This window comes from Hakea prostrata, chromosome 1 (assembly GCF_041222555.1).
Source record: "Hakea prostrata isolate BN-2017 chromosome 1, UWA_Hpros_2, whole genome shotgun sequence".
In the NCBI taxonomy this organism is placed as follows: Eukaryota; Viridiplantae; Streptophyta; class Magnoliopsida; order Proteales; family Proteaceae; genus Hakea; species Hakea prostrata.
In genome coordinates, this window is record NC_142600.1 from 76,703,955 (window position 1) to 76,775,172 (window position 71,218).

The 71,218-nt window shown below is 37.3% G+C and overlaps 6 protein-coding genes and 1 pseudogene across 10 annotated transcripts in view; 2 read left to right on the forward strand and 5 right to left on the reverse strand.

Annotated features, from left to right (window-relative positions):
- LOC149030188 (zinc finger CCCH domain-containing protein 48-like) overlaps window positions 1-1,020 on the reverse strand; it is a 4,515-nt pseudogene extending 3,495 nt beyond the window's left edge. Inside the window, exon 1 of the transcript XR_016171249.1 lies at window positions 93-1,020. The product of XR_016171249.1 is annotated as a zinc finger CCCH domain-containing protein 48-like (transcript). The remainder of the gene's footprint in view (window positions 1-92) is intronic.
- A 16,222-nt stretch (window positions 1,021-17,242) lies between these two features.
- LOC149030189 (zinc finger CCCH domain-containing protein 48-like) lies at window positions 17,243-21,568 on the reverse strand. Of its 2 annotated transcripts, XM_089142510.1 has the most exons (10): window positions 21,448-21,568; window positions 20,647-21,275; window positions 20,451-20,546; window positions 20,192-20,281; window positions 19,965-20,066; window positions 19,627-19,773; window positions 19,008-19,127; window positions 18,635-18,694; window positions 17,891-17,988; window positions 17,243-17,734 (listed from the first exon to the last, which is right to left on the reverse strand). In XM_089142510.1, the coding sequence occupies exons 2-10, from the start codon at window positions 21,271-21,273 to the stop codon at window positions 17,593-17,595; spliced, it is 1,482 nt and encodes a 493-aa protein (XP_088998636.1). In that variant the 5' UTR covers window positions 21,274-21,275; window positions 21,448-21,568; the 3' UTR covers window positions 17,243-17,592. The 2 variants fall into 2 exon arrangements, with proteins under 2 accessions (XP_088998636.1, XP_088998635.1); XM_089142509.1 differs by having other exon boundaries at window positions 20,647-21,568.
- A 6,671-nt stretch (window positions 21,569-28,239) lies between these two features.
- Window positions 28,240-32,723, reverse strand: LOC149030190 (zinc finger CCCH domain-containing protein 48-like). 3 transcript variants are annotated; one of them, XM_089142512.1, is made up of 10 exons: window positions 32,567-32,723; window positions 31,756-32,384; window positions 31,560-31,655; window positions 31,300-31,389; window positions 31,073-31,174; window positions 30,717-30,863; window positions 30,095-30,214; window positions 29,719-29,778; window positions 28,975-29,072; window positions 28,240-28,816 (listed from the first exon to the last, which is right to left on the reverse strand). In XM_089142512.1, the coding sequence occupies exons 2-10, from the start codon at window positions 32,380-32,382 to the stop codon at window positions 28,675-28,677; spliced, it is 1,482 nt and encodes a 493-aa protein (XP_088998638.1). In that variant the 5' UTR covers window positions 32,383-32,384; window positions 32,567-32,723; the 3' UTR covers window positions 28,240-28,674. The 3 variants fall into 3 exon arrangements, 2 of the variants coding, with proteins under 2 accessions (XP_088998638.1, XP_088998637.1); XR_016171250.1 differs by having other exon boundaries at window positions 28,241-28,425; window positions 28,544-28,816; window positions 31,756-32,723; XM_089142511.1 differs by having other exon boundaries at window positions 31,756-32,723.
- Window positions 32,724-41,751: 9,028 nt separating this feature from the next.
- Window positions 41,752-42,915, forward strand: LOC149030191 (putative F-box protein At5g55150). The gene has a single exon (XM_089144706.1). It carries the CDS (start codon window positions 41,752-41,754, stop codon window positions 42,913-42,915), a length of 1,164 nt encoding a protein of 387 aa, XP_089000832.1.
- A 19,324-nt stretch (window positions 42,916-62,239) lies between these two features.
- LOC149030192 (uncharacterized) lies at window positions 62,240-64,741 on the forward strand. The gene has a single exon (XM_089142513.1). The coding sequence runs from the start codon at window positions 62,707-62,709 to the stop codon at window positions 64,672-64,674; it is 1,968 nt and encodes a 655-aa protein (XP_088998639.1). The 5' UTR covers window positions 62,240-62,706; the 3' UTR covers window positions 64,675-64,741.
- A 404-nt stretch (window positions 64,742-65,145) lies between these two features.
- LOC149030193 (ubiquitin-related modifier 1 homolog 2) lies at window positions 65,146-68,021 on the reverse strand. Its single transcript, XM_089142514.1, has 5 exons — window positions 67,916-68,021; window positions 67,641-67,808; window positions 65,931-66,006; window positions 65,679-65,761; window positions 65,146-65,498 (listed from the first exon to the last, which is right to left on the reverse strand). The coding sequence occupies exons 2-5, from the start codon at window positions 67,661-67,663 to the stop codon at window positions 65,381-65,383; spliced, it is 300 nt and encodes a 99-aa protein (XP_088998640.1). The 5' UTR covers window positions 67,664-67,808; window positions 67,916-68,021; the 3' UTR covers window positions 65,146-65,380.
- Window positions 68,022-69,514: 1,493 nt separating this feature from the next.
- LOC149030194 (mediator of RNA polymerase II transcription subunit) overlaps window positions 69,515-71,218 on the reverse strand; it is an 11,434-nt gene continuing 9,730 nt past the window's right edge. The window contains exons 5-7 of the mRNA XM_089142516.1: window positions 71,024-71,084; window positions 70,589-70,945; window positions 69,515-69,981 (exon numbers count right to left, since the gene is read on the reverse strand). Of these exons, the coding sequence (XP_088998642.1) occupies window positions 69,879-69,981; window positions 70,589-70,945; window positions 71,024-71,084 (521 nt within the window). The 3' untranslated portion in view covers window positions 69,515-69,878. The remainder of the gene's footprint in view (window positions 69,982-70,588; window positions 70,946-71,023; window positions 71,085-71,218) is intronic.

Below are 71,218 nucleotides of genomic sequence, written 5' to 3' on the forward strand. Positions count from 1 at the left end.
CGAGTAATGATTAGTGAAACTGAGACGACCTAAAACAAAAGCTCTGCCCTAAAAGTCGACGCAAAAACAAATTATGAACAAGATGAGAGTACCTTCTGGTGCCCATGAAGCTGCTTCAATAGTGTAAAAGTATCGCCCAGAAACCAAGAGTGTGCATTCTTGCACTTGTCTCCATTAATACAATTTCCAGCAAGCCAATCACGGCAGACTTCGTCTTGCGTTTCGGTAGGCACAGTAGCCGACGGGGCACCATGATTTTCCACTTGAATGTCGGGATGAAGACCACTAACACTAAGACTTTCGTCTTCCTTTTTGGGGGAAAGAACAACCCCATCATGACCTTCGTTTTCTGTTTGGGGAGGGACTGAACCACAATTTTTGTCTTGCTTCTTGGGAGGCGAAATACCACAATGACTTTTCTGTTGCAATTTTGAAAGGACTGGACCGTGACTTCTTATTTGCCTTTTGGGGTTCCTTTTTTCTTGCGTTTCGAGCGGAACAATAGTATGATCTCGGACCCAGGAGGAGTTTCGCTTCTTCAAGGAAATTCTATTGATACTCCCAGATTTCTCCGGCAATTCCTGGTGAAGGTAAGGGCAGGGATTCCTGTTACAACATCCCTTGAGCCAGTAGCGACACACTTTCTGGGGTTTGCGATACGGAGCACCCAATCGACTGAAGACATCGCTTGCGCCAGAAGAGTTGATCGCAATAGCCATCACTACTCAAATACAAATAAACGAAAATTCTTAAACTCCGAAGAAATTCCATCCGTTTCTCCCCCAGATCGGTGGTGTACGACGACATCTCCAGATAGAAAGTCGAAAACCCTAATCTGAAATCGAAATCGAAACCGAAACTGAAGCCTAAACCTAAACCTAAAATAGAAACGTAGCAGATCAAACCTGTTTAATTAACCACGATCAATCGAACGAGCAATAGAGAAAAATTCTCCGCTTAGAGACGAAGAATCAGCGATTTCACTTCTCGAAGTCGAAAAATTTTGCAGTGCCGTCTTCTGCTTTCAAACTGCTTTCTACGAAATGTACAAATGTACAATACGTTCTATTTATAGATTATACTAACCTACGAAAATACAAATTCCATTAATCATTGACGCGCGGCTGTCGTCGGATTGGGATCACGTGATAATGCTGGATTATTTTGTTTGCATCAAGTTTACACGTGGCATTGATAATTTAACGGTCTGGATTAAAATTGATTAAAAAAAGTTGGGGATTTAATGGAAATAAAATTTATTATTTTTTTTTTTTTGGTAAATTGAAATAAAATTTATTCTTCGTGACCATTAAATGGATTCGGTGACTTTTCAATTTTGCACTTCTCATGACTATTTTTTACAACACATTCTTTGTTGTTGCCTAGTTGGATGAGATGCCAAAACTGTAAACTTTTTCATGAACTCTCAAAATATAAAATTCAAATAGATTTCACTCGTTTATTTTTTTCATCTTTTTTTTCTACTCCACTTCTATAAAGAAATGGTGCTGTTGAAATCGGTAGAGGAATTTGCACAATCACTTGAACACTTGTTCTCACAATATACTTCTTGAGAGCTGAAACGTTCCAAATGTACTTTCTTTAAGGTATTTACACACCCCGATTTGTGCAATACAGGTTCTACAGTGTATCACCCCAAGATCTATTAGCTCAAACCTTTAAGAATATACCCCAGAAAGGTTACTTAAGGTGTAATCAGGCTATACTCACTGCTAAACGGAATAACAACAGGAAGAGAGAGAGGGGAGTAGTTAATTAGTGTAAAGAATGAACACGAAAATTGGTTTATATAGAGCCCCAAAGGTTGTGGGTGAAAGGGTAAGGTCACTTCTCTTTGTGAGGGTACCTTTCAGTTCAACTCCCTTCAGGAATGTACCTATCTAGCTGACCTCCCTACAGGAGAGTGCCTCTCTAATGGCATTTCCACGTTTTCACCCAGCAGAATAGTTAATCAGTATAAAGAATGAACACGAAAAATGGGTTTATATAGAGCCCCAAAGGTTGTGGGTGAAAGGATAAGGTCACTTCTCTACAGGAGAGTGCCTCTCTAATGGCATCTCCACGTTTTCACTCAACAGTGGGCTTTCCACAATAGGGCCCATGACAAAATGGATCTATCTATCTAACATGCAGGGTCATAACAGGATTCAGGCTCGGTTCGTGTCGCACAAATTAATATTACATGGGCCCTTACTATATATAAACCATATAATCAGATCATTTCAACCCGATGTGGGACTAAATAAAACCATAGGATAAAAGACACAATTGAAACATATATTTATATAAAATAATATTAAGTTTTAAACATATTTACAACAGTGCCCAATGGTTTTTTGTTATCTTTACCACACGTAAAATTGAAACATTGACAATTTTGTTTGTGAAGAATAATCCTTTGGAACCTCAAGAAATGACCCATCAATCCCCATCCCAAAGATCATCGTCGTCAAGAAATATTTCTTTGTTGGTGGCGGAATCTAAACAAGTAGGCATTAGAATCATCATCCACTGAGAAAAATCCCAAGAGTTCAAAGTTGGATGTCTTCAAAATTAAAGAAGAACTTGGACTTGCTTCAAGTCATGCAGGATTTGCGACTAGGCACTATGGAGTTGTTGTGAATTTTTATTTGTTGTAATGGTTATAGCTAGTAGTAAGCATGGTAGCACATGTCGGCGATTTATAGCCGACATGAGGCTAATTCGAGGTGTCGGCGGAGGGCGACACGATACCCCCAGCGACATCGACTTAACATTAAGTCGGCAATATGTCGCCGATTATCGGCGATATATCGCCGACATCGACTTTTTCGACGACACCTGACCACCCCACCGCCGGAACCCAATCGAGAACCACCTCCACGCTCCACCCCCACCTCCGGCACCCAAACCAGAGCCATCAACAAAACAATCAGGAAGATAATCAGCGTGTGCCCTGTGGATCGGTCGATCTCTAAACGAAACACTTCGACCATTCAATTTCGATCATTCTCCAACCAGTTTGAAGGCGCAGCAAGAGCTGATTCTTCAAGAATTTGCTAAAGAAAATCACAAGAAAGAGAATAACAGTCCAACCGTAAAGGATAGCACATTAGCACCATGAGACGAGGGATCGATAACCGGAATTATTACGTGTTAGGTCACCAAACTGCGAAACCACACAATCACCCTTCCATCTCGCTAGAACGCGACCCCGATCGTTGAAGCTCTTTCATGATTCCATCTGCAGATTCCGGTGTCAATGACTCCAATCACAAGATCTGAGCCAAAATCGCACTCCTTTAGCAACTCAGAGCTATCTTCAGTTCTCAAGCCAAGGAACTGAGGAGATCAAGTGGTTTGGGGATGGCGAACATGTTTGACGGCGAGTAACGCTGGGAAGGAGCGAGAGTTGCAGAGAAACGAGAAACGGAGAAAGCTGAGAGAAATCCGACCGACTTTAGGTTGGGGGAATTGGTTTTGTGATATTTAGGTTTGCAAATATCGACCGACTTCTGGCGACATGTCGCCCGAGTCGCCGTGTCGCCAGGGTCTGACACGGCGACACGGGCCGACATGTCGAACCTTGGTAGTAAGTAGTTATGATCTCGCCACCTGCATAATAATGGATCCTACCATTGTAAATCAAAATGTGTGGACTTAATTGTAAATTAAATATTTTTATTTTACTTCTTAAAATTATACACTTCAAATTTACAATAATAAGTCCCTATATTGGATTCCATCCTCCTCTAGAAGAAAAAGAAGCTAGTATAACGCTGTCAAATTTTGCTAATCGATTAGAAATTAATAGGTTTACAAGTCAATCCAGGGATTTATTCTCTTAGAAAACACCTAAAAGATCAAATCTGTATTAATGAATTGAACGAATGCTAAAGAAATTTCTTCACTTAGAGGCCATGAATCAGCGATTTACTTCTCAAACTTGAAGAAAGAAAGTCAATTGCCGACCATAGTCAAAAAAATTGCATTGCCACCTTCTGCTTTCAAGTTTCTTTCTACTTCTCTTTCACCAACCTATTTACATATTATACTAACCAATTAAAATGGACGTTCTCGATACATTTCTACGAGAATGGATGGCACCGATCCTATCTAATTTCCTACTATTAGGTATTCAACTTATTGTCTTCCAAGTGGTATCTAAAAAGAATAATTATAATAAGGATATCTCATTATTTTTATGACAAAAACACTCAAATATTAAATTATCGGTACGTTTTATTTTTGTCATGGACAGAGCTACCATTTCCAGTGAAGGACTAGGTGATTTTGGCTATTGGCCTTCTTTGTGCATGTGCAATATCAACCCTTGACACCCCCTCCCCAAGGGCGATTGTGTTTTTAAGATTTCGAGTGACAAGAAGTTAATCTATTACACAGCCTAATTTTCCGAACTACCATTTCCAGCAAACAAACGCAGCCTAAGTTCCTAACTTCGCCAAACATCATCAGAAAAAAAAAAAAAAAAAAAAAAAAAGAAAAAAAGAAAGAAAGAAAGAAGAAGAAAAGAAAAATAAAAAGAGAGAAAAGAAAAGGAAAAAAAAAAGAAGAAAGAAAGGATACAAGAAGTTTAAAACATTTTTGTATCAAAATGACAATGAAGTCAAGATCCAAGAAAATTTTTGTATCAGAATGACAATTTTGTCCCTTAAATTTGACTTTATTATAATTTAATTTGATTGCATTATTGTAAGATCAGACAGTTTAAATAAATATAAATTTCTAATAAATAGAGTTTACTCTGTTGTTGGATTTGGGGAAGAAATTTGTTTCCACATTTTATTAAGAAAGATTATTAACAAAGAAAAAGAAACTAAAAGTTAATCTACTACACAAAATATCTTGGAAATCTCTGCATCATGCTGCAAGCTTAGGTAATCATCATTAATTCTCTCTCTTCATCTCAAAGTTCTTTCGTTTTCTTGTTTTCTTGTTTTCAGATGCAGTGAATTGAGATGATTAACTTCTGCTTTCAATTCACTCCATTTTTTTTGGTTTTTTTTGAGAAGAAGAAAAAATAAGAAAGAGGGGGTAGCCCCCCCCCATCCTTGTTTGTTGAAAAAAAAAAAAAAGAGGGGGGGGGGGGGGGTGGTGGCCGCTTGTTGTGGTGGTGGTGGTGAGGAAAAGTAAGGGGGGGGGGGGGGGTGGCTTCTTTTGTGGGGGGGGGGGGGGGGGGTGATAGGATGGACACCCTTTTTGGTGTGGGGGTGGTTGTTTTTTTGTTTGAGGAGGGGGGGGGAGGGGGAGGGAGGGTAGGTTGTTTTTTTTTTTTTTTATATTTTATATTATAATATTTTAATGAGAGGAGAGGGGGGGTTTGATTTTATTTAATTTATATTTTAATTATGTGTGGGTGGGGTTGGTGGGGTGTTTAGTGATGAAAATCACTTTATCTTTTGTTTGAATTCAAATTTGAATTTGGTGGGTCCCACTTAGTGTTAAACATGGGTAGGTGTTTGGTATCATTAAGAGGGCCTTGGGAGAGGTAAATGGAGAGAGAAAAAGTGAGTTTCTAGTGACTTCTAAAGGGGTTTTTGTCCAAAAACTGGATTAGTTTTTGGGGGTCTTCTTCTTCTTGTGGTTTTGCAAGAAAAGGGTTTCTTCTCTCTTGTGTTCTTCTCCATTGCAACTCCATTGAAGCTTGAGCTTGGATTGAAGGGTTTTCTTCAAGAGCTTAAGGTGGAAGGGTATTCTAAGGAGCTTTGAGAGGTTATGTGACCGGTTGAGGTAACATTGTATCACACTCAAATCTTGTACTATTTTGAAGATTAAAATAGTGAAATCCCTCCCCGTGGATGTAGCTAATCTCGAATATTTCGGATTAGTGAACCACGTAAAATTCTTGTGTGTTGTTTGCATTTCATTTTCATTCTTGTGGTGGTTTGTTGTTTATTTGCTTTGTGATTGTCTTTCAACTTATTTGCACAAGATCCTTGGTTTATTTGTTCATTTGGGTGATTTGTTTAATCATCCGGTTCCGTGGATAAGGTCTTGTCTTCTACAATTGGCATCAGAGCATAGGTTTTGTGCATTTATTTTGAAGACAATGAGTGCTCATACATTTAGGGTGGAGCCATTTGATGGAAAGACAAATTTTGAATTATGGAAAATGAAGATGAAAGATTTGTTGATTCAAAATGGTTGTCACAAAGCATTGTTGGGAAATGATAAGAAACCAGAGGGAATGAAAGATGATGATTGGGAAGAGATGGATCTCAAAGCCATGTCCACTATTCGGTTGAGCTTGTCCAATGAAGTTTTATTTAATATTGCACATGAAAAATCGGCGGCGGATTTGTGGTCAAAGTTGGAAAGCATCTACCAAACAAAGTCTCTCACAAATAGAATTTTCTTGAAGAGAAAATTATTTTCTTTAAGAATGAAGGATGGTTCAAATATTTCTAATCATTTGAATGAGTTCAACAATATACTTTGTCAATTGGAAAGTGTTGAAGAAAAGATGAAGGATGAAGACAAGGCGGTGATTTTACTTTGCACTCTATCGGAATCTTATGATCATTTAGTAACGACCCTATGTTGTAGTAAGGGGGATTCTCTTGATTTTGATTCGGTTTGTAGTACATTACTTGCCGATGAACTCCGAAAAAAGGCTTCGTTGGGAAGTTCTATGGAGGTGGGTTCGGAAGCTAATATGACAAGGGGTAGAAGCAAAGAACGTCATGATTCTTCAAAGGGTTCTTCAAGAAGCAAGTCAAGACATCGATCTAAATCCAAGGGGCATGATGGCAAGTACAATTGTTGGTTTTGTGGAGAGAGTGGACATCTTAAAAAGAATTGTTTCAAAAGAAAGAAAAATGGTTTTAATTCGGGAAATGAAAAAGGTACAGAGATTGTTAGTGAACATTCTAAGGAGGCAAATCAAGTTGTGGCTACCACATCTAGTGTTATCGAAGATGAAGTGTTGATAGTGGGTTGCAATTCGGAATTTCACCAAAATTGGGTTCTTGACACCGGTGCTACACATCATATGTGCCCACACAAATCTTGGTTTAGCACATATGAGCCATGTGAAGGAGGATTGGTGAAAATGGGGAATAACTCATCTAGTAGAACACTTGGCATTGGATCGGTACACTTGAAGATGTTTGATGGTATTGTTCGCACACTTGAAAATGTTAGACATGTTCCAGATATGACAAAAGGTTTGATTTCTTTATCTACTTTGGAGAAGGAAGGTTGTAAATTTTTCGGAGGAGATGGAGTACTCAAAGTTTCAAGAGGTGCTCTTGTTATCATGAAGGGAATCCGGGTTGGTCTCTTGTACAAGTTATTGGGTAGTTCCATTGTTGATGATGTTGCAAATGTGGCGGTTGACAAAGGAGATGTTTCTCTTAGGTTGTGGCATCGAAGACTTGGGCACATGAGTGAAAAAGGTATGAAAGTTTTGATGGAAAAGAAACTTATCCCAAATCTGAATTTTTTAGAGAAGGAATTTTGTGAGCATTGTGTCTATGGGAAGCATCATAGAAGGGCTTTTAAAGCGGGTATGCACACAAGTAAAGGGATTGTTGATTATATTCACTCGGATGTTTGGGGTCCATCACCGGATATGTCTTATGGTGGTGCTCAATACTTTGTTACTTTCATTGATGATTTTTCAAGGAAAGTATGGGTGACAATTCTCAAGTCAAAGAGTGATGTGTTAATGGCATTCAAGAACTTCAAGGTTGAGGTGGAGAAAACAACCGGTAGGAGCATCGAAGTTTTGAGGACGGATAATGGAATGGAATATGCAAAGAATGAATTTGGTAATTTTTGCAAGGAAGTAGGAATTGTATGGCATCATACGGTTGTGCATACTCCACATCAAAATGGAGTGGCGGAACGCATGAATAGAACATTGATGGAGAGGGTTCGGGCTATGCTTAGCAATGCAAACTTGGAGAAAGAATTGTGGGGCCAAGCGGTGTTGACGGCATGCTATCTTGTGAATAGGTCTCCTTCAATGACTTTGGGTGGAAAGACTCCAAATGAGGTATGGCATGGAACTCCTTGTGATTATTCGGATTTGAAAATTTTTGGATGTGATGCATATGCTTTGATTCCAAGTTGTCAAAGGAGCAAACTTAATCCAAAATCCAAGAAGTGCATTTTTGTAGGATATGCTAAGAATGTGAAGGGGTATCGGTTATGGGATCCAAATACCCATAAGATCATCATAAGTCGTGATGTACATTTTGATGAATCCTCTATGTTGATTAAGGGGGTGGAAAAGAAATGTGATGAAGAAAAATCAATTGTTGAGGATACCCATGAATTTCACATGCAACCTACAAGTTCTTCAAATGAGGATGCTCATGATGAAGATGTTATGGATCTTGATAATCAAGATGTACAAGGAGAAATTCAAGAAGAGACACCGGTTGGTGTTGAAGAAGAAATTGTGGTACCTTTGGGAGGAAGGCCAACAAGACAAACTCGTTTGCCGGAAAGGTACAAGGATTGTGTTGATCCAAATACTCTTAGAGCTTTGGTGGTTTTAAATGAAGAACCAAGTACATTTCTTGACGCCATCAATGCGGATGATGCAAAGCATTGGAAGGATGCAATGAATGAAGAGTTTCAAGCACTTCAAAAGAACAAGACATGGGATTTGGTGGATTGCCAAAGGGAAGAAAAGCCATTGGTTGTAAATGGGTGTACAAACTCAAAAGAGGGGTGGATGGCAAGGTGGAAAGGTATAGGGCAAGGCTTGTTGCCCAAGGCTTTGCACAAAAGGAAGGTATAGATTTCTTTGAAGTCTTTTCCCCGGTTGTGAAGTTGGTGACTATTAGATTGGTGCTTGGACTTGTTGCTATACATGACTTGGAGCTTGAACAAATGGATGTAAAAACAGCGTTTTTACATGGTGATCTTCTTGAAGAGGTGTACATGAGGCAACCGGAAGGATTTGTTGAGAAAGGCAAAGGGAAGCTCGTGTGCAAGTTGAGGAAGTCCTTATATGGACTTAAACAAGCTTCAAGACAATGGTACAAAACTTTTGACTCCTTTATTTTAAGTCTTGGTTACAAAAGAAGTGAATATGATCATTGTTTATACATTAAATTCTTTGATGATGGATCATATGTGATTTTAGTTTTATATGTGGATGACATGCTCTTGGTGTCCAAGAATAAAGCTAAAACTGAAGAGCTCAAAGGATGTTTTGAGCAAGAGGTTTGAAATGAAGGATCTTGGTCAAGCCAAACAAATTCTTGGAGTTGAGATTCAAAGAGATAGAATGAATGGGACTTTATCACTTTCACAAAAGTCTTTTGTGAAGAAAATTCTTGAGAAGTTTGGCAAGTGTAAAGAAAAGGCGGTTTCAACTCCATTGGGATCACATTTCAAATTATCTTCCAATGATAGCCCAAGTACGGAAGATGAAAAGACCAAGATGTCAAGATACCCTTATGCAAGTTTAGTTGGGAGCTTGATGTTTCTAATGGTGTGCACTAGGCCGGATATTGCTCATGCGGTTGGTGTGTTGAGTAGGTTTATGGCAAATCCCGTAAAGAAGCATTGGGAGGCGGCAAAATGGGTGCTTAGATATTTGAGAGGCACAAGTGACTACTCTATCATATTTAGCAAAGGTGGAGAGCAAGTTCAAGGCTATGTGGATGCTAGTTATTGTGATGATCGTGATAAGGGGCGATCTACAATGGGGTATGTTTTCAAGTATAGAAATGGTCCAATAAGTTGGATGTCTAAGCTTCAAGCAACGGTGGCATTATCAACTACCGAAGCGGAATATATGGCGGCAACTGAAGCTTGTAAAGAAGCGGTGTGGCTTCAAGGTTTGATGGGTGAGATTGGCATTGAATCAAAAGGTATGCATTTGTTTTGTGATAATATGAGTGCAATTTACTTAGCCAAGAACCCGGTACATCACAAGAGGACAAAGCATATATTGGTACAATATCATTACATTCGAGAAGTCATTGAAGACGGAAGGATCCAATTGTTAAAAGTTGGAACCAATGAGAATGTGGCGGATATGCTTACCAAGGTTGTCCAAGGAGAGAAGTTGAATTGGTCTCTATCTTCTATTGGTTTCAAGAAACATGATTCAACAAGTAAGTGATTTCCATCAAGGTGGAGATTGTTGGGTTTAGTGATGAAAATCACTTTATCTTTTGTTTGAATTCAAATTTGAATTTGGTGGGTCCCACTTAGTGTTAAACATGGGTAGGTGTTTGGTATCATTAAGAGGGCCTTGGGAGAGGTAAATGGAGAGAGAAAAAGTGAGTTTCTAGTGACTTCTAAAGGGGTTTTTGTCCAAAAACTGGATTAGTTTTTGGGGGTCTTCTTCTTCTTGTGGTTTTGCAAGAAAAGGGTTTCTTCTCTCTTGTGTTCTTCTCCATTGCAACTCCATTGAAGCTTGAGCTTGGATTGAAGGGTTTTCTTCAAGAGCTTAAGGTGGAAGGGTATTCTAAGGAGCTTTGAGAGGTTATGTGACCGGTTGAGGTAACATTGTATCACACTCAAATCTTGTACTATTTTGAAGATTAAAATAGTGAAATCCCTCCCCGTGGATGTAGCTAATCTCGAATATTTCGGATTAGTGAACCACGTAAAATTCTTGTGTGTTGTTTGCATTTCATTTTCATTCTTGTGGTGGTTTGTTGTTTATTTGCTTTGTGATTGTCTTTCAACTTATTTGCACAAGATCCTTGGTTTATTTGTTCATTTGGGTGATTTGTTTAATCATCTGGTTCCGGGGGTGGGGGTTTGTCTTCTAGGGGGGGAGGGGCGGGGGGGGGGTTAAAAAAAAAAAATCCCCCCCCCCCCCCCCCCCCCCCGGGGGGGGGGGGGGGGTGTTTTTTTGTTTAGGGGGGGGGGGGGGGGGGGGGGGGGTGGGGGGGGGGGGGGGGGGGGGGGGTTGTTTGTGTGGAGGGGAGGAAGGAAAAAAAAAGAATTTTTTTTTTTTGTTTATTTTTTAAATAAGGGGGGGGTGGTGGGTTAAAAAAAAATTCCTCAGAGTAAATGAAATTCAAACTTGCATGAATTCATTATAACTTACTGAAAATGTGAAACCAATGTTCATGAGTAAACAACGGGAATGATTCTTACCTGAAACTAAATATCACAACGCTAATACCCAGATGCCAGTTTCGGAATAAAGTCAATAAACCATGAACCGGAAATAATTCAAATTGGTTTAAAGCTGCATTGAATTACAAGAATGCTTCTTTATTGGAACATCATCTTTGGCGTTGGTACCACGTCTTTGTAGTTATGAACCCTGAATTGCACCATTCCCAATTTTACGAAGCTTAGGGGCTCTCATGGGGAATTTTTATTTGAGCATGTTTTACAGATAAATCCTTTTTCCCCTAGCTGATATATCTTATTACATTACAAATCAACCAAAATGTTGAAGCTTTTGGTTTCAGCTCACTTATTTCCAATGAGGTCCACTCCAGTGATTCACATAATGTCAGATGGTGCCAGTCACTTAGTAACACATTGCCCAACAGGAAGTTGATTATTCAAATTGTTATTTGTTCAGCAGAACATAGACCATTCCTGAATGTGTGAAGAACATCTTGAAGCTATTCGACAACTGAGAATAGTTTGATGTAGAAAGGATACAAGAAGTCGAGAACAATTTTGTATCAAGATGACAAGAAGTCAAGAACATTTTTGTATCTGAATGACAGTTTTGTCCCTTAAGTTTTTGACTTTATTATAATTTAATTTGATTGCATTACCGTGAGATCGAACAGTTTAAGTAAATATAAATTTCTAATAAATAGAGTTGGAGATGTAGAACTAGATCTATTACTCTGTTGTTGGATTTGACGAAGAAATTTGTTTCCACCTTTTTGTTAAGAAAGATTATTAAGAAATAAAAGGAAACGAAAAGTTAATATAATCCACTCAATCTCTTGGAAATCTCCGCATTGGTGCAAGTTTAGCTAATCATCATTAATCATCTCTTCATCTCAAAGTTCTTTGGTTTTCTTGTTTTCTTGTTTTCATGTTTTCAGATGAAGTGAATTGCTGGTTTTCTAGTATCTGTTAAATTTTATGATTTATTCTATTTTTGACATTACGAATTTCTGGAAATTTGAATGAAGAAGTTGGTCTGCTTACCTGCTTGTGTAATTCTTTGCTCTCTCCGTATTACCGTGCAAGCTTAGATAATTATCATTAATCCTCTCTTCATCTCAAAGTTCTTTATTTTTCTTGTTTACGGATGCAGTGAATTGCTGTTAAATTTTATGATTTATTCTACTTTTGACATTATGAATTTCTGGAAATTTGAATGAAGAAGTTGGTCTGCTTACCTGCTTGTGTAATTCGTTGCTCTCTCCGCATCACAGTGTAAGCTTAGATAATCATCATTAATTCTCTCTTCATCTCAAAGTTCTTTTATTTTCTTGTTTTCGGATGCAGTGAATTGTTGGTTTAATAGGATTATCTGTTCAAATTTTGAGCTCTTCTAACTATACCATACTAAAGACAGTTTCTGTTTCTGTTTCTGTCTTGACTATGGATCAGATTTGGTGGCTTCAAGCTCTTGTGTTTTCCTCATCGAAGAAAGGGGTAAGTCATACTTTTTTGTGTTTTCCAACTCATTGAGCATTTTCAGCAAGAACAGGGAGTGAAATCTTGATGAAAGCAATGGTAGATGATAACTGTAATTTTACAATATGGATATGTGTTCATCCACCATTCAATCCTTCTCCATCTCCCTATTGTATCCATCCTCTCCTACTCAGTGAATCAAAATGACGTTCATATAATAGAAATGATAACAGTATATAATGACATAGCATGATAGAAGTGTTTGTAAGGTTTCTATCCTCCAAGGAGTGAATTTATGTTGGTGAACGAGGGAAACTTCTCCATTTATGAGGTAGAAATTTATAAACAATTTGGCCATAACATTGATTATATACATGTGTTACTTCGGTTTCATGGCTTAGCAGATAAAGATAATAAAGTTGAAACATTTCTTTTATTTCTGTCATTAACTTTGCTCTATTTTGTGTTTGAATGTCTATAGTTTCAACTGTCTATTTGTCACAATAGAATTTGCACTGGGGAACTGGTCTGAACTTTGTGATGACCTTCTACAATTGATTGTGGATAAGTTATTGGCATTCAAAGATATTGTTCGTTTTGGTGCTGTTTGCCGGCAATGGCAATCAGTTTTTATCAAGAACTGGCACTTGTATACTGCTGGTCCTTTTGTTGATGCATGCAGAGATGTTGATGACGACTTATGGAAATTGATCGAGCATTTCTAGAAAATACAAACCGGAATGTTATAGACAGAGTGATATTTTCCTCAAGACCATCTTTTTCAGCTAAAACAACTCCTTGTGAGGAAGCGGAAGAATGTGTGATTATGACAATAATTCACCGGGATCGGAATTTAGCTTTCATGAGATTAGGCGATGAAGTTTGGACTCCTGTAGAGACGGACAGTGATGTACTCTTTAAAGAGATTATACACAGGAACCGTCAATTCTATGCCTTCGATAAGATAATAAAACTATACACTGTTGACATAAGCAGTCCTCATCAAAGACGATCGAGTTTGTTGATCCACCAAAGGTTAAAAGGATTCATAAGATTATCCATTCAGTGGAGCCAGTACGAAAACTCTTTATGGTTGCAACGAATGAAACAGATCATTCCGATGTTTACCAGTTCAGTTTTGATATCAGGGAGTGGACACAGGTAAAGACCATCTAGCCGGTACGACGTACTTGCTAATAAAAGGTGAGTGTGTCTCATGGAGATTGGGGCAGCAAAATATCTCTGTATTCGGCCTGACAATGATTCTCAACCTCATAAACCTGTTTGGATTCTTCATTGTTCGTAGACGAGGGGTTGCTGGTGAATTTTTTCAAAAAGATACTGAAAGTTATTTCTTTTCATGATCTCTAGTTTGGCTTGTAATTTGAGTTTCTTACTATTTCAGTATGGACTCAACATCTTCTCCCAAATCCTATACTGATACTGTTCTCATATAAATTTCTTAACTTCATCAAAACATGTCATCCTTATATAAAGGGTTCTATATGGAGATTGTATACTAACTATTGATCTCATCATAACTATAGAAGCACCAAAAGGAAATTGCTTCATAACTTGGTACACTTCTAAGTTAATGCAATTACTATTTACCCATGGAGGTTTGAATCTTTTGACTTTTCACTTCAAGGTATTAGTCTTTGTCAGCTGAACCAAACCTTTGAGATTATTGCGTAAGAAGTTACACCAAGGTTTCATCCATCCTGGTAAGATCTTAACTTACAAGATGAATCTCAAGGTAGGGTAGTGATAAATTTCATCATCTAATTTTCAAGGTTGACATCCACAGCCTTCAAGTCCTTCACCTTTTAATTGAGAGGGGTGAATGTAGTTATCTATCACAACAGATGAAGTCTCCTATATTAAGCCAATAAGACCAAAGAGGTCTTAGGTTCAAATTTTTGTCCCTCTCTCCTTTCCATCCCATGAATCTATGGGCCCTTTGTCTTAGCACAACACTTCATCACTACATGCTATCTAGGGATGTCAACAGTGCGATTTGGGGCGGTTTTGGGCTCAAAAGCACTCAGCCCCAAGACGGCCCATTAGCAAAATAACTGTTTTGGGCCTGTTTCGGTTTGGTGCGATTTGGGTTCGGACTAACTAACGGTTTGTGCTAACGGTGTATACTCGGGTTGACTAACGGTTTGGACTAACAATTTATGATATGCAAAAAAAAGAACAAAAAAGAAATAGTTGAGCATCTTGTAAAAAGAGCCAAAATTCTATGAAAAAACAAATTGCTATTGATCAATTTTCATTAAGAAATGAAAAGTCATTCAATATTGTAGAAATCCCACCCACCTTGTAGAAATTAAGAACCCAGATTGGAAGTAGTAACATAGAAACTGCAAGCTCATTCTTTAGGTTCAATTAATTAAAAATAAATAGTATAATTTAATTCATATTGTTATGACATTAGAAATAAAAATTTACATGAGATTTTTTTTCTTATAGGTTAGTAGTATTTCAATTTCCTCTAGTATGTCAATTATATTATTCAAAAAAAGATGAAAAATCATTGTGTTGAATTATAAATAAATACATAGAATAACTAAATACAATAGCCGTAAACATTTTGATTATTAATGTGATTCTTGTATGATTATTTATTATCCTCAATCATGTATAATCTATTTCTTAAAAAAAATAATAATAAATTAATTAAGAGACACTTCAAAATATTTCGCAAAAATGATAGACACCCTAAAAAGATATCAACTTGACAAAAACAACCAAAGATGTCTCTTAAATTTTCACAATGGTATACTCCCTTGTGGCTGACCTTCCCGGCGTCTAGCGGGGTAATTTCTAGCGTCTAAGTCACCCTTAGATAATCTCATAATTCATACATTACTATTAATTTCTTGCTACTTTACAATGTTGCTCCCAAAAAGATTGAATCATTAATTTCATCTTGTTAATTTATTTTTAATTCTTCATTTTATTTTATAAGATCTAGAACAATACAACTAAGGTATATTTGTCATTTATTTTAACTAATCAATGTTTCTAATGAAAAAAAAAATCATTGCCAATTTGGTATAGTTTTGGGGTATTATGCTTTTCGCCAATTATCTTGGAGTGTCCCTAAAATTTTTCCAATAAATATCATGCATATTGTATGAACAAAGTAAATCAAAATTACTAAAAAACAATTAAAAAAATTGATATACTCTTAAAACGTCTCACGTGATTAGCATTTATAATAAACATCACAATTTTAAACATTTTATTGTGTTCATTTAATTCACTATTTCACATTATACAGTTCAAAATATTATTTGTCTTCATAATACATCCAACAACCTTATAACTAATGTCATATATTAGTATTTATTGTAATTGGTTTATTTGGTTAAGAGTTGATCCAATTTAATTTTTGACAAGTTTTATCGAATGTTCAAACTTTATAGGCAGAGTATTATGAGATTTATTATAAATTAATTACACAAATATTTGAAAACTAATTAATTATTATTATTATTATCATATATTAGGGTCAAGATCAAGGCCAAGATCAAGGACAGAATCAAGGCCAAGATCAGGGCAAAGATCAGGGTCAAAATCAAGGCCTGAATTATGGCCAAGACCAGGGTCAAAATCAGGGCCAAGATTAGGGCCAAAATTAGGGCCAAAATCAGGGACGGACCGAGATGGGCTGGGCTGGGCGGGCTAAAGAGTACTCCCAGGCCCGCCCTTGGCCCTAATTCAGGGTTAGAATATTTTGGCCATAACCCGCTCTTAGGGCCAAAATCTTTAGCCCAAGCCCTATTCGGGCTCAGGGCGGGTCAAGGCCGCCAGGTCCGAACTTGCACCCCTAGTAACTGTAGGAAAGAACTAAAAAAAGTTTAAAATCATAAAACCAAGTATTAGAGAATAATCTTGCGTGCTAATGTTTTTATACTTAACTAATGGGCTAATCAAACTAATGAAACTTAAGAGCTGTCGAAATGATGGATTAATAATCAAGGTGAAGCCCAGTTGAACTTACAGAGGGATATTTACCACAAAAAAAAAAAAAAAAAAAAAAAAATTCCAGGAGGGAATAAAACTCCCCAAACTTCATATGTAGCCTTCTGCATCAATACAAGCTTTGGCATCAGCTATTCGATTGCCAAACGACCAGCTGGGTTGATTGATTGCCTGTTGCTGTAAAGCCAATCTAAGTCACAGAGGAGTAAGAAATGCATGGACACATCTACTAATATTTGAGCTATCACTTGATTACCAAAAAAAAAAAAAGCTATCACTTTAGAGGATGACACAGTGAATTGGAAACGGATGCTTGACTAAGAGAAATTTCTTTTTTTTGGGAGGAAGTTAACTTAAAACAAATTTAAAGGGAAATAAATAAGAAAATCTCCAAATCTCCAGATCTTAGGTATTGTTGTATTATTTATAAAACCAATCAATAATGTCAACTAATACTAATTTCAAATAATATTAAAAAAACATTGAAATTATTACGATCTAACTTTGCTGATACGGGGTGGGGTGCCAACCATTAATCCAATGCTACTTCCTCGACCAAGAAACAATCGACCCATACATGATACAGGAATGTTAATTCCTAACCAACACTTACAAACTATGCTACCATGGATTTCAGTCAATGAGATTTAGCATTACAAACTGATTTTGTGAACAAAAAATTTATCTTTTATTAGCTGAAGTAAAAAAAATTTACAGGATTAACGTCCAGGCATTCCTAGACGGCTCATTACGTTACAAAATGGCTATCACTTCCCCACCTACTGCATAAAAATCTGCAGAGGAAGCGATCCAAACATCAATAAAATGGCCACAAAAATCGTGACCGCTAAAAAATTAACAGACTATTCACAAACAATGCTAGAGTTGATTTCAACTGAGCAGAGACCCCCATTTGACAAATAATGCTCTACTGCTGAGACTATTTCACCAAGAATGTCACCATTGATTTCAGTCGAGCACAGAGGAGAGACCATTTAACAAAGGATGCTACTCGTGATTCCCATCGAGCAGCTACTGGAGTTAGTTTGCTGGTTCAGCAGCCCATTTCCACACACCGAGTTCGCCCGCTCCATCACCAGTAAATAAAAACTGAAGGCCACCACCAGCTATTTGTATTGTCTGAACCGCTTCTCTTGAGAATATTCTCCCTCTTTTACTGAATCTAAAACACATGATACAAACAGTATCAGCAGTTTGAAGGCAAAGAAGATAACTATAATTTATGGGTAGGAAAAAGGAGAACAGGGAAGAATGGTAAATAGAAGAAGAGTAAATATCTTTCTTTTAAAAAAAAAATGCCGAGGCTTGTAATACTCACGATGGTAGGTCATAAATGTGAACCGTATTATCATTACACGAACACATCAGGACAGGTTTCACTTGTGCAACAAACACTCCACAGAGGGCGAGCACACCCTGTAATAAGAGAAAAAAGAAATGAACAAAATTTTTTTTTTTTCAATAACAGGGTATTAAAATTGAACAAGAAGTCAAGATTGCAGTAGTAGACATAGAAATTAAAAATGTGTCCATCACAGTAGAAAACCATGCTAGTAGATAAATTTAAAGATGAGAGTAAAGAATGCAAACAGCAGTGTAACACTGCAGAGTGATTCAACTCGGAACCCTAGAATGTAAAAACAGTGGTTTATCCATGCACAAAAAGCACCACAGGAATCAGTTGCCATTCAATAAACTAAAGTCTGTTCTTTGCATGGAAACTAAAAGATGAGATACCCAACTCAAATTCTTGAAGACAGACAAGTCCCAGTAGTCCAAGGTAACCCAACACTAGTGATGAGACCAAGAAATTTCAAAGAGCAGAAAACCTATCAAAGCACCACCTTTCCCCTTTCCCCCTTCTCTCTTTTTTTAAATGTATTTCGAAATTAAATTTTCTAAAGTAAACATAAACGGAAAATTCATACCAACACAAAAAAAGGATGAGAACCAGTATGCAGCAAATTAAAGGTATACCAAAACAAAGAAGATCACAAGAAAAGAGGTACGTAGAGCAACAAAAGCAGAAAACGCAACAGCTAGTTAAAACATTATGGCATACATTTTCTTCAAAGTGTGTGTGTACAACTTCCAAGTTGCCACGTTCTGTAGCAGCCCACACCTGCAAAAGTATAGTATATGGGAGACGTCAATAGCTATAATACATGATCAACCATAAAGAACTGTACAATAAATGGATTGAAATGCCAATAGTTAAACTAAAAGGAAAACAGCATTGCAAGACAGCACAATTCCCTGTATTCAACTCTATCCTCCTCTCCTTGGACAGAGGTGTCTGCCCTTAATGTGGAAAGAGAAAAATAGACATAGAAATAGGTGCTAGCATACGCTACGCAGTTTTGCCAGACATGTAACACAATAACCAAAAAATATAATAATAGTAATAAAAAAAGAGCGGTGGAACATAATAATACCTTAATTGTTTTGTCAAGTGAAGCTGATAATAGAAACTGATCCCAACAAAGAACAGACGTCACAACTGATGTATGGCCTGTCAAGGTATGTATGCATTGGAAAGTATCTAGGTCCCAAACCTGAAATTTGTTCAATAATCACACTAAAGATTAGGATCAGCAAACCTATCGAGAAAATACTCGAAGTCAGCCAAAAAAAAAAGGATTAGATAAAATTGAGGATGATAGGCCAGAATAAGGTTATTATCCTATCCAATCAATCTCAAAGATTTCAGGTTGGGCAAATATGATGAACAATGTCTACAGCAAATTCAAAAACATGTAATTCAAGGGAAAAAAAGAACCTATTATAGGAATATCACTTTCTATCAGGCATTTAAACAAGAACTGTGGTTTCCCTGTCTAGCAAGAAAAACTTGCTATTGCCTATAAGGTCGAGTCATAGTTTAAAAATGTAATAGATTAGGCTACATACTATTATTAATGTCCTCAAACAACAATTCTGCATACATGACAACAGACTCAAGGAAAGAAAATTCAGAACATTGAATACAATTGGATGTTTGCAGTAACTACATCCTTTCAAGATAGTAAAGTGATTGTCGCCAGACTAACTTACCCTTATTGTATTGTCCATTGAGCCAGAGTACAATCTACCTTGTCCCATGACTAATGTAACAACACCAAGACTGTGACCCTCAAGTGATGCAATTGGTAGAAAGCAGTTATTGGTAGCATCAATTCTCCATACAAGTATTTTACCATCCTGCAGAAAATAAAAGGCATGATTAATATATGTTCGAATAAAAATAAAAAAAGGAGTAGAATGTTTACTCGATGATCATCATTTGGCATAGTTAGACATCAAAAGGGGGGGCTGATCATTTTCACAACTAAAGAATGTTCATCTGTTTCTCAAAAACTCCAAGCAAATCGATAGAAAGGATAAAGGATTACCTGGGTTCCAGCAAAAAGTACACCATTTTGCTCAACAATGGAATATACTTGTCCAACTGGTCCTGTAAGACTATGTTCAGAGCCGGTTTGGGTGTTCCACACCTGCGATGTACCATAACAGACAACAAATTAAGCAAGGAGCAAGGTATCAGATGCCAAATAATATATACCCAAACTTGAATCTATAAAAGAAAGAGAACAAACCCATCCATGAAAATCAATCTCACCTTAACAACATCAGGAATTCCAACCAAAAGCCACGGCCCTTCACTTGTTACACATCCAATTTCATCTCCCAAATCTACCTCAGCAGTACACTGAACAGAACAATAAAATCCATTATCACATAATACAGAAACATACACAGATTAATATAAATATGGATGGCAGATACAGATGCAGTAGATGCCTGCATTATAGTAGGCAGAGGCACTAAAGAAATTAAGCTAATGTACACAGAGATAAGAATTAAATAATTATAATCACCTGCCCAGTGTGACAGTCCCATTCCCGTAAAGTTTGATCTTCACTCCCTGAATAAAGCTTGTCAGAACCGGAGGGAAGAGTGATACCAGTAATAACCTGTGAGACGAGTAATGATTAGTGAAACTGAGACGACCTAAAACAAAAGCTCTGCCCTAAAAGTCGACGCAAAAACAAATTATGAACAAGATGAGAGTACCTTCTGGTGCCCATGAAGCTGCTTCAATAGTGTAAAAGAATCGCCCAGAAACCAAGAGTGTGCATTCTTGCACTTGTCTCCATTATTACAATTTCCAGCAAGCCAATCACGGCAGACTTCGTCTTGCGTTTCGGTAGGCACAGTAGCCGACGGGGCACCATGATTTTCCAATTGAATGTCGGGATGAAGACTACTAACAATAAGACTTTCGTCTTCCTTTTTTGGGGAAACAACAACCCCATCATGACCTTCGTTTTCTGTTTGGGGAGGGACTGAACCACAATTTTTGTCTTGCTTCTTGGGAGGCGAAATACCACAATGACTTTTCTTTTGCAATTTTGAAAGGACTGGACCATGACTTCTTATTTGCCTTTTGGGGTTCCTTTTTTCTTGCGTTTCGAGAGGAACAATAGTATGATCTCGGACCCAGGAGGAGTTTCGCTTCTTCAAGGAAATTCCATTGATACTCCCGGATTTCTCCGGCAATTCCTGGTGAAGGTAAGGGCAGGGATTCCTGTTACAACATCCCTTGAGCCAGTAGCGACACACTTTCTGCGGTTTGCGATACGGAGCACCCAATCGACTGAAGACATCCCTTGCGCCAGAAGAGTTGATCGCAATAGCCATCACTACTCAAATACAAATAAACGAAAATTCTTAAACTCCGAAGAAATTCCATCCTTTTCTTCCCCAGATCGGCGGTGTACGACGACATCTCGAGATAGAAAGTCGAGAACCCTAATCTGAAATCGAAACCGAAACCGAAACCTAAACCTAAAATAGAAACGTAGCAGATCAAACCTGTTTAATTAACCACGATCAGTCGAACGAGCAATAGAGAAAAATTCTCCGCTTAGAGACGAAGAATCAGCGATTTCACTTCTTGAAGTCGAAAAAATTTGCAGAGTGCCGCCTTCTGCTTTCAAACTGCTTTCTACGAATTGTACAAATGTACAATACGCCCTATTTATAAATTATACTAACCTACGAAAATACAAATTCCAATAATCCTTGACTCGCGGCTGTTGTTGGATTGGGATCACGTGATAATGCTGGATTTTTTTTGTTTGCATCAGTTTACACGTGGCATTTATAAATTTAACGGTCTGGATTCGGAGACTGTCAAATTTGCACTCCTCATGACGATTTCTTCTACACATTCTTTGTTGTTTTTTATTTTTGGTAAACAACACATTCTTTGTTGTTGGCTGCAAAGTTCGGTATGTCGTGTCGCCGTGTCGGACCCTGGCGACACGGCGACACGGCGACATATCGCCCAAAGTCGCTCGACTTTTGGTTGGTGTTCACGCCGAAATCGGCTCTTTTTATAAACTCAGCTCCTCCCACAAATTCTCTCTCTCAACCCCATTGACGACGTCCTCTCTCTCTGATTACTTTCTTCTCTTCATCACGATCTCTCTCTTGATCGCAGATCGGAGACGAGAGAGACATATTTCTGTAGTTAAGCTCGATCTATCAGTCTTTGCAGCAGAGATTTTGTGTTAATTTGCAGAGGAACTAAAGTGGGGTCACCGGATTCATCTTCCACTGGAGCGTGGAGAGCACCAGAAGCTCCATCCTCTGAATCGTTTTGGCCTCAAACACATACTTCGATTCTTCCACCTGATCAGAAGGGATGGACCAAAACCTAGGTACGCGGTAACTGTTAAATCTGTGATATTGAAAAGAAGAAAAAAAACGAGCTTTAAGACATTGTTGAACTTGGGAGTTGGAATTGCGTACTTGCAGGTCCAACAGCAGAGGCAATTGGGTTTCCTGACTTTCCTCCACTTTGGCGACCAGGGAGAGGCAAGCGACGGCGGCGAGCTGAGCCATCCAAGGCTTGTCTTCGGTGGCCTTCTGCGGCTCTGCCCTCTCACTACCGTTCTTGCAGTCAACTACATCGATAGGTTCCTCTTCCAGCTTCCATTTCCAGAGAGACGAGCCTGTCAAGGAGGACACCGAAGCTAAGGAAGTTGCCGTCATCGGCGAAGAAGAAAAATTAGCCGGCCATGAAGAAGGAGAGGAGATCAAAGTCGACCGTCGACGATATATCGCCGACTTCTCGGCGATATATCGCCGACTTTTGGGTAATTCGGTGTCGCTGGGGGGTGTCGTGTCGCGCCCCAGCGACATGACGATTTTTCGCCTCGTGTCGGCGATATATCGCCGACACGAGGAACCGTGGTTGGCTGAATCTAAAATGAGATGTGGAAAACTGTCAACTTCTTAATGAAATGTCAAAATATGATTTCACTAGTTTATTTTTTTTCATTTTTTTGTATAATTTTCATTTGGACCTCAGGTTGGTTTAGGTCACTTTTAGTCCAGTTTAAATATACTTTTGCAGATGGCTTTTCAGTGGTTTTAAAAAATGATTAAATAAAGATAAATTTAACAGCAACTGTTAGTTTAAAAAAATTCATAATTTTATATATTTTTATATTTACATTCAAAGATTTAAGATTTTATAAATTTACAAATAGAGTCTCTGCTTCTACCTAACTCTAAACCCAACCTGCAACCCAGGTGTCAAGGTGAACTTATTAGAGTCCCATCCCATATTTTGCATCTCTCTCAACCTCATTTCAACTGAATCATTCAAATCGAACTTCGCAATGATCTCTAACAGACAATTATAAGTGTAATTACTTGGAACACAAAGACCCATATTTGGTTTGATCGGAAATGTAAGTCGCTTCATCTACCAACAATTAGCTACCCAAACAGTAGATAAGGAACCCACAAGCTCCAACAATATTGTGCAACAAGATTTCACCACATCCATTGCCGAAACCATCAACTGAGTAGTTTCTCGGGCCCAGGCCAGAATTGAAGCCATGACATTATATGTGTAACAGTTGTATCTGTAACCATCTTGTTCTGCAGCCTAGGAGAAGAATGTTAGGGATAACCAGATGCACAACCATGAACAGGGAAGAACACAAACAAAGCACACAAGAGGAATTTAATGTGATTCGGCAAAACCCTGCCTACATCCACTAGAGAGAAAAGAAGTTCCACTATTTCAGAAAATCTCACACCACTCTCACACCCACAAAATGTTACCCTTTGGTTTCTTGCCTACTAGGTTATCCCATAGAGACTATTTATAGTGAAACCTAAAACCCCAAGCCCAATATAATTACAAGTTTAACCCAATACTAGTAATTGACGCAAACCTTATTTCAATTACAAATATAATATAAACTATAATTATATGAACCCACAGAATACAAGACACTAAAACCCAACAAAGAAATCCTAATTGACCTTCCAACTCTTTAGACTGCCCAAGATAGATTCAATTGTTTCAGGCGTTAGTTTTGCTCCTAGAGCTCGTAATTCGTTGTGTTTTTGGGCAACCTGTCGCTTGATGAAGATTGTTATTAGTTCATTGACAATTATAGAACTATCTAAAGAAATAGAAGCTATAGACATTGATGATGGAGCGATTTGAGATAAAAGCATTGGATTTTAATGGAAGATGAAATCAAGTGAGACCGATTAAGTGATTTGGGCGGGAAAAGCTGAATGCTTTTGAGGGTTATTCATAGATAACTCATTACTTCGAATCCGCCAACCAGCTCCTCTATCGTTGCTACTGCCATTGCTGCTTTGCTTTGCTTCCTCTCCCCTGACCTCGTCGCGGTGCCTTGCAACTTCGAAGTAATTATGATGGATTTTGTGTTCCAAGTAATTACACTTATAATTGTCTGTTAGAGGTCGTTGTGAAGTTCGGTTCGATTGATTTAGTTGACATGAGGTTGAGAGAGATGCAGAATATGGGACGGGACTATGATAGTTCACCTTAGACACCTATGTTGCAGGTTGGGTTTAGAATCGAATAAAAGCAAGGACTCTATTTGTAAATTTATAAAATCTTAAGCCTTTGAATATAAATATAAAAATATAAAATTATGAATTTTATTTAAACTAACGGTTTCAGTTAAGCTTGTCCTTATTTAATTAGTTTTTGAAACTACAGGTGAGCCATATGCAAAAGGAACCTTAAATAGGACTAAAAGTGACCTGGACCAAACCTCAGGGGGTTCAGATGAAAATTACCCTTCTTTTTTTATTTTCTACCTCACTTCTACAAAGAAATGATGCCAATGGTTTTTTGTTTTCTTTACCACACAGAAAATTGAAACCTTGGCAATTTTGTTTGTGAAGAATAACCCTTTGGAACCTCAAGAAACAGCCCATCAATTCCCCATCCCAGCATCACCGTCGTCAAGAGTTATTTCTTTGGTGGTGGCGGAGTCTAGACAAGTGGCATTAGAATCATTATCCACTCAGAAAAATCCAAAGAGTTCAAGTTGGATGTCTTCAAAATTAGTGAAGAACTTGGGCTTGCTCAGTTCATGCAAGATTTGTGGCTAGGCACTATGCAATTATTGTGAATTTTTATTTGTTGCAGTGGTTGTAACCAATAGTAAGTAGTTACGATCTCGCCGCCTGCACAATAATGGATCCCACGAGTGTAAATCAAAATGTGTAGACTTACCTGTAAATTCAAATTTTTTTTTTACTTTTTAAAATTATATACTTCAAATTTACAATACTAGGTCCCCGGATTGGGTTCTATGACTTCTATGACTTCATTATAAACCAATTGTATCCCAAATCATTGAATCAGCTACATATTTCAGTTGATGTTCATATTCCAACATTCCCTTAGAATCATTCTTACCAAATCATATACATCATAATGAAAATAATAATAAATTGATGCTTGGTCGCAAAACTGTGGTTGTTGACACTAACTTGCTCTTCATAAAACTACAACCATTATCTAACATCTCAATATGCTAAACTTTTTATAGAAATAAGTAGATTAATAAGTATGTTCTCTAAAATGCAACTAAATATTGGAAACCAAGGGCAGTACAGCCAAAAGGCAAGGCCCGGGAAGAAATGAAAAAAGGACAAGAAGAAAGGAGAAAAATGTGACAAAAAACCCGCTGAAATAATAATCACAAAATAGATATAAAATAAATAAACAAAACCACAAACACCCAAAAACAGAGAGTAAAACAAAAAGAAAGAACCCAAGCACAACGAAAGAAGAAGACCAACAAGCCACACAGACGACCCAACCACACCCGGCCGGGAAGAGAAACACAGATGAGAAAGATGAGAAGTTCCCGGCGGGAAGAGAAACACAGATGAGAAAGATGAGAAGAGACAGAAGAGAAGACGCGACACGCACCACCACGGCGACAGCCAACCCGAGACAGAGAGAAGAAGGAGGCACCACCGGCCGACAGCCGAACCCAGACGAAGAGGGAGCATACCGGAACAGCCCACCACCCGAGCAAAAGCAAATCATAGAAAAGCCCAAGGATGCTGGAAGTACTAATGTCGAAGCCAAAGGCCCAAGAACAGATCCGACACCGAAATAGAAACCACAACGTAGCAACACTCGATTCTAGATTGATTCTCATCCGTAAACAAGAAAGAAATATAACGGATGCAAAAACGAAAGCGCACCAACCGCAGAGGCCAGCTTTAAGATTCATATTGAATGAAGCACACATGTGGACGCTGAACAGCAAGAAAGGAACACCACCAAAAGAGGGTGATGTTACCAAAAAAAAAAATGAGGGGAGCACGAGCCCAACACCCAACAAGAAAAGAGCAAGGATGGATTGAAGGGCTCTCGGGAAACGCGAACAACTTTACGTTTGTTCAACCCTCGGTTTGGAAGGAAATAGGGAAGGATTTTTATTTATTTATTTTAGTATCTATTTTAATAGATTAAAATAAAAAAAAAACAAGGACACAAGGGATTTGCACAAAATTATAAACTAACGGGAAACCCTATATAATCATTTATTAAAACCCGGGGAGCCAAGCAAAGATAACAAATTGGACTAAAAGTGACATGGACCAAACCTCAGGGGGTCCAGATGAAAATTACCCCTAAATTTTTGAAGAAAAAAAATATATTCTTAATGTTATATTAGAAAATCACAAAACACGTGCGTTTTTACTAGAATATATATATTCAAAACTTTGTTAACAAGTAAATCAACAATAATTTAGTATTGATATTTTTTTCGTAATTAAAAAAAATTACATTTTAGTTACAAACATAGTTATTATTTTTTTTATTTTTTATTTTTTGTTCCTAAAATATCATATTGGAGGCAAAAAAAAGATGTCAATATTCATAATGAGAAGTTGGGGTGTAGATTTGTTAGATATTAATTCTCTGTATACTTATATTAATCTCGCCTTAGTCAAAAAAAAATCAATGGTTTTTTTGAACTAAAAATGACTTAGTTCGAAAAATAAAAATTATCTTAAAAATAATATAAAAAGTGAACTTATAATATAATATGATCAAAATGACTAAAGGTCAAAGTCGAGACTTATAGTTATATCAATGTTAATGAGAAAATTAGTGTAAAAATCTAATACATGATCAAGGTCAAATTAACATTACGACTAGAGCCAAATTAGAGTCAAGATCAGGCCAAAATCAAGTGGATGCTTACTACATTAGTAATGAAAATATAATTTATTTTTATTAATTTTTTACAAAACATGATAATGTTTTTAAAATTTGACACGTGTCAAATATTCACCCATGTGGATTATAATTAATTTTTGTCCATATGGGTGGGAGAGTCCAGACTCAAATCAGGACTAAAATCATGGGTTTAGATAAAGGCCAACATTAAGGCCAATATCAGGGCCAGGATCAGGGCCATGATCAAGGTCAAGATTAGCGACAGAATCAGGGCCAAAATCAGGGCCAAGATTATGGCCAAAATCAGGGACGGGCCGGGATGGGCTGGGCGGGCTAGAGAATAATCTCAAGCCCTAGTTTAGTGCCAGAATATTTTGGCCCTAACCCGCCCTTAGGGCCAAAATCTTTAGCCCAAGCCCTATTCGGGCTCAGGGCCTAACTTGCACCCCTAGTAACAGTAGGAAAGAACTCAAAAAAAATTTCAAATCATAAAACCAATTATTAGAGAATAATCTTGTCGTGCTAATGTTTTTATACTACAGAGGGATATTTACCACCACAAAAAAAAAAAAAAAAAACTTAAGGAAGGAATAAAAATCCCCAAACTTCAGATGTAGCCTTCTGCATCGATACAAGCTTTGGCATCAGCTATTCGATTGCCAAACGACCAGCTGGATTGATTGATTGCCTGTTGCTGTAAAGCCAATCTAAGTCACAGAGGAGTAAGAAATGCATGGACACATCTACTAATATTTGAGCTATCACTATAGAAATGGATGGACACATCTACTGATATTTGAAAGATAATTAATCCAAGAGTGAATTCTACACAACAAAGTGAGGAGAAATGGATGCTTGACTAAGAGAAATTTCTTTTTTGGAGGGAAGTTACTTAAGACAAATTTAAAGGGAAATAAATAAGGAAATCTCCAAATCTCCAGATCTTAGGTATTGTTGTATTATTTATAAAACCAATCAATAATGTCAATTAATACTAATTTCAAATAATATTAAAAAAATATTGAAATTATTACGATCTAACTTTCCTGATACGGGGTGCCAACCATTAATCCAATGCTACCCCGACCACAAACATCGGACCCATACATGATACAGGAATGTTAATTCCTAACCAACATCTACAAACCATGCAACCATGGATTTCAGTTAATGAGAACAAAAAATTTATCTTTTATTAGCTGAAGTACAAAAAACTTACAGGATTAACGTCCAGGCATTCCTAGACGGCTCATTACGTTACAAAATGGCTATTACTTCCCCACCTACTGCATAAAAATCTGCAGAGGAAGCGATCCAAACATCAATAAAATGGCCACAAAAATCGTGACAGCTAAAAAATTCACAGACTATTCACAAACAATGCTAGAGTTGATTTCAACAGAGCAGAGCAGAGACCCCATTTGACAAATAATGCTACTGCTGAGACTATTTCACCAAGAATGTCACCATTGATTTCAGTCGAGCAGTGAGGAGAGACCATTTAACAAAGGATGCTACTCGTGATTCCCATCGAGCAGCCACTGGAGTTAGTTTGCTGGTTCAGCAGCCCATTTCCACACACCGAGTTTGCCCGCTCCATCACCAGTAAATAAAAACTGAAGGCCACCACCAGCTATTTGTATTGTCTGAACCGCTTCTCTTGAGAATATTCTCCCTCTTTTACTGAATCTAAAACACATGATACAAACAGTATCAGCAGTTTGAAGGCAAAGAAGATAACTATAATTTATGGGTAGGAAAAAGGAGAACAGGGAAGAATGGTAAATAGAAGAAGAGTAACTATCTTTCTTTTAAAAAAAAAATATGCCAAGGCTTGTAATACTCACGATGGTAGGTCATAAATGTGAACCGTATTATCATTACACGAACACATCAGGACAGGTTTCACTTGTGCAACAAACACTCCACAGAGAGCGAGCACACCCTGTAATAAGAGAAAAAAGAAATCAACAAAAATTTTTTTTTTTTGAATAACAGGGTATTAAAATTGAACAAGTCGTCAAGATTGCAGTAGTAGACAAAGAAATTAAAAATGTGTCCATCACAGTAGAAAACCATGCTAGTAGATAAATTTAAAGATGAGAGTAAAGAATGCAAACAGCAGTGTAACACTGCAGAGTGATTCAACTCGGAACCCTAGAATGTAAAAACAGTGGTTTATCCATGCACAAAAAGCACCACAGGAATCAGTTGCCATTCAATAAACTAAAGTCTGTTCTTTGCATGGAAAACTAAAAGATGGGATACCCAACTCAAATTCTTGAGACAGACAAGTCCTAGTAGTCCAAGGTAACCCAACACTAGTGATGACACCCAGAAATTTCAAAGAGCAGGAAACCTATCAAAGCACCCCCTTCCCCCTCCCTCTCCTTCTCTTTTTTTAAATGTATTTCAAAATTAAATTTTCTAAAGTAAACATAAACGGAAAATTCATACCAACACCAAAACAGGATGAGAACCAGTATTCAGCAAATTAAAGGTATACCAAAACAAAGAAGATTACAAGAAAAGAGGTACGTAGAGCAACAAAAGCAGAAAATGCAACAGCTAGTTAAAACATTATGGCATACATTTTCTTCAAAGTGTGTGTGTACAACTTCCAAGTTGCCACGTTCTGTAGCAGCCCACACCTGCAAAAGTATAGTATAGGGGAGACGTCAATAGCTATAATACATGATCAACCATAAAGAACTGTACAATAAATGGATTGAAATGCCAATAGTTAAACTAAAAGGAAAACAGCATTGCAAGACAGCACAATTCCCTGTATTCAACTCTATCCTCCTCTCCTTGGACAGAGGTGTCTGCCCTTAATGTGGAAAGAGAAAAATAGACATAGAAATAGGTGCTAGCATACGCTACGCAGTTTTGCCAGACATGTAACACAATACCCAAAAAATATAATAATAATAATAATAAAAAAAGAGCGGTGGAACATAATAATACCTTAACTGTTTTGTCAAGTGAAGCTGATAATAGAAACTGATCCCAACAAAGAACAGACGTCACAACTGATGTATGGCCTGTCAGGGTATGTATGCATTGGAAAGTATCTAGGTCCCAAACCTGAAATTTGTTCAATAATCACACTAAAGATTAGGATCAGCAAAACCTATCGAGAAAATACTCAAAGTCAGCCAAAAAAAAAAAAGGATTAGAGAAAATTGAGGATGATAGGCCAGAATAAGGTTATTATCCTATCCAATCAATCTCAAAGATTTCAGGTTGGGCAAATATGATGAACAATGTCTACAGCAAATTCAAAAACATGTAATTCAAGGGAAAAAAAGAACCTATTATTGGAATATCACTTTCTATCAGGCATTTAAACAAGAACTGTGGTTTCCCTGTCTAGCAAGAACAACTTGCTATTGCCTATAAGGTCTAGTCATAGTTTAAAAATGTACAAGATTAGGCTACATACTATTATTAATGTCCTCAAACAAAAATTCTGCATACATGACAACAGACTCAAGGAAAGAAAATTCAGAACATTGAATACAATTGGATGTTTGCAGTAACTACATCCTTTCAAGATAGTAAAGTGATTGTCGCCAGATTAACTTACCCTTATTGTATTGTCCATTGAGCCAGAGTACAGTCTACCTTTTCCCATGACTAATGTAACAACGCCAAGACTGTGACCCTCAAGTGATGCAATTGGTAGAAAGCAGTTATTTGTCGCATCAATTCTCCATACAAGTATTTTACCATCCTTTAGAAAATAAAAGGCATGATTAATATATGCTGGAAATTAAAAAAAAAAAAAAGAAAAAAAAGAGGAGAATGTTTGCTTGATAATCATCATTTGGCATAGCCGCATAGTTAGACATCAAAAGGGGGGCTGATCATTTTCACAACTAAAGAATGTTCATCTGTTTCTCAAAAACTCCAAGCAAATCGATAAAAAGGATAAAGGATTACCTGGGTTCCGGCAAAAAGTACACCATTTTGCTCAACAATGGAATATACTTGTCCAACTGGTCCTGTAAGACTATGTTCAGAGCCGGTTTGGGTGTTCCACACCTGCGATGTACCATAACAGACAACAAATTAAGCAAGGAGCAAGGTATTAGATGCCAAATAATATATACCCAAACTTGAATCTATAAAAGAAAGAGAACAAACCCATCCATGAAAATCAATCTCACCTTAACAACATCAGGAATTCCAACCAAAAGCCACGGCCCTTCACTTGTTACACATCCAATTTCATCTCCCAAATTTACCTCAGCAGTACACTGAACAGAACAATAAAATCCATTATCACATAATACAGAAACATACGCAGATTAATATAAATATGGATGATAGATACAGATGCAGTAGATGCCTGCATTATAGTAGGCTAGAGGCACTAAAGAAATTAAGCTAATGTACACAGAGATAAGAATTAAATAATTATAATCACCTGCCCAGTGTGACAGTCCCATTCCCGTAAAGTTTGATCTTCACTCCCTGAATAAAGCTTGTCAGAACCGGATGGAAGAGCGATACCAGTAATAACCTGTGAGACGAGTAATGATTAGTGAAACTGAGACGACCTAAAACAAAAGCTCTGCCCTAAAAGTCGACGCAAAAACAAATTATGAACAAGATGAGAGTACCTTCTGGTGCCCATGAAGCTGCTTCAATAGTGTAAAAGAATCGCCCAGAAACCAAGAGTGTGCATTCTTGCACTTGTCTCCATTATTACAATTTCCAGCAAGCCAATCACGGCAGACTTCGTCTTGCGTTTCGGTAGGCACAGTAGCCGACGGGGCACCATGATTTTCCACTTGAATGTCGGGATGAAGACTACTAACACTAAGACTTTCGTCTTCCTTTTTGGGGGAAACAACAACCCCATCATGAACTTCGTTTTCTGTTTGGGGAGGGACTGAACCACAATTTTTGTCTTGCTTCTTGGGAGGCGAAATACCACGATGACTTTTCTGTGGCAATTTTGAAAGGACTGGACCATGACTTCTTATTTGCTTTTTGGGGTTCCTTTTTTCTTGCGTTTCGAGAGGAACAATAGTATGATCACGGACCCAGGAGGAGTTTCGCTTCTTCAAGGAAATTCCATTGATACTCCCGGATTTCTCCGGCAATTCCTGGTGAAGGTAAGGGCAGGGATTCCTGTTACAACATCCCTTGAGCCAGTAGCGACACACTTTCTGGGGTTTGCGATACGGAGCACCCAATCGACTGAAGACATCCCTTGCGCCAGAAGAGTTGATCGCAATAGCCATCACTACTCAAATACAAATAAACGAAAATTCTTAAACTCCGAAGAAATTCCATCCGTTTCTCCCCCAGATCGGTGGTGTACGACGACATCCCCAGATAAAAAGTCGAAAACCCTAATCTGAGCGAAATCGAAACCGAAACTGAAGCCTAAACCTAAACCTAAAATAGAAACGTAGCAGATCAAACCTGTTTAATTAACCACGATCAATCGAACGAGCAATAGAGAAAAATTCTCCGCTTAGAGACGAAGAATCAACGAAGAATCAACGAAGAATCAGTGATTTCACTTCTGGAAGTCGTGGTAATGCAGTGCCGGAAAGATTTGCAGTGCCGTCTTCTGCTTTCACACTGCTTTCTACGAAATGTACAAATGTACGATACGCGCTTTTTATAGATTACACAAATTCCAATGGGGTGGTGACGTGTCACCGGAGGCATTTTTAATACGAGAAATTCAGATCAAGTTGCTGGTACCTGACGCGCGGTTGTCGTTGGATTGGGATCACGTGATAATGCTGGATTTTTTGTTTGCATCAGTTTACACGTGGCATTTATAAATTTAACGGTCTGGATTAAAATTTATTAAAAAAGTTGGGGATTTGAATGGAAATAAAATTTATTTTTCGTGATCATTAAATGGATTCGGTGAATTTTTCAATTTTGCACTTCTCATGCCGATTTCTTCAACACATTCTTTGTTGTTTCCTTGTCGGATGAGATGCGAAAACTGTAAACTTTTTCATGAACAATCAAAATTTAAAATTTAAATAGATTTCACTCGTTTATTTTTTTCATTCATTTTTTTCTACTTCACTTCTATAATGAAATGGTGCTGTTGAAATCGGTAGAGGAATCTGCACAAACACTTGAACGCTTGTTCTCACAATACTTCTTGAAAGCTGAAACGTACCAAATGTAATGTAATTATCTGTAATTACAAACATCAAATATAATTACATTACAATTATCATTCAACTATTTTTCCCATTGAGATTGTTTCTTAATATGGTATCAGAGCTAATAGTGTGATTATGGCAATAACGCACCAAGATCAGAATTTAGCTTTCATGAGATTAGGAGATGAAGTTTGGACTCCTGTAGAGTCGGACAGTGATGTACACTTTATAGATATTATACATAGGAACGGTTAATTCTATGACATCGATAACATATGAAAACTGTTCACTGTTGACATAAGCAGTCCTCATCCAAAGACGATCAAGTTTGTTGATCCACCAAAGGTTAAAATGATTCCTATGATTTGCTATTCAGTGGAGCCAGTACAAAAACTCTATATGGTTGCACTTGCACATGATGCTTTTGCAAGTGATGAGTCCACAACGACTGTGAATCTTATTAATGGAACAGATCATTCGGATGTTTACCAGTTAAGTTTTGAAATCAGGGAGTGGACACAGGTGAAGACCAGCCGGAACGACATGAAGACCAGCCGGAACGACATACTTGCTAATGAGAGGGGAGTGTGTCTCATGGAGATTGAGGCAGCAAAATATCTCTATATTCACCCTGACACCGCTTCTCGCGTTCATAAACCTGTTTGGATCCTTCATTGTTTGTAGACGAGGGGTTGCTGGTGGATTTGTTGATACTCTATATATTTTTTCAAAAAGATACTGAAAGTTACTTCTTTCCATGATCTCTAGTTTGGTTTCTAATATGAGTTTCTTACTACTTCAGTTTGGACTTGACATCTTCTCCCAAATCCTATATTGATACTGTTCTCATATAAATTTCTTAACATTATTAAAACATGTCATCCTCATATCAAGGGTTCTGTATGGAGATCGAATACTAACTATTGATCTCATCATAACTATAGAAGCACCAAAAGGAAATTGCTTCATAACTTACCCTTCTAAGTTTATGCAATTACTATTTACCCATGGAGGTTTGATTCTTTTGACTTTTCACTTTGAGGTATTAGTCTCCTCCCCTTAGTTAGTTAGAAGAATCAAGGACCATCTTGGTAAGACTTAACTTACAAGTGAATCTCAAGAGTTACTAGTTAAAATAAAAGGGTCCCTCATTTGGTTGAGGTCATTTGTCCTTCCATCCAAAAAGCGGGGGTCTTGGTAAGATGATTTAACTTACAAGATGAATCTGGATAGGCCATTGAGTTTTTGGTGAGTGATAGAATAGTGGGGTTGCCATCATCTACTTTTCAAGGTTGACATCCACAACCTTCAAGTCTTGCACCCCATCTTAATTGAGGGAGGCGCTAGGATCCATGTAGTTACGGGGGTGGGTTTGCTTTTCCATTTTGCCATCTTCCTTCCACATACAGTTGCAGTCCTGAAGTCTCCTATATCGAGGCAATAAGACCAAAGAGGTCTTGGTTCAAACTTTCGTCCCTCCTAACCTTCGCCTCCCTCTCTCCTTTCCATCCTGTGGGCCTATGGGCCCTTTGTCTTAGCACAACACTTCATCACTACATGCCATCCTTATTTACAGCTATACATAGAGATCATATATTATCTATTATTTCTCTTTGGTTGTACCCCTCCCTGCTCTTTAAAATTTCCATAGAAAGACCACTCTTGCCCTTTTCCATGTGTAAAATACTATGGTAGCCTTATGTTAAATCCTGGCTTTGCCTCTAACCCTTAAGTTTTTCGGTTTCATAATTTACGTGTTGGATGGGATTGTTTCTCTCTCTCTTTTAAAAATTTTTTTGGAACAGGTAATTTTTGTATATTGGGGATGGGGTTTACATTATACACCATTAGGCAGGATCGAAGCCCCGACCTCTTCACTAAGAGGTGTTGGTATTACCAAGTGAATAACTTGCGATGGTGAGATGGGAGAGTTTAGGTTGTGTTTGGTTTCCTAATTCTCTAGAGTCAACGTTGGAATCATGTTTCAATGGGATTAGGTTCTTTAGGATCATACTAGTAAAAGTTGTTTGGTTCTTTTGATTTTGACGAGTATTTTGTCTAGAAAACTAATTGGCTTACCTTGATTATGATAGATGAATCTGTCTACAAAAATGTTGGGTCACCTTGGTTCTGTGAGTGGATTCAACCTTATTTAATCTATGTGAATTTTGCTTTCTACATATGATATACATGCTAACAACACTAACCTCGAGGATGAAATAAAAAATTACGGCAAAACCACACAAAATATTTATTTCCCAATTTATGTAAGATAATACAATTTAGATGAGATTTTACCACCCTCAATTTATCAACATTCTTAAATCTTAAGTTTATTTAAGCTTGCATTAAGTGCAAGGTGCTGAAAGACTTAGTTCACATTTACAACCCCCCCCCCCCCCCCCCACATAGACTTAGTCTAACAAGCGTTCATAGGGAAGAATAATGCTTTTGGCTTTGAGATTATGCATTATATATAACGATTGATGCTTGGAATAACTTATAGAGCAGACATGCAACTTCTATGGGAGTAATTTTAAGAAATAGAAAGTACAAAATCATGACTTAAAGTTTTTAATGATAATCTGAATAATTTTGCAACTAGATTGATTCACTTTGGATCACCTTATAAAAGTTTGTCATAATTTATTACCGTTCTGGTTGTGAAAATCTGCTAGAATCGAATCATGATCTCCTATAATTTCTAGGTGCTCTTATTTGGCTTAGCACTAACCAAACGTGAATCATAGATTTAGTTGTCGGTTTGAAATCCGGAGATTTCAAAAAAGTTCTAGATTCACATTAAGCCCATGATCACAAGAGATCACCTAGATCAAATGAGTTTCTTCAGGATGAATTCAATGATTTCAATTTTCCAAGCTAACCATACATTTTAATTCCCCCTTCTAAATTATGGCTCTTTTTATATTTCAAGTCTATAGATTTGAAATCTCTAGATATTTGAAATCTCCAAAATTGTTTGGTAACCAATTCTGACCTTAAGTTTTTAATGATAATAATAGAATAATTTTGCAAAATCCAGAATGAATTCACTTTATGGATCACCTTATAAAAGTTTGTCATAATTTATTACTTCTACTTTGAATGTTCGATAAGAGATGGGTAAATAGTCATTACTCATCTTGAATAACAATCATATTGTGCTCTTCATTTGAGCTCAAGGGTTACTCACCAAATTTTTAACAATTTTTTATCTTTTGAAACAAATTAATTTTCTTTATAATTTAAGTTTTAAATTCACATAACAAACCATGATGAAAGTGATACCTAGAAAGAATGAGAGCCATCAAAGAATTTCAATACTTCAATTTTCCAAGCTACCATGCATTTTTTTCTTCTTCCTTAGTACTTTTCAAAAATGACTTTCAATAGTTTCATTTTCCAAATTTCTCAGCAAGGAGGAAGAAAATATAGGGAGATGCAACCAACCTTACAGAGTTCAAAACATCAATTCTCGACAGAGAAAACACCATCTAATCACAAAAACCGCAAAGAGGTTAATCAATCTATAGGTATCTGATCAAAATTGTTTAGAAGCATAGAAGTTGTTAAAAATTTAACATGGCAAGGCAGCCAGAGATAATCTCGAAATCTTGAGTCTTCTTAGAGTTTTCTAAGTACACGGAGAGAGTAGCCAAAAAGGGAGAGAATTTGTCATCGTCAAGATGGAAACAGATAAAATAGGTATGAATTGAGTAGTAAGATCTCAGAGTACAGAGACAAGGCTAAAGCACTATCAAGCACTATCTTAGTGTGATCAGAGGACAAAAATGAGGAAGAATTGGCTATGGTGGTTGGTTTCAAATGATGAAAGGTAGTAAGAAGAAAAGTCGTTCTAGGGTTAATTGAGAGTTGCAAAGTCATTCGTAAAGTGAGTTCGTAAGCAGCAAGACTTGGAGTCTGGATCACCTCCATTGATGGGAAGCACTCTACGCTTTATGACCGCAAATATAGGGGCAGCAACATGGGACATACTGTAGGTCCCACATCTAATTTTTTAATAATTTTTTTCTTCGGACCCCTATATTTGTGGTCATAAAGCGTCAGGAAAACACTGTGTGCTCCAGAGATGATCCGGACCCTAGGAATTGGTGGTTTTATGGAATCAAATCTATTTATACAAGGGATTTAATTTAGTGATTATATTTCGGGACCACCAGTTGATCTATTTTCCATATAATCACCAATTTTACACTAAATATAGAATCACCCTGATTCCATAGAATCATGTGGATTCTTAATTATTTTTTAACCAAACAATGCCATATAAGTAAATATAAATTTCTTATACAAATGCGGGCTCTTTCACTCTGTAGTTGGATTTGAGAACGATTTCATTTATACTTTTTATGAAAGAAAAGAAAACCAAAAAGTAATAGAATACATTCATCTCTTGGCAATCCTCACCTCACGGTGCAAGCTTAGGTGTAGCTCCATAATCCGTCAACTCCGATTCAACTATGGAGCGTCTTGAACTGAGACCTATAGATCAAAGGAAACTCATGGGAGTAAGGCCGCCTTTGTGGACGGGAAGCCGCTTCCGATGGTAAAATAAGATTCTAAATTTCTTCAAAAGATGCTGCAAGTGCTTTGGAATTAGAGATAATGGTGTAAACCTTCCTGCTAGGAGTAATATATTGCTGTTGCATTAAGAAAATGAGTATTCTTGAAATATCTCTCCTTCATTATCCTTCCCAATAAGGAGCATTTAGGTTGGATGACTTCCTAGTGGATATCCTCTCCACCTATTCGTCCACTCACAGGAGTGTGAGACCACACTGCTACGTGATGACCAAGACAGACCCTATGAATGTGAGTGGATGCGCAGGTTGGGTGAAAAGGATTTGGATTCATAGTTCACAAGCCTTTTGAGACAGAAAGGCCATATTCATCAATGTTATAAGATTTAAAATTAAGACCACCAAGTCTCTTTGATTTGCGCATGTCTTTCCAACTAATGGTGTGTACTAAGGAACTCTCACCAATTGACTAGAAAAAAGAAAAAAAAAAAAAAAATCTCTATTGGCTTTCTCTAGTGTTGCTAATGTAGATTGAGGAAACTTGAAGCAAGATATGTAATGATATGACATTGTTGAAGATGTAGCTTGAATTAAAACACGTACTCTTTCTTGCTGAGCTAAGAATTCTTGCTTTCCTACTTTCTAACCTATTATGCACCTTTTGAACCAAGGTTTCATAGTGTTTCCTTTTAAGTTTACCACTTATGAAGGGAGTACCTATCCAAATCAGCCGAAGAGGTGATGCGGAACTAGACAAAAATGATTCTTTTTAGAGCAAATTGCATTTACACTTGTGTTTACAAACAATTATGTTTATACCTCCTAGAACTTTTTTATTACATTTATGCCCCTTGTGTTTTGAATTATATAACAATTGTACTCATACTGTTAGAATAATAGAGTTAAGTGACGAGTTAATTAGCTCGTATTGTATTTTAAAATTTTCAATGTTGCCCTTCTTTATTTCAAACCCTAATAGAAAGTGCATACTAAAACTGTCGAACTTGGCTCAACTACCAATAGAACTTTTAGGTTTTCCATATTCAAATACGAGATCTTGAATCCTTGATGAAACAAATTTTTTCTAAGTAGTTTCCTAAAAAATCTCTTAAAAGGAATTTGAGTCACCCTAGAAATTGATTGACTTATGCATTAGCCACTTGTGTTGGACCGCGAACAACGCTGCACGTTAAAAAAAAATGTCGAAGGTGTAGTCAGACAGGATGTTCAATCAATATTCTCTCACGAACCGTATCCAGAGTTGATAAAGATCTTTTTGACAGATCTGACTAATTAGTTTACTATAGTTTCGACTTTCTTTGGGCTCTTGCCTCCATTCAGCTGATACCTAAAAAAAATTGACTGACTTTTACGTATACTTTTAATTTTTTACAAATTTAGATTAAGTTTCCGGGTAAATTTGTGTTTTCATTTAAAACTTAAAGATCATAACGGATCTATTATGGTTTGAATTTATCTAGCATAAGGGGATTTTGTAATAAAATTAATTTTAGGGGTGTAATTGTAATTATTGGCAAATAGGAGGAGTGAAAATGTAATTTGATCTTCTTTTCAATGAACTGGAAGTGCATGGGCTTGGAGGAACGGAACGGAACTCGTTTTAAACGGTCGGGTTTCCTTCAAGAACGTGGAGACTTGATTCGAAATTCCCAGCGTCAACTCCTTTTCTTCGCTTACGAACCTGACGTTTTCATTTATTTACCCCAAAAAAAAGAAGAAAGTAACAGACGTTTTCCATTCGCCACGTAGTTGCCAATGGGTACCTCTTCACCAAGGCGCGTTTCTATCAAAACCCCCAGTCCCTGGACTCGCCTTCTCTGTGGCCTTGAGTAATCCGTGAGAGATAGAGGCACGCCTGATCTGAAGCTCTACACAACGACGCAGCAGAGAAAAGGTTAGAATTCAGAATCCTTTTTTTCTTCTTCTTCTGATGATCATCTTCTTTACTTCTTCTTCTTATTTAATTTCTCTAGGGCTCTCTTTCTGCTCTCTCCTCTTCCTAACCGAGCCAACCTGATTCTATCCATGCATGTAGATTGGTTGCCCAGTATTCATTCACTTGATCGAGTGGGATTTCTCACTTGAAACCAGTGTAGATCCCCACTGATACTTTGTTTTTAGGGATGTAAACAGGAATTTCTATATCCATCTTGTTAGTGTTGGACTTCGACCCTAAATGAATCTCCCAATGAGTTTTGGATTGGGTTAGATAGTTTCTGTATGTTTATTGTATTTTTCGTTTGTTTTGTTGGTGATGATTAGGGTTGAGATTTGAGAATTCTACTACTATTCTGTTTTTTTTTTTACTATTGATTTTATTTTGTATTTATACCAAAACAGTTAGATAATGAAATATCATATTCGTATTTGCTTAATTTTTTGGTGAATTTAGATTCTCGTATATCAATACGAATATGGGTTCTAATGTAGACTTCATGCAATTATATCCATGCATGTAGAATGGTTACACTCGTTCCCTAGTCATTTGGGTTGGAGCAACCTACCCTTAAACATTTAGTTGATCAGTGAGAATTTTTCACTTTGAAACTAGTGTAGATTCCTAATGATACATTATTTTTAGGTATGTAAACAGAAATTTTTATATCCATTTTGTTAGTTTTGAACTTGGACCATTTAAATAGAGTGTTTCTCTTTGAAGAGAATTTTCCAATGAGTGTATAATGTTTCAAACGAAGTTAATTCCGCAAAAATAAAGCAGGATAGTATTTGAGTTTTTGAGAATTTGGTAATGTATTTATTGTTTTCCTGATGATTGTTAGGGTTGAGATTTGAAGGTTCAACTACCATGCATTCTTATTTACGTATATTATTTACTATTGATCTTATTTTGTATTTATATGAAAATAGTTAGATAATGAATTACCATATTCATATCTGATTAATTTCTCAAGGAATTCAGATTCTCCTATATGAATACGAATGTGGGTTCTGATGTAGACTTCAATTATATCTGTACTTGTTCTACCATGAGAAAGAATAATGTATATTGTTATGTTTACCATTAAGCACTTGGTACCTTACATCCTTTTGGTAACAACTTGCAATATTACATGGAGATCCTGGTTTTAATTATTTTCATTTATACTCTTAATCTCCACCTTAACTTCCAAGACTATCTTTTGTTGGGATTAACAAATTGAATAATCTAGTGTGTATTTATTTTATTGAATGCAAGATATGTTTATTTTCTTCTATCATTAACTTTTCCTTCATTATATATATAGTTTTTTTCCTTTCAATTGTCTATTTGACACAAGACAATGAACAGTAAGAGGAAGACTAGAAGGAACTGGTCTGAACTTTGTGATAACATTTTGCAAATAATTTTGAACAAGTTTTCTGCAATCGAAGATAATGTTCATTTTTGATATACCTTGTTGACCATGGCAATCAGCTTCAGTCAATAAATTGGAGTTTGTTTTTAGGGATGTAAATTGCTAGTTTTGGATTTTGACTCATTAAAATAGAGAATTTGGCTCCTTTTCTTGAAGGGAATATCTCAATGAGTTTTGAAAATCTATTTACCAACTTGTTGGTGATGATTATGATTGAAATGGGAGGATTCAATCATGGCTTCTACTTTCTTTTTCTTTTTTTCCTGCACGGGTCTATGTATTTTTTTTACTATAGATTTTATTTGGTATTTATATGAAAGAAAAATTCAGAAAACAGATTATTGTATTGACTTATCTAATTGGTCACTTGTTAGATCAAGTTATTGTATTGTCATATGGAACATCTTTTGTTAGAATTAACAAACACAATAACCTAGGAGCTCGACTTCAGTGCTGCACATTGCAATGTAATTTTCATAATCTAGAGTGTATTTTTAACTTTTCTTTCATTGTTTACATTAGCTGTATCCTTTCAATTGCCCATTTGGCACAAGCCAATGAAGAGTATGAAGAAGATGAGAAGCGACTGGTCTAGCCTTTGTGATGATATTCTACAAATAATTCTAGACAAGTTTTCAGCAATCGAAGATATTGTTCATTTTGGTGCAGTTTGTCAACCATGGCAATCAGCTTCAGTCAATAAGTTGCACTCTTTTACAGTTAGTGAACCTTGGTTGATGCTTGCAGAGAAGGAAGACAGTGACATGCGTGGTTTCTATAGCCTCTTGACCCAGAAGGTTTACCACTTGAACTTGCCAGAAGCCCATGCCAGAAAGTGTTTCTCCTCCCGTGGCTGGCTGATCACTTTGGGTCTTGATTTGGAAATCCACTTGCTAAATCCCATTTCTCGCAAACAAATTCGTCTTCCACCTCAACCAACATTCTCTGACCAATTCTCCATCAAAGTGGGTCCACAATTTATTCGTCAGAGTTTTATAGGAAAAGTGATATTGACCTCAACTCCGTCATCATCTCCGGCTGCGACAAGCAAGGGAGAAGAAGAGAAATGCATCGTTATGGTGATAGTTTCCAGCGTAAACCGGAAATTAGCCTTCTTGAGATTGGGAGATGAAGTTTGGACTCATGTAGACAGTCAAATAGGCATTGCTGATATCAGCTACCTCAATGGTCAATTTTATGGCATCACTCACTCTGCAACTCTGTTAGTTGTCGACATTTCAAGCCCTCATCCGAAGACGATTGAGTTTGCTGAACCACCAAGTAGTATCAACATTTTTGCAAATTATTATCTAGTGGAGTCAGGAGAAGAACTCTTTTTGCTTGCACAAGAAGTTTTCCAGGGCAAGAAATCAGAGCTGCGCATCGACAATCCTATCCATGAAACTCAGTGGTTTGATGTTTACAAGTTCAATTTTGATGACAGAAATTGGACAGAGGTGACAAGATTGGACAACCGTGCTTTCTTTGTGGGTTTTAATGCTTCCTTCTCCATCTTTCCTTCTAAAGGGCAACTGGGTTGTGAACCAAATTGTATCTACTTCACTGATGTTGATGGATATGGTCTTATGAAAGGAGGAGCTGGTAAAGACATGGGAGTGTATCGGTTGGGAACTGATACAATTGATCGTCTTTATGCTGGACCTGATGTCGTTTCCAATGTTTGTGCACCTCTCTGGATTTGCCCTTGGAGTGATATCTAGTTCTTTCAAACAAGGTAAGAAAAAAAGGAAAAAAAAGAAGTAGAAAAGCTTTCCTTTCCTTTTGTTTTTCGGTGAACAATGTGTTTTTCTTTGAGGATTTGATCAAATAGAAACACTATAGACGAACAAAAAAACATGGTGATTTATTTTAGGCGATGCTCTCATAGTGTGGTCAAAAATAGCTTTCTTTTGCAGTGAGAGTTGGAAGCTAGCTCCTCCTTGCAGGTGGTGGTGGTGGTGGTGTCTTCAACCACCCTGCGATCTTCATCTCATTAAACTGAGCGGCGGTGGCGGTGGGGTGGTTTCTTCGTAAATGGTATCAAGCTTTTTCTCCGGGGAGTTAACCCTAGCGCAGCTTATCATCGTCGGTGGTGCTTTCGCCATCATCGTTGCTCTTGACATGACCTTCGCCGTCGCCGTCGCTGCTGTCTTCCCCATCTCCTCTTCTCTTCTCTTCTCTTCTCTTCTCTTCTCCTTTACTGGGAAGTGCAACGCAGAAGCTGATTTATGCATGAAAGTGTGACCGATCGACCGGTAACAACGGGTAAATATGTGAGAGTAAGAGAGTTATACGCATGACGTGGCGGCAACTTATGTGGTGAGATTGTACTGGAATACAAGGTCATCGGTAATTTCTTTATCCATATCATTATTAATGTCGCGACCCGGGGGTGACGGTTCTGTCGTAAGGATTTAGATAAATCTGGACCGTTGAGATTGGAAAAAGGTGGGCCTCTTTGAGACCCACTAATCTTGCAGTTACTCATTTTTACAGAAAAGTTGAACAGAAAGGGTAGAGAACCTGGAAAAATATTTTAAAAAAAGAACCAACGGCTGCCAGTGATTTGGATAATTGGCATCATGTGCCGTTTTACTTTCTTCGTGGACGTACGTTGACCGTTAATTTGAATTTTGATAAGCACTGCCCCCTTTATCGATGTTTATCAAGTCATCTCGAATTTGAAACAAAAATAATAATAATAAATTACATCTTTATCAATGTGATATGATTATGAATTTATGATACCCTTTAGTCAATCACAATAGCTTTTATAGAATATGAATATGAAGAGGAGATGATCGAAAACTAGAATTAACAGAAGTGAATTTCACCCAAAAAATAATAATAATAATAATAATTAACAAAAGTGAAACTATCATCACTCATGTTGTCACGTTACAACTAATATATTTACGTGAACTCTTCTCTGAAACCCGCCTTTTACACTCATCCCTGTATGACAACAATCCCATCAAGTCAATAATCACTTGGTGGTGAACTCTTCTCCGTTTTCCTCCTTTGTGTGTTTTTTGATCAACATGTTTACTCTTTTGTGAGTGTTTGGTTCCTCCTTATGTGGGTGTTTTCTTTCTAGATTGAGAGTTTTTTCTAGCAGATTTTTTTGGTTCTGAGCTAATCTTTGGAGCTTGGTGTTTTGGTGTTGGTACTACTATGGTTTCCAACGGAAGCATAGGCAAATCAACTTCAAGGGGTAGAGGAAGGGGAAGACCACTACCACCTAATAGGGATGATGATAGGGGCTACATTGAATTAGTTTTATCTGATGATGATGGTCTAGACGTAGATGAACTAGTGGAAGACACAACACAAACTATGAGGGTTGACACTCTAATGGGCAAGGTGTTCCTACAAAACACAAGTGGTGTATGAAGGGCTTTCGAAGGAGTGGAATATAGTGTTGCCAGTGCTTATAAGCCCAATGCAAGAAGATATGTTCATGTTCCAATTTGACCACCACCAGGATCTTTTCAATGATTGAAGAGTCCCCTTGGTCAGTCTTAGGCAACTTATTGGTGTTGGAGCCTTGGAGAGCAGATGAACAATGGGAGTTTAACAGGGAGATCTTACTCAAGTTGGTAGCACTCCTTTCCTTTAACTACACCGCCTCCCACTTTAAGATTCCAAAGACCATTCACAAAAAGGTGCAAGCAAAGGCGGCAATTTTCTTTTGGGGGTGCAATGAAAAATAATTCACAATCCATTGGATGTCATGGAAAAAGCTCTCAAGGCACAAGACATAAGGAGCACTAGGAATAAGAGACCCTTTCATGCATAATAGGGCTCTACTTAGTAAGATGGCATGGAAGTTGATGATGGATCTGGAATCAGATTGGACTCTATTCATGAAAGCAATTTATTTTCCAAATTGTCACTTCTTGGAAGCTAAGGTGTTGGACATGGAGGAGAATATTGGAGGGAAGAGAAGTCATTAAACAAGGATAGATTTGGAGTTTTGGGAAAGGAAACAAGATTGACATTTGGAAGGATCCTTGGGTCCCTAACTTGAAGAGCTTTAAAATCACTTCACCTAGACCTTCCGGATGTACTATAAATAGGGTGGAAGACTTAATTGATCATGAAAGTAAAACACGGAAGGAAGAAGAAATCAAGAATTGTTTCATTTCAAAGGAGGCCAAAGCAATATTAACCATCCATCTATCTCTCTTCCCGAAAGGAGGATGAACCTATGTGGGGAGCAAATAAGGATGGTACTTTTTCCATTAAAAGTGCATACAAGCTTCAAGAAAGGATATCAAAAAGAAGAGGAAGATGAGAGACCATCCTCATCTAGATCTCATGGATGGGAGGAGTTGCAACCGGATGATTGGAATGCTATATGAAAATGGTCCACTCTACCAAAAATTAACTTCTTCTTGTGGAGAGCATGCAATAAAAGCCTTGGAACATTAATTGGCTTAAATAGTAGAGGTGCTAAAGATGATGCTACATGTGGTGAATGTGGGCATGGGGATGAAAGCATTGCACTTGTGATGTTCCAATGTAACTTTGCTAGGCAAGTATAGTTCGGCAACCCCTTATCTTGGAGAGGTACATCCATACACACTGTGAGCATGGCCGAATGGATTAAAGGGTGGAAATGAATTAAAATGAGAAATCATGTAGTCTTGTTTCCTTCATTGCTTGGACCCTTTGGAGAGCAGGGAATGAGTGGGACAAAGGGGAGAGAAGGTGGATACCAAATGAAGTAATAGTTGAGGCATCAAGAGACCAAGAAGAATATTGAGAGCATAGGAGGAATATCCACAATAAAGAGCCAAGAGCAACAGATGTGCTTGATCAAAGGAGTGCTAGCTGGGTACCTCCATGTCACCCTTTGGAATCAAGAACAAATTGAACACCAACATCATCTTCCCAAGCATTCTCCTCTATAAAACATATAGGTTTTGGATTTCCATCTTCCATTTCTCTCTTCTCAGTCTCTGAGTCTCTACTCTGAAGACCCTCCATCTTTGAATCGAAAATTTTTGGTCTCCAAGTCTTCAAAGCAAATTAAATGTGATATGCTTTTATTTCACATTTCCTTCATTTTATTTATTTATCTACTTATTTTTGGGTAATTTCACATTTCTTGCTGTTGGGGTTCAACAGTAGAGTTTATCGTGTTGGTAATCTTAATTAAAAAAAAAAAGTTTAGGTTCAAGGTTTAATTAGTATACGGTTTTTAAAATAAAAAATTAAAAAAAAAAACTATTGTGAATAACTTAAGGGTATTCTGATCATATTACATTGTATTAAACAACTTGAGGGGTATTTTGGTCCTTCTATGTTTGAAATTTGAAGACACTTAATTGTGGAAAATGGTGTTAAACCATGTTGAAGTACTTGTGTCATAACCTAACTGGCCTTATTGTGATATAAAGGTGATGCAATCAAATAATGAATTTTAGTCATGACTCTCATCAGAATCTTGAGTTCTATCGAGATTGTCACTCCCACCAGAACCGAAAATAGCAAGAGCAGCCCCACCAGTATAGCCAGTATGACGATGACGATGATGAGAGTTATGATCATCAGCACCCTTAAGGCACTTCTTCCGCTCCAAAAATCGATGCCTTACCATTTTATTATTCTAATAGTAAAGATAGTATTGATATACAACCTGAATAATTGAGATGTACATAAACATAACAAGAAAAATTTACGAAATATAAATATAATAATTTATAAACCCTAGAGGTGTATATGTAATTCGTTCAAAAGTATTTTTGCATGTGGGTTCAATGAAATTGCTAGCATATATTTGGAAATTTTTTATCTACTTCAATGACGGGTGAGTTGTGGCATAATAATTGATGGACTAAATTATAGATTGAGGTTAAGACATCCAAATAGTCTCCTAACAAAAGTTGTTGAAATAAAGCTGTCTAATAGCAAAAATTGTTGGAACACTAAGGCTATCTATAAATAGGAAAGTTCCTTTTGAAGTCACTTTATGTGAAAACCTTCGCAACTGAATTCACCTTTTTATTATTATAATTATTTTCGTCAAAAGGATAAAAGATTTTATTCAAATAGAACAACCGAAAACCTCGTTCTCGAAATAGAGGCAGGATTGACAATAAATGACGATGCTTTAACCACTAAATAGTGAACATCTTAACTGAGGGGCACCTGAGGCCATAAATCTACTAAAAAATTACTAGATTTCTTGGTGAAGAGAAACTGAACCGCTTGAAAAGAAACAACCAATGAGCGGATCTCATCCACAATAACCACCGTATGTTTGTCAAGAGAAGCTTGCAGGGGGAGTTTAGCACACAAGTTAAGGAAGAAAAAAAGAAAATAAAATCAGAGAACACTTGAATATGTTGCAGTTCAACTTAAATGCCAATCTCAAACTATCCTTAGGAGCCTCAGCCTCTGAGAGCATTGTGGAAAGGATTCAACTTATTTTATTTATCTACTTTGACAAAATTTATATTAGACTTTCCATACTATGGCTTCTAAAGGATATGTAAAAGGGAGATATACCACACTTTTTTGTCCCTCTAGAGATCTGTAGGAATTTCATTTATTGAACTTTGGGTTTCCAGAATCTATGAAAATTTAGCCACCTCAGAAAGAAAATATCAGTGGTTTTTTTTTTTTTTTTTTTTTGGTATGGATATCAGTGGTTATTGAACTTTGAGCCTAGTGATTATTTTCAGCCTATATTCTTTGGACCACATGATATCTCCTGTCTAGATAGCCCTTCATGCCACATTCTGGAGTTGAAAAACTATTTAAGCAATGAGAGAGTTGCTTCGATTAGTTTGACAATTTTGACCTCGTTGATCGATCCCCCTTTGGAAAGATTTCTCATTTGTTTCAGAGAAACAAATTTGAGATCTTCAGACAACATCATTGACTTAAAAATGAGATATCAGATCAGAATGACCTCTTTCTGCAAGTCTTGAATTAACAAGAGATGCAGAGAGGGTCGGCCATGATTCAAGTTTTGATTCACTTGGTAATTGCTTTGTAATCTAAGTTTTAATGGAATTTATCAGATTTGAACCCACAATTTACCAGCTTGAGCAGTACTGAGACAAAGTCTTGCTTCCATTAGACTTCAAACCCATGAGTGATAATTAAGCTTGATTATTATGCTGGATCAAAGTAACTAAACCTTATCTTGATTGGTGGTGTCATTTAGATAAAATCCCTTAATTATCTGATGTTGGATGTAACATGTAACAATTAACCACACAAAAAAAAAAAATGTTGGATGTAACAAAATGGAAGTACTTGGATTCTATACTCCATGCAAGGGTAAAATTGAAAATTTACATGACTTGCATGGAAATATGGAATGGAATTTTGAAGACGCAAGCCATATATGATATATCCTAGAAAGAAATAATATTGGAGAAGGAATATGACACAGGATATGCCCCTCAGAGGTTGAAGGCCGCCCCAGTTCTTTCTGCCACCACCTTCTGTCCAAGATAGCATCATCTACCCTTCTCTGCTTTTTTTCTCTCTTTCTGTTCACCTTCAAACAAAGAGCCAAGGAGAGAGAGAGAGAGGGGGTCTCACAGGTCTAAATCATGGCATGTGAGAATCTGAATCATTCATGTTGGAAGGAGCTTTTCAAGACAAGGTAGCAGAGAAAAAAGAAAGGGTTGCCTGATAAGAGCCAAAGAAGGGCAAGGCAGGATATCCAATGGCATAACCCCTCAAGCTGTCAAGCATATTCTATTACTTCACTGGCTTTTCTCATCCTTGTATGGCCACTTCCATTGCCTTATAAATATCACAACCATCTCCAGCACAACCCAGGACCAGTTCAGGAACAGATGCGGCGAGGCGCCTTGCAAGTTTGGTGTTATATGTTTTGCTAAGCGAACCAGTTGAAGGCAGCTCTCCTTTGGCAGGTTATGGTGATGATGATGTTCAGAGATGGATTGCTTTTATTTGCATTTACAACTCTCATTGACCCGCCAAAGGAGAGTTGCCCTCCGACTGTTTCAGCTTAATTATTCTCATCCATGCCCAGATCATGAATGCTCTTCTCCTCTTGCAAATTAAAAGGTTTGATACAAGTTAATATCAGTACTTCACTACGATCATTGCTGTCCTTCTTAGTTAACAGTTTTCTCTTCCAATGACAATGGTGGAAACAAACAGAAAAGAACCAGTTTCTCTTTCCTTTTAGTAGATTAATAAAGACCCATTTGTAGGATGTTCGGTGTTCTGGGTTAGCAGTCTGTGTGCATTCCCGGAAGTTCACACAGATTCACTGGCTTGAGATAGTTTTTCTGGGTTGGTTGAAAACATGCCCCCAGTGTGAATGACAGAAGGGTTTCTACTGAAAGCCTTCTCACTTACACAACATTTTTCTTCCAGTCACTAGTTTTACAAGGGAAAAAGTAAGGTACACAGTTATTACATTTATTTACATGCATGTTTTGATGATATATTTACACTATCATACATTTCCATGTTTCGTTTTATCGTTTTATCATTCCTAGAAGAATGCTATTATTATTATTTTTTTTTTTTGGGAGATTCTCAAGATCTCTGCTAGATTTCATTCAGTTGTATTTCATTGTGTCCAGATCAAACAATGCTTAAGCAGATTATATAGTAAAAAGGTCCAAGAAATTCAGTTTAAATAGAATCTGGTGGCAGTCTCCACCACTCTTCTCTGTAAAAAACAGTTTTTCTGCCTCTAGCATTTCTCTAAAAACACAGTGTGAATCATTTCCTGACCAAAAAAAGCAAAAAGGATTCGGCAGGAGTGTTTTTATTTCCCCCCGAATTTCCTTGTTAGGGATTTGTAGATCCTGCCACTGGAGAGATGAGAAAAATTGTAGAGAAGACAAACAATCCTGTAGAATGATTGCCAGAAAAGGCTAATCAACCTGATTTCTTCAATTAACCATGGAATCAATGGAAAGTTAACTGGTCAAAAGATTGCCTAGAAAGGCAAATCGATCTGATTTCCTCCAAGAATAAATGGAAAGGTAAGTTAAACAACTAAAAGCAAATAACAAGAAACATAATGTCCCAAACAGATAAGATATCTAATATATTAATACACAAACTACTTTTCTTTTTCTTTTTCTTTTTTTTTAAATAAAAAAAACAAGTATATTATAAACAATCCAAATGGAAGAAAATTAAGAATACAAGGAGGAGAAAATGAAAGAATTCATATTTAATTGGTTTGAAACTCCAATGAGGTAAGCAATTTTATTTATAGAGGTAATTCAGGTGTTTTACAGATAGATGACTCTTTACAATAGTCACGAATAGTTGAGATAGAACTTTTTACAATCAGGTTGAGAAAGTGTAGGGTTTTAAATTTGAATTTAAATTTCAAATCTCGAAATTTAAATATTTGAAGTATCCAGATGGATTTTCGTTGGACTCTCTTTATCATCCCCTTTAGACTATTAGGGGGTATCCACAATAGTTTGGATCGATGCTCTAGAAAGATATATGTCATCAATCCCTTTGCAAAGATGTCTGCTATTTGCTTTTATGATCGCATGAATTGAACCTTGAGAGTGTTGTTGAGTACCAGGTCTCTGAAAAAGTGGTAGTCAACTTATATGTGCTTTGTCCTAGCATGCATCATTAGATTTGTAAACATTTAAGAGGCTAAGATGTTATCACAATAGATCAAAAATGGCTTGCGAACGGATATTGAGATCTCTTAGTAGATAGGATAGCCAGAGAATTTCAGATTGTGTCATGACTAGGGCTTTATATTCTACTTCAACACTAGAACGTGATATTGTAGTTCGTTTCTTGGAAGACCATGAGATCATATTATAGCCCAAAAATGTACAAAAACCTTTAGTGGATCGGTGTGCATCTAGACATCCTACCCCGTCTGCATATGTGTAAGCTGCCATGAGACTAAATATTGTAGGTTTGAGAACAACTCCTGCCCCCACTGTGGGATTAACATACCTTAGAATTCTTTTGGCATCTTGGAGATGATCATCCTTCGGCTGGTACATAAATTGGAATACTTGGTTGACTGCATAAGAAATATCTAGCCTAGTTATGATTAGAATTGTAATGCACTAACTATTCTTCAATATTTAGTGGGACTTACCAATGGTTCACCAATTGTTGCCTATATTTTGGATCAAAAAGCAACACAAGTGGTATATGGCTTTGTAGATTCCATTCTAGTGGTTTGAAGGAGATCCAAGGAGTACTTGTTTTGAGTCAATAAGATGCCAGAGGAATCATGCTTTGCCTCAATACCCAAGAAATAGTGTAACAAGGCCTTAGTCAGTCATAGCAAATTCCTTACTAAGTTTTTGGATGATGGTCTGTATTGTACTGAGATACTCCCCTATTAGGATGATATCATCCACATGTAATAGTAGCACAATTAATCCATAAGAAGTGGTAAGCATGAACATGGACATACCAGCTGAACTTTGATGGATGCCTACATGAACCAAGTGAGATGTGAAACTTTGGAACCATACACAAGATGCTTGACAAGGTCTATATAAAGCCTTTTTGAGATGGCAAATATGGTTTGGCTTGTTAGTTGAAATGAAGCCCTAAGGTTGTTCCATGTATACATCCTCTATGAGTGTGCCATTGAGATGTGCATTTTTTATATCTAATTGGTGAATTAGCCAAGAGTTGGAAATTGCTAAGGTCAATCAGTCCGGATTGTAGCTGGCTTTATAATGAGACTGAATGTATCATGATAATCTACGCTAGGTTGTTGGTTGTATCCCTTTGCAACTAACATTGCTTTGTGTCTTTCAATAGATCCATCACTCTTTGTTTTGATGCGATATTCCCATTTACAACCAACTAGATTCATACCTTGTTGATAAGGCACCAAAGTCCAAGTATCGTTGTGTATCAAAGCATAGTATTATTCTTACATAGCGGAGACCCATCTTTTGTCCTTTGTTGCTATTTTGAAGGTTTTTGGGTCTATGGGTATTGAGCTAAGAGAGGTAAGGAATGCATGGGGTATGGGATGCCTTGTTGTCAAAAGGGACAGGTATTTTAGGTTTTCTATGGCCAGTTTTGCTTCTTGTAGCCATAATGTGGGTATTAGGGGGAATTGTAGAGATGCATTGGGTTTCACATGTAGGGGATGGGATGGAATCGGGTGTGGGTGTTGGGTGGGACCGTGGGGGGGAGGGCTAATGGTAGGACATCGAGGTGCTATTTGAATGGGTGGTGATGAGGCAAAAGGAAAATGAGTCTCATTGAAAGTAACCTGGCAAGAAATGTACACTCTACTAGTTGTTTTATCTAAACACCAATATCCTTTATGGTATTGGTTGTATCCAAGAAAGATGCACTCAGTAGACTTTGGGGACAACTTGTCCTGTGTATATGGTTTGAGATTGGGATAAAATGCACATCCAAAAGTTTTCAAGTGATTATAGCCTAGCAAGATTCCAAACAACATTTGATGAGGCAATTGAACTTGTAATACTGGTGTGGGTAACCTATTTATTAAGTAAATAGCAGTTGTGAAGGTCTTTAACCAATATTTTGTTAGCATCTTTGCTTGAAATAAAAGAGTCAAGCCCATCTCTGTTATATGTCGATGTTCATTTCAAAAACTCCATTCTGTTCATGGGTGCGTAGAAATATAATTCTAGAAAGAATTCCACATTCATCAAGAAAAGTTTTGAAAGCTCTTTTAATTGGTAAGTTCATTGGGTCCATCACTTTGAAAATATTTTATGTGTTCAAAGAAAACATTTTCAGCCACGTTTTTTAAATATTGAAAACAAACAATGGCATCTAATTTTTGTTTAAGTGGATGGAACCATGTATAACGAGTGTAGTCAGTCATCAATAAAAATGATATAAGAGGAATAACCACAAACAAAAAGTGTAATGGTAGGACCCCACAAATCACAACATATCAAATGTAAAAAAGATGTGTAGTTTTAATCATAGAATCAGGAAAAATTAGCTTGGGATGTTTTCCTAATTGACATGTATAACAAAAATTATGAGATTTATAACAATGAAAATATTGAAGTAAAAAAATTAGAAGAATGTAATTGACACAAAATGATGGGCGATGGATGGCCAAGCCAATGATGTCAGATCTCTGGTGAAATATTGTTCCCATAAAGAGCCAAAGAAGGCATAGCTTGGGCTGGAACTATGTAGACATTATCTTTAGTTGGTCCTTTGAGAAGTGTTATGTCTTATTCCAAATCCTTAACACAAAAATGCCATGGGAAAAATTCAACAAAAACATTATTTTCTCTAGTTAGTTGGAGATGGAAAGCAAATTTTGAGTAAGCTTAGAAACAACTAACACATTATTTAAAGATAAGAAATCTAAATGAAGTTTTCAAAGTGGAGGAACCAATTTGAGTAATAGAGAGATTCTTACCATCCCCACAGAAACTTGTGCATCTCCTAAGTAGTTGAGTGTTGGAGTAATGCTAGATGAAAAGTCATGTGTGATGTTGCTCCTCTATTGGGGATCCATTGAGGATCTATTTGTTGAAACAATTGGTGTTGCAAAATATGAGAACCAACATATGAATTCATAGGTGGGGGACCACTATTTTGTCTTTGAAATCATCTGAAGTAGCACTTACTTTCAAAATGATCAAATTTGGCACAAATTTGACATTTCGATTGGTATTGAGTTGGTTGTTGCCGATTTACCTATTGGAAGGAATGTTGGTTTGCTTGAAAATGGGGTATAAACTTTGGTTTTGAAGGTTGGGGTTTTGGGAAGGTGGTGTTTGGTGATGGACGTGGTTTATTGGGTGTGGGAGACTCAATGGTGTGAAGGGTTGTTGGGGATTGTGGATTAGGTAGAATAGGTGATTGATTCTCATAACTACAACGGAGTCGTTGTTCATGGGTGAGGCAGTTTAGCTCATAGACCAACAAAGGTGATGGGAGGGAATATGTTTTCAATTGTGATAATGAAGGTTGTGTATTCAACACCTAAAGCATTCAATGTATAAGCTACCAGATTGAATTTGTCACTCGATCATTGATGGTTCCTAAGGAGTTAGCTATGAATTTGATCCGGTGAAGGTAGTATGTAATAGAGAGGTTGGCTTTAGTGATTATCTATAATTCATTGTGAAGAAAGGTATGACGTGTTGTGGATTGTTGTTGAAACAATTTAGCTAGAGAATACTAGACGTCTTTGGCCATTTGAGGCTGAGTATGTGTGAGGAAAGAGATTTGGTTAGAGTTGCATTGATGCAAGCCCTAACAAAGTGATATGATTTCTGCTAGGAAAGGTATTCAGGGTTGGGAGTGGTGTTGTTTCCGACTATGATGGATGTAGGTGGAGTGACTAGAGATCCATCCAGGTGTCCCATTAGGTCTGAAACTAATGAAGTGGATTCAAGTTACTCCTTCCATAGCAAGTAATTAGAGCCATCATGCTTAACAGAAACCAAGTTTGATAGATTCAAACTTTGCTAGAAAATAACACGTGGTCCATTGTGCCTCTCCCACTTGGCAAGAAGTCCATTGGCTCCAAAGCGTCGCTTTGCTTGTAGAATGGAGCATCACAAAGCTCACCTAGTTGCAAAAGGGGTGGATTACTATGACTCCTATGCTTGTGTTAGTCCTTTTGGCTTTGGCTTTTGCTTGTGGATCACCAAATGGATGTTAATAATGCTTTTTTGCATGGTACCTTAAGGGGAATGTATACATGACCCTACCCCCCTAGGTATCATCGCAAGGGGGAGTCACTTGTTTGCCACCTCCACAAATCTTTATATGGCCTTAAACAAGCATCTCGTCAATGGCACTCCAAGTTCTCTATGGCCTTATGTGCTTATGGCTTTAGCCATTCTAATGCAAATCATTCTCTTTTCATCCTCCATAAAGGGACTGCAACAGTATTCATCCTATTATATGTTGATAACATAGTCTTCATTGGGTCTGATGCAACCTTGATACATGATGTCCAAGATAGCTTCACCATCAATTTCATATTTAAGATCTTGGTCAACTTAAATATTTTTTGGGAACTGAAGTTGCTCATTCCCAATAGGGATTGTTTCTCTTTAGTTGGGTGCTTGATTTATCTCATAGTAACTAGCCATAATGTAGTTCATACTATCAACATTTTGAGTCAATTCATGCACCAACCTCAACATCCCATCTTGAAGTCATTCATTGATTATTATGGTGTCTTAAGTCCACTCTAGGGCATGGTTAGTTTATTAGTTGTATACTTAGAATAGTATTGCATCCTTTACATTTCTTGCATCTAATCCTATTGTTGTTAAATCCACTAGAATCCTAACTCAATAAACATTCATTCTAGGTCCACAAACTCTGAGTACTAGTAGAAGATAGTTGTGGGCCATCAAAGTTGAGGTCATGAGTCCGGAAGTTGAAACCATGGACATAGACAATGAAGGAGATGATTGGGCCACCATTTTGGATTTCAAGAGGAGAGACAAAGTCAACCTAAATGGGTTAAAAATGCCTTTTTGGCACCCATGAAAACCAATGCAAGAGAACCCCAATGCCAAGGTAAAGTATACCATTAAGTCAAGCATAATTAAAGGTTTCCACCCTCCAAACGCATTGAAAACCATCTTCACATGAAGAAGTTATGGGGGGCAATTGATTGGTTGCGGTTGATTAAACTGACTTCCTACCTGTACCCAAAAAGGGTATTTTCAAGTTTTTCACTTTTGAAATTCTATTTTATTGCTCATATGACTCACAAACGAATTGTTTATGTTCTTTTGGAGGTTGAGAGCTTGGGATAAGAGAAAGGTGAAGTGTTGGGTTAAATCATTAGAGTTTGAGGTGTGCCAAAATGCGGATTGAGGAGATTATAGCTCGCAGAGGTAAGGAAACTCTCTTTCTTCATTTCCTTTGGATTATTTAAGTTGGTGGTTGGCATTCATGATGAGAAATGTTGGTAGATGAGTAGTTGAATGCTATTGAATATTTGTTGAAGCCTCTTTGTTTGTTTCCTAGTCCTTTTGAGTGTTGGTTGGTTTCATTTCATGAGATCAATCGACCCTCTCTGAGATGCTGGCCGACAACTCTCTTAGAGACTAATTGGAGTGTTTGGAAGGTGTTTTTGGGATGTTGTTATTGTTCTATTGAAGTCCCAAAAGTCCCCAAAAGATTGGATTTCAAAATAGAGCAAGGGAACCTATTTTTTGTTCAAAGCCCAAGGGGCAATTGACCGCCCCCGGTCAATCGATCCTGGTGAGTCTGACTTACCGAGCCCTCACCAGTTTTTTTAGACTTATACAGGTTATAAGAACACCGTCTTCCCAAAGTACTTGGTGCCACCGAAGTCTTGCAATCCACTGGCGAGTGAGGAGATTGAGACCCATGGTGACACATGTCATGCTTGAATTATCGATGTTCAATTGTTTTGATCATCATGTGGTGCTCTTTAGGGACATAGTTGAGTTTGATTGGAATGCATAACTTTGCTTAGGGAAATTGAGGGTTTACCCTTTCAAACCTATAGAAAAACATTTTAAGGCTTCTACCATTATAACAATGAATTTAGATGTTTAACCTTGGTATTTAAATCTTGGATAACTGTAATAATTTATATTTGATACCATTTTTAATGCTTGCTTCTTTGATTATACTATTGTGTATTATGTGTTATGGGTTGACTACAAACCTAGATCTTGTAGTTATGGATCACCTCTACAGGTATGTGGGTAAGTCTAATACCGGCTTGGTGGGGTGTGACAATCGTGGTATATGTATATTGTTGCCTTCTTGAGTTCTATGGAATTCATTCTTGTGGGTTTCTTTGTTTTACTTTATATTACTTTGTAGGTCATGAGGGAACATTTTCCCCAAAAAGTTTGGTTCCGACAGAATAGTGAGATGAACCTTCAGGAGAGTACTTCAAGGCACACGGAGACTTGTGCCCCTGAATGAACTGATCCAATAGAGTCCAACCCTTTTAAGCATCGAGAGATTACTTATGAGAGGGTGGTGGCACTAATTGGCGATTATGTATACGTTTGTTTGTTTCATTAGGCTATACCGAGACCTATGAATTATATGATCAGATTGTAAACTTCAATTAAATTACTTCCTTTGCTTTCACTTTCAGATATACCTTTGAGATTCATTTTGAGATTTAGGACACTTATTCCTTTCATTTGTTGATAGACTTATTATCATTTGCTCTTGATTATGATTTTATGTGCTTTATTTATTAATGTGGGTACAATCTAATCTTGTGACTATAGATCACATCCACCGGTAGTCGGGATGGATCCGATACTGTCGGGATAGGGTGTGACATCATTAGGCATCTCCTGCTTGATTATTGATGGCCAATTGTTCATAGGCTAAGAAGTCTGACGTTTAAATATAAAACCAGCTAGAATATCTAGGGTTTGACTCTCTATAACAACAATGTGATCTTCTTAAGTTGCGGCATTAATGCAGTCCATCTTTACTATACAGGCATGATAACATATCCCTCTCCAAGCCATGAAAACCAAGGCCGCATAATCACTTTTATAACCACATTTTCTACAGGTTCATTGATATTGGCATTTGTAATCCATTGACAAGGGCTTCAAATTCAATCGAGAGATGACTTGTACAATGAATTTCCTTAATTTTGAAATGTCTGTGGAATGAGAATCAAAATGTATAGAACTATCTCAAGTTAAAAAATAAAAAATAACATTTCTTTTCTTGTTGAAAAAACACAATGAGAGACCCAAGCTAGGAAGAATCTAGGATAGGTAAAGCCAGGATAATCCGCATGGATCTCCTCTAGCTCTAAGGAGGTGTTTTAGAAAAAACATCAAAGAACTGCGCCGGATCAAAGGCATCTTCAACATCCAATCAGCGGCAGTGTTCACGCCTTTACGCACACGAGTAACCATTATTTATCCAACCAACCTGATCAACAACGACCTAATGTCGCCAACTAGCCCGGTAAGCCTTTCAAAAGCACTTGACTTAGAGATCGAGAAATAGCCTTATGCGAGTCTCACTCCACATCTAAAGGGTGAAATCCCTTCTAAATAGCCAAATGAACCTCCTTCTTAATAGCACATAGCTTAGCTTCAAGGTAGGGGTGTCAATTTATAGTCCGAACCGGTCCCAAACCGAACTTTAATGGGCCGTAAGTGGGCTAAGGGTTGTAGAGCCTGCACCAACCCGAAACCGAACCGCAACCCATTAAACCCGTTTTGTAATTTTTACATTAAATAATATTTAAATTATTATATTACCATTAGGTAGTTGGTATAGACAATTGAAAAAATTAAGCATGAATTCAAAGATCAAATAGTCATTCTACCACTTAATATCTAGGTTCTTGATTTTCTATGGAAGGGGTGGGTTTTTTTTTTAATGGAAATTGATCAATAGAAACTTTGCTTTCCATATAATTTTCACTTTTGTTTTAGGATGCTCAATTGTTTCTTCTTGTTCTTTTTCTTACACACCATAAACCGTTAATCAACTCAAATCTAAACCGTTAGTTAGTCCGAACCTAAACCGCACCAAACCCAAACCGGCCCAAAACCGTTATTTTGCTAATGGGCCGTGTTTGGGCTAAGATGTTTTTCAGCCCAAAACCGCCCCAAACTACACCGTTGACACCCTACTTCAAGGTCTGAGCAACTATCAATTGACTTACCAAAACCTCTTGTATAGTGGTTCAACATCAATGTTGTGCATTAATTGTACAGCACTATGCTCAACATCAATGCTGTGCATTAAATGTACAGCACTATGCTGCCAGCTGTCGAGATCAAAATTTAGAGCGAGATTTCAATCTCGACCATCCGTCTCACTTTCAACTCTAACATTGAATTATGAGCATCCACATTAAGTTTGAACCACCACTCAAGAGGAAGAGCTCAGCTTGTCAAAGTCTAACCTTCCAGAAAGACAAGCCATGCCATTGACTCTGCTGGTCAAGCATGTAAAACAAAAGTTGCATACTCCTTAATAACCATCCAAGCATTTAAAAATAACTTTTTAATCTAACTGTTTTACTTTTTTAAGATTAATCAAATATGAAAATTTAAAATTTCAGTTGATTCTTCATTGCAATATTCAAATCCAATGACTTGTTTGAAACGCCAATATAATTCAATCACTAGTTTTGGAGAATCTTCCAACTCGGTGCATAATTCAACTTTGTTTCTCTATTCTTTTTTTGTTCCTCTTGTTTCAAGACTCTTTAGCTTCATAACCAACCATATGAATTCACAAGATATATGGAATTATAGTCTTGTTAAAAAATCAACTAAACCAGTCAATAAGTAAAATGTGCATTTTTTTAAGTTGAATGGAAATCAATAATTGCAATTTATAAAACTATTATAAATGTCAATGTACAACCACATCAAATGAGCATGTTGAAAGGAGTAAAAAAATAAGAGTGTAGACCATGTTCAAGTCCTTGTGTCATGACCTCATTGGCTTAATTGTGATACAACAATCATATAGTCAAATAAAAATTTTCATTTTTCTAATGTTAATATATACTTTGAAAATTTGAGAAATTGATATGTAAAGATAACTTGGACAAATTTAAGAGAACATAAATATAATAATTTCCAAGTATATATAATTTGTTCAAAAATATTTTATAGCATGAAAATTTAATAAAAATTTTAAATAAATCAAATTAAAATTTCATTGCTAAAAAGAAAAGGGGGGAGACATTACCAATGTCATGGCAAGAGAGACCTACCAAAGCCAAAAACACATAAGAAAAAGGAAAAGCAAGAAAAAGAACTAGAAAATAATACTGGAGGCTAAGAAGCCTAGACCAATATAAGGAATTAAACTCTTTTTTCTTGTCTTTCTTCACATTTTTCTTGTGAGACTTGACTTTTTTTTTTTTTTTGGTAAACAGATATTCAATTAGAAGACAGGCAAGAAAAGCCCAAGACATCCTGATTACATAATTCAAGAAGCCAAAGAGTGAAATTAGACCATACAGTCCAACTTGCCACGGACTAGGCCTTCCTAGCTAGGGTCTTCCTAGCTAGTGAGACTTGACTTTGATGATTAAGTCTTCATTATTGGCAGAATGCTTTAGTGGGTCGGCTACTTTTTTTACAACCACAGAGCTTAGGGGAGGGGGTTTCAGTATCCGAAAAGCTCCCAAGAACGGGAGAGTAAGAAGTATCTTATTCACTAACATAGCCATCCACAATCACCGAGTTAAGAGTCAACATACAGAGATCAGAGGTTGAGAGGCGGGTTCAATAAAATTGCTAACATATATTAGAAAATTTTGATCTACTTCATTAACGGGTGAACTTTGACGTGAACCATGGTTGTAGCTCAAGCCTCAAGGTTAAGGTATCAAAATAACCTTTTCGGCAAAAATTATTGGAGTAAAGCTGTCTACTGGTAAAATTTGTAAACAGTAAAGGTACCTATGAATTAAAAAGTTAGTTGCAGACTCTGTTTTATGTAGAAACTTTGACATTGGATTTGCCTTTTACTTTTTGATCTACTTTATTTTCTGCAAAATTGAAAATTATATCTATACATTAATGGATTTGAATACTTGATAAAGTGATGTTCATGTGAAAATTAAAGAGAATTTTTCCGACACAAAGGGAGGAAGGGACCCTTTCTTGCAAACCACCTATCTCTGATTCATATGACACCATTATGAAGTAAGCTCTAGAATATAATATATACCAATGTTAAGATTGTATGGGGCTACATTAAGGTTCTGATCCCAAATATGTGGGACCAATTAAATCCTTCTCTTTAATATTGGGTTCCCATTTGCAATTTTTGCCCCTTAGACACTCCATGGGATACCTGTTTGGTTGTGTGAATCCCAGGATTCATGAAATCTAGAGATTCACCCTTTTACACTAAAAACATAAATCTATGGGTATGAGGTGAAATCCAGAGATTTCATCGCTATTATAAAAGTGTTAAACATTTGAACCATCACTCCATATATATTTTTTTGGGATGAATCTCCAAATTTCATTCCAAAGATTCAGAGCTAACCAAATAGTTAATTTTATAAACCATGACTCTAGAGATTTGAAATCTATAGATTTTTTAAATTTTCAGACTCAAGTAACCAAACAGACCCTAAGATTACTTGGAGATTTCAATCATATGGGACTTACCTTTCTTGTAATTGTAAGCATAAAGTTATACCCTTACATTATTTTATTTTTTTCAAAAAGAGAAATTTATACCCTCAAAAACAAATTTTATTATTATTATTATTATTATTATTTTTTTTTTTGACAATTTATACCTTTAAATAGGGTGGATTTTCTTTTCTTTGTATGATAAAAGAAAAGAGACCCAAATAAGTTGACTGAGAACATTAACTACTTGGAAATTTTGAAGTTTGAAGGTATAAAGTTTGAGAAATTAATTATCATACAAGAAGATTTGATAGATGGAGTTGACTCAGTCAAACCCTTTAATCTATCCTATGCCATGTTAGTCTACTCTAGACAACAGGCAACCATTCTCAGTAGCTTGAACTTTCAAGCTACTTCAAATAGTCCTTCTCTTAATTAACATTTTTGGAAATTCAAACCCTTAATATAGTGATATTTCTAATACTAAATGCTAAGTACTAAAAACTCTAAAGTCAATAGAACAATTTGAATTAAGCCTTTTTAACATATTAATGATGGAACAACTTATCCACCAAAATAGACCCCAATGGATCCGCCCTAACAAGAAAGCTAAGATAATGGACCTTGCTTGGGTCAGACCATCAAGCCATTCACTTTGGGCTGGTAGGATCGGAATTTCGGTCGAAATTTTAATCTCGACTGTCAAAATCAACGGTCGAAATTTCGAGATCTTCGACCAAAATTTCTAGTTTGATAATCCTGCGCAGGATTCAAGCTTTTTCAAAGATAATGGTATCCTATACCCTAAAACTAAAATATGGGAAAGAAAAGGAACACTACCCTATCGCTTGCAAGTTGCAACCAAAACGTGTCACCAAGATTAGGAAAGTTAGGAATTGCAGATGAGGGTCAAACCACACAGGAAAAAACAGGGGAGAGAGAGAGAGAGAGAGAGAGAGCAGGAGACAAATTCTATCGTTCCAACTTCTCAAGCCCAAAGAAGAAGGTTTCGTTCGGTCAGTTCTATATCAGCTTTTACACTGTTTCATAAGAAACTTGACAAACCCAACTCTTGTCGATTTCGGTTTGGATTGGCTTGCTGTTGTTCATATTCCTGCCCTGTCACAATTCCATCAACGAAGCTGCTCGGTGGTCCATGTATTTTTTTTGCTTCATCTTCCTCTCAAAAATTCAACTTTCCCTGTAGATCTTCAACACATGGTAAAAGAAAAAACCCAATAGAGTGGGGGCCATTGCTTTTGCCTTTGCTTCTGCAGTAATATATTGATGATTGGACTTTATATGATTAGAGTTGATCGGTGAAATGACACCATTTGACACTTCAATCGTTTCACACTTGGTGGTTTATGGTTCTTACCCAGAAACCATGGAAGGAGATTGATTGCAAAGAAGCTTAAGAATAGGAGAAGTGAAGAAATGCACTCAGCTAGCATTAAAGAAGCATCTGAAGCTTGCTTTCATGGCTGCTTCACATCCCCTTTACTTGGATTACCAGATGCTCCAAAATCCACCACTAAACAGGTCAACATAGTCACTGCATCTCACATGGACTTTAATGCCGCCACAGCTGCTTCTCTCTTGCCAAATACCCAATTCACAAACCATGAATCTCTCCCTCCATTGCCAGAAGCTCTAGCTAGATTTTCAGCAGCTTACCCACACTATTCCCACACGCATGAGGCAGATCAAATCAGAGCCCAACACTATTTCCATCTCTCCCTCTCCAACCGCGTCTGCTTCGACTACATCGGCTTTGGCCTCTTCTCTAATTCGCAGCAGCAAAACACCACTTCAATTCCTTCAACCTCTTCTTCTCCTCCTCCTCCTCCTCCTCCTCCTGACAATCTTGAATTCCCCTTCTTTGACATCTCATACAAACCCCCAACTCCTCCATGTCAGGTACTTGACAGTGGTGAAGAATCGGAACTAGAATCCAAGATCAAGAAGAGAATTATGGATTTCCTCAACATCTCTGACACTGATTATCACATGGTTTTCACTGCAAACAGGGCATCTGCTTTCAAGCTTTTGGGAGAGTCTTATCCTTTCCAATCAAATCGCAGGCTTCTTAATGTGTATGACTACGATAGTGAGGCTGTTCGAGCGATGATTGATAGCTCCCAGAAGCGAGGAGCCCAAGTCATGTCTGCCAAATTCTCATGGCCGAGCCTGAGAATTCACCCTGAAAAACTGACGAAGATGATTGTCAGCAAGCGAAAGAAGAACAGAGGACTTTTTATGTTCCCGATGCAATCAAGGATGACAGGAAGACGATACTCGTATCTATGGATGAGCATGGCACAAGAGAATGGGTGGCACATCTTGCTCGACGCCTCTGCATTGGGACCAAAGTTCATGGATACATTGGGTCTCTCCCTGTTCAGGCCTGACTTCCTTATCTGCTCCTTCTTTAAGGTCTTTGGGGAAAACCCATCTGGTTTTGGTTGTCTCTTTGTCAAGAGATCAAGTGCTTCTGTCTTGGATGTTTCTGCCATGGCCAGAACGAGCATAGGCCTTGTAGTCACACTTGTCCCAACGAAGAAGCTATCTCATTTACCTTCCGATGATTCGGATGGTCATCTGCAGACCCAAGAAAGATATTTGCTTGAATCCGAGGAAGATGATTTATCATCCATTAGGTCATTCTCCGGTCCAATTCTGCAATCTCAGGCGAGTAATGGATTGGGGGAGAGATCTTCAAGTTCACGCCGGAGAATTCAATTGGAAGAACTACAGCACGGTTCAGTCTCTGAAGTCGTTGAAATGGATAAGCCCAATGATGTATTGCCAGCAGAGTATACAGAAACCAATACCAATCATATGGACAAGAGACTAGAAATCGAATGCAAGTATTTGGATCATGCAGATTCTTTGGGGCTCTTAGTCATCAGCAATAGAACAAGATGCTTGACTAATTGGCTTGTAAATGCACTCATGAAGCTTTATCATCCGGAGCAGGAACTTCCCCTTATCAAAATCTATGGGCCAAAGGTAAAATTTGACAGAGGACCTGCCTTGGCATTTAATGTGTTTGACTGGAAAGGAGAGAAGATTGAACCAGTGCTTGTACAGAAGCTTGCAGACAGAAGCAATATTTCTCTGAGCTACGGTTTCCTACAAAATATATGGTTTTCTGATAAGTACAAAGGAGAGGAGACTGTCTTAGAGACAAGAAACCATGAAGGAACAGGAGTGGCAGAAAACAAAAGGAGAGGAATAGATGAACTGGGGATAACTGCTGTAACTGCTACGATTGGTTTCCTGGTCAATTTCGAAGACACTTACAGGCTCTGGGCTTTTATAGCTCAATTCCTTGATGCAGATTTTGTAGAGAAGGAGCGGTGGAGATACACAGCTCTTAATCAGGGGACTGTTGTACTTTAAATCCACCTGATTCAACGTTTTTTCAAAGCATAATCATCATCAAGGTTGAGCAGCCCTAAATTAAAGACACTCGAGCCATGATCCCAACACCAGACTCAAGAGAGGCACCAGACCAGGCTCATATCCAAAATCTGATGATTTGCAGTTTTCCCAATCTTTGTTTTCTATGATTGAGCAGGTGATGCTTTATGTTATTTTCATTCAGATTCAAGACGTCCTAAGTAAACCGAACATGAGAATTTAATTGAATTGAGAGCTTCACAATTCGCATTGAACAAGAGTCCTCTATTACAGGTAGCTCAGCATAATTTCCTCCTTCACCGGTTTGGGAAACAATGATGTATCACCATGAATCAAATTGCAAAACGAATGCCACGAATCAAGGACTCATTAGGCTTCAAGGCTAGTCTTATTTTGTGAATATCACTCCCTTTTTTTTCCTGTACATTTGAAGGTCTTCACGCACGCACAAAACCAATCACTGTAAAATTATATGAAGGATTCTTTTCTAGGAAAATCTAAAGAAACACTAACAACAGTTCTCCTGAAATTTCCAAACAGAGATGCAATTTGCAATTGGCTCAAAAAAAAAAAGGTTACAAAAATTAAGATCTCAATACTAGAGTAGAATGCAAACATTACCCAACAACCCCAGTTTCCATGTTTTTGTGTGTATGAGAGTTTACATGTTACAATCCTAATGGTATTATCCACCATGCAGTGTCGAAATAAAAACTACCACATCCTTGTCCTCCAAAGTTGTGTCAAGCTGACCACTTAACTCCCAGTCACAATCATTAACAAGGACTAGGACACCAGGTCTCCTGCACACAGTGACATAAAGAAAAACAACATCCTGTCAAAAGAAACTAAAACAGAGCATAAAAGGAAACAAAAACAGGTAGAACACAATTAACTCAAAGAACAGAAGACTTTGGATTGAATGTATGGTAATCAATTTTCACTTCAACATTAGATTAAGTTGGAAACTCCCCAGAACTTACACAGTATCTCCTTTCATGAACATTTCAGGCCTCTCCTTTATCAAATTGGTACGAACCCAAGACAGCAAGTTGCTCATTGTCAACTGAGAGGAACAAGTCAAATCGCAGTTAGCTTGAGGCTTTAAGCAAACAACTGAAAATAATAGAATACAAACTAGATGATAGGGGTGATTAAATGATTAAATATAAAAACGGTTGACTCTTTTTACATTTGACAGAACATTAAAAAAAGCTTTAATGAGATATTGTTACCTTCTGTTCCCCAGTAGGCATATCAACATCAACCTTATGGGTCTTAATAGAGTCGCAAAGAAGCTCAAGTCCACCACTGAATAAAAAGATTACACAACAAGAAATTATTCGTAAAGAAAAGGTAACATGTTAACAACATTAAAGGACTGATAATGAGGAAGATCTAGCTACCAGAGACCCAAAATCCTAGAAATACAAGCGAGCCAACAACAATGGGAAATACTCATAATATCAAACGAATTGTGCATCTATGGAGACTATTGTATTTAGAGCAGCCACTACTATAACAAGATGAAAGCAAATGATGTCCAATGATACTACATCACATCATTTTTCTTTTTCTTTTCCCTTTTTTTTTTGGGGGGGGGGGGGGGGGGTGTTGGTGGTACAGGGACAGAGAAAACTATTGTTAATTGCTCCATTATCTATTCATATTACCCTATGTAGCCTAAGGTCAAGGGATCGAAACAGCCTCTCAACAAAAATTAATGAGGTACAGTTGCATAGGAAAATTGCCACCACCCCCAGCCCCCTGTGCATGGGATCTCCTTTTATTATCCTTAACATGTCTAATTCATGGAGTAGGACAGCAAGCTAAATCCCAAAACAGAATCAAGTAATCACGGTATCTCATTCCAGATGGAGCTTAGAATAGGCAACACCCCGGTGAATTCCCTGGCTAAGAAAGTTTTATCTTTGGTAGGAGCTTCCTTCATGATGTCTATGGACATTGTTCTATTAAATTTGAGATGCTACAGGAAAGATTTTACTCTGCAACATTAAACATAACATGTACTGAACAAACAAACTTGCACATAACCTATTACTAAGAAAATCTTTAAGAGTCATATAACCATGAAGCTTCAGTTGAGGTGCCAGAGGCCACCAGATTGAAGAACGGGGCTGGGGAAAAAAGATGCCTTTTATGACATTATATTTTTAAAAGTGCCAAATTTGACTCAAATACATCTAATCCAAGGATTTTAGGCATGCCGATTATGTTTCGTATGACTAGTCCAGCATTGTCAAGTTGTGTCCAAAGCTTTTTCGGTGGCATCAAGAGATCCTGTTGGTTCAATCAGCAAACTGGCACTTTACCAACTCTTGTCTATGGATGGAGATAAAATCTTACGATTTTGTCAGAAGAAAAAAAAGGTCCTGAAAACTTTAATTGTAAGAGACATCAAGATGGATGTTACAGAGGCCTCCATCATCTACCGGAAGAAATCCAGTAGGAATTCATTTCTTTCTCAAAAATGAGAAATTTTAGTTTCTCGTATTAATGGTAATTGAAAATGGCGCTGGTATGGCTGTTTTAGGGTACGGGGCTGTGTTTATTTCGTTTATTCTTCCCCTTTGGCTGTGTTCATATGAAACAGCGTGAAAACCACTCCGCCATGTTAGTAGAGTCTGTCCTCTTCTCTACTCCCTCTATGCAATAAAGTGATTTCTACCCCATCCCCCAAAATCCCCCCAAATGAACTGCAAGAATTTCGCCGTGGATGAGAAGAATCAACCTCCTCAATAGAGTAGGGTATCGTCATTAACAAAATCCACAAAGATAAGCGCAGAACTAGACAACATACACACAGATTGAGGATTTGGATTCAAGGAATCAAAGTATGAATTGCACGCGCATACCCTGATAGGGTTTCAAAGCATAGAAACTTGGAACAAGCTGAAAACAACGGCAAAAAAAAAAAACCTTACCCGAACTCGAGAGTGAGTTGCATTATCTCCAAGAATCCTAGGATCAAGGTACGAATTATGGTACCAAACCCCTCAGGAAGTTCGAGTCTTTGTTTTCTTCTTCAATTCGTTTCTGGTTGCACAGAAACAAAAACCTAAAAATTGACACCCTGCGCAAACCTGAATGACCTGAATAATACAGAAAGGCATGTCAGTTCTAAACTTCTTCCGCATGAGAATTTGAAGAAGGGAAAGCAGGAGATTAAGAGGGACGAGCGATTCGACGTCAACGTTACCGGAGTAGCAGTAGGTTCGTACTTGACAGACGATTTGCAGGGATAGGAACTTCAATGATGCAGCCGTCTTGTTTGATCAATTAATCGTTCCTTATGTTTTCCTCTCTTTTTTCTTTTTTCTTTTTTACTCTTTTTTTAGCCAAAATTTTTTTATTGAGACTTTAAAGTTGAGGAAATAGAATTTCAAATAATTCAGCAACCAAGGAGTGGAAATGGGCCAACTCGCACATTCATCACCGAGCAAGTCTTCTTTGCTAGGTGATCTACAACTACGTTCAGTCCCATATAGTTCAAAAGCAAAATTAAAATCATGCCTCTTCGAAAAACTCTCATATTATTTTCTAGGGTTTTCTTGTCATGAGTCGTCACTGTGCTAGTGAATCACAACAGTTTCACTATTTGTCTCATACTAATACATGTAATAATCTATGTTATAATACTTTAACACTTGGTGACAATCTCCTATGTAGAGACACTAAGTCTAACAAAGTCATGTCCCAAGTTCGAATCCCTTTTGTTCATCGATTTTCTACATAGACAATTGTGTGCTCTTTAACCTGGGCATGGGATTGTTAACGGTTTTATGGACTATATTAAGCCTCTGGTGGGGCTATGCTAATTGGGTTAATGCTTACACTTGTAGTTCACAAGACTAATGCTTGCATGGGTCGAACTCAAAAGTCCGAACATTGTGTAGCAGGGGCCGAAGGTCACCACTACTGCATCCCCTATTTTTGCAACCTAAAAAAAAAAAGTCTAATAAGGTCTTAGATTTGGACATCATTAGGTTTTTCTGTAAAATTGTAGGGACATCCTAAGAAAATTGTGCATAAAAAACAAACATCCTAGAAGTATGTCGACTTGGCAACCAATCCTTTTTTTCTGTTAAAGCCATTAATTGGTTAGAGGTAATGACAAAATATACTCTTAATTATATTATGCCATACTTAAAGGAATTTATGGAGGAACAATAAAAATGAAATTTAGTATTTTGTTTTAATAAGAGCAACACCATCAAGTCACAAGAGATTAAGGGTAACATTGTAAAGTCCCAATAAATTAAGGATAATTTAGGAATTATGAAATTATCTAACCGTAACTTAACAGAATTTGTTAACGAAATGTATTATTGTATAAATTTAAGATATAATTTGAAGCATCATTAATAATTTAGCATAATTTTGTGGTGTCTATACTTCTGGGTGTAAACTGATCAAATGGTGGTGATGCCATGTTTGCATCTTATCATCTTTGGATGAATTTGGATAACATCCTATCAATTTTAAGACGAATTCAGTGATACTCAAATGATATTCATATAGTTATTTTATCACATAAATTCTTCTAAATGGGTATAAATACATGGGAAACCTATATTGGTACACCCTATCTTCACTTTTTACCAATTATTTTCTCTAAGATTTTTCTTTATTTAATTACTATTATTTGTTTTTCCTTTTTTGAGGTTTTCAAGGCCGTGATTGTTTGATGCAAGCCGATCGGGTGAGAGATTCTGGGAGAAAAGAGTGAGGTACTAGCATTTTCCAGCACCAGGAATTCCGTTCAAAACCTAAACCTGAATGGAATTCTTAATCACATCTATATGCACTAATTCATAGAGTCGCTGAAATTTTTCTTCATTCATAATTTTTTTCATAATCAGCAATGCATTTCATATGAAAGGAAAAGCTTACAACTACATATAATGTATTCCACCACTCATATCCCAAATACCCTGAACATTTCCTAACGCCAATTTGATTGAAGTACACCTTCAACTCAATGCCACCTCGAAAACTAAGTTAATGGTATCATATAGTTAAGGGTAACAAGAAATATGGACAACTTCAATAATCAGAAGCCAACGCGCCTGTTGTTGAATCATCCATCAAGACGAGCTAATGGATGGATCAAGTAGGGAAGAACCAGAGCTGAAGATCCACCTTCTGGATAAAAGAAAGCGCTATAAGCTTTTTCCCCCACCACCTGACATGAGAGATGCAGCGGCAGCAGCAGCAGTAGGAACAACCCCCATCGTGACGCCTGGTTTTGACAGGTGTAGGAGCCTGAAACAAGAACACCCCATACTAAAGTTTCAGTGACATGAATGTTTCACTAGAACAGAGATACATATAAAGGCTCAAGAGCCATCTTAGTGGATCCTGTAATGAGATTTCTACCATATAATGATCCCTTCATGATCTTCTGAATTTACCATGTGTATCTCAGACCATATACCAGAGAAGGGATCACATTGTTAATCAAAATATGATGTCATCCTGATTAACCAGACACAGTCCTAATCCTTGTACAGATTCGTGGAGAGGTCAGTCCACAGAGGGTCAATGAAGCCCTTCTCTTCGTTATTTTTTTTTATTTTAAAAGAAAAAAAGGCTACAAGAGCTCTTAGCTGTGCAAGGTTCTCGTGAAAAGATGAAACTGCAGCAACAAAGATAACAGATCATATGGTCATAATCAAACCTATGATGTCATCATGGTTTCACCAGACACTGCCAACCTTTGTGAATATAGAACATTTGGTAGTAGGTCAGTCTGTAGAGGCTGGATCAAGCCCTCTTTTAATCAAAATGCAAAAGAAATCTTTTTTAAATGCAAAAGAAAAAAATTTAAATGCAAAAAAAAAAAAAAAAAAAGGAGAAGAGGAGCTCTTACGGTGCAAGATATTCACAAAAAGATGTAACTGCGGCAACAACTTCAGTGTAGTTTTCAGAAGATGCAGGGGCCGTCACTTCAACTAGTTGGATACCAGGAGTCACAGGCACAGCATCATCAATTGCATATAGCTTAGGAATCTTATTAACTGAAGTAACAGTAACAGTAAGCTTTGCAACCCTTTGAAAATAGAAGGCGAACCCCACCCTTAGGAGCTCATGGTCCAATTTGTACCCAAGAGCATAAAAATAGCGCAACACACTCTTGCTAGCTTTGCTTTCCACCACAGTTCTCACCAGGGCAGAAATTTGCTCAGCACCAGCACCTCTCATGGCTCCCCCAACATGTCGGACAGTCCTAAGAAGTTGCATTGTAATAGATTTTCAGTGTAAATGCGAATTTTGATGTGAAATCAAGATGAACCTGAGATCGTACCAAGTGGGCTCAGGCTGCTGCTCCAGATCACACAAGAGTCGAACCTCTGACGCTACCACTCCTGGAATAGGAAGGAGAAGAAACATCTTAGTAGCCACCAAGTGTAGACATACAGTAACAGTGGACAGAGCAGTGCTAAGGACAGTATCCGAGTTAATATGATCATTAAAGAAGTCAATCAGATGGGAACACAGT

Excerpts from the sequence above, each read along its gene's own strand:
- LOC149030189 (XM_089142510.1), bottom strand. The coding sequence starts at position 21,273 with ATGGCTATTGCGATCAACTCTTCTGGCGCAAGGGATGTCTTCAGTCGA. Across the intron at positions 19,774-19,964 it reads TACTTTTTGCTGGAACCCAG|GATGGTAAAATACTTGTATG; the intron begins GTAATCCTTTAT and ends TATTTTCTGCAG. Across the intron at positions 17,735-17,890 it reads CACATTTATGACCTACCATC|ATTCAGTAAAAGAGGGAGAA; the intron begins GTGAGTATTACA and ends CATGTGTTTTAG.
- LOC149030190 (XM_089142512.1), bottom strand. The coding sequence starts at position 32,382 with ATGGCTATTGCGATCAACTCTTCTGGCGCAAGGGATGTCTTCAGTCGA. Across the intron at positions 31,656-31,755 it reads AGCTTCATGGGCACCAGAAG|GTTATTACTGGTATCGCTCT; the intron begins GTACTCTCATCT and ends CTCGTCTCACAG. Across the intron at positions 31,175-31,299 it reads GAATTCCTGATGTTGTTAAG|GTGTGGAACACCCAAACCGG; the intron begins GTGAGATTGATT and ends GGTACATCGCAG.
- LOC149030191 (XM_089144706.1), top strand. The coding sequence starts at position 41,752 with ATGAAGAGTATGAAGAAGATGAGAAGCGACTGGTCTAGCCTTTGTGAT.
- LOC149030192 (XM_089142513.1), top strand. The coding sequence starts at position 62,707 with ATGCACTCAGCTAGCATTAAAGAAGCATCTGAAGCTTGCTTTCATGGC.
- LOC149030193 (XM_089142514.1), bottom strand. The coding sequence starts at position 67,663 with ATGCAACTCACTCTCGAGTTCGG. Across the intron at positions 66,007-67,640 it reads CAACTCACTCTCGAGTTCGG|TGGTGGACTTGAGCTTCTTT; the intron begins GTAAGGTTTTTT and ends CTTTTTATTCAG. Across the intron at positions 65,499-65,678 it reads TTCATGAAAGGAGATACTGT|GAGACCTGGTGTCCTAGTCC; the intron begins GTAAGTTCTGGG and ends CACTGTGTGCAG.